The sequence below is a fragment of the Panthera tigris genome, chromosome B4 (genome assembly GCF_018350195.1).
Source record: "Panthera tigris isolate Pti1 chromosome B4, P.tigris_Pti1_mat1.1, whole genome shotgun sequence".
In the NCBI taxonomy this organism is placed as follows: Eukaryota; Metazoa; Chordata; class Mammalia; order Carnivora; family Felidae; genus Panthera; species Panthera tigris.
In genome coordinates this window covers 134,479,606-134,540,553 of record NC_056666.1, presented here as the reverse complement: position 1 = coordinate 134,540,553, position 60,948 = coordinate 134,479,606, and the positions used below count along the sequence as shown (strand labels likewise).

Sequence of the window (60,948 nt, the reverse complement as noted above, 5' to 3'; positions counted from 1 at the left end):
CTCTCCCACTAGGTTGGATTTCTGTCCTGTGCAAAGCCAAGGGCCCTCTTGGCTGGTCCAGCAGGACTCCCTCCAGGTCCTCTGAAGGGCCAGCCTGCATCAATACCAAGGGACACAGAGTACAGGAATATCTACTTGGACTCAATAGAAGGAAGAACTTGCAGTCACAGCTATCTGCAAAAGTAACTCAGTATTCTGGAAGGTCATGTTTTCCTTCCTTGAGGAAAAGTTCCAACCCTGGGTTTATCTGAGTCCACATCCCAGCAAGCTGCCAACTTCCCCTGAGGGCATCTAACCACACAGGTTGAGTGAGCGCTCCTGGCTTCTAAAAGCAGAAAGGAACTGCCAGAGCCTTTTCCAGGGATCCCGGGGGGGGAAGCTGCTTCCGGGGCTGCCCTGATTCTTCATCTCCAGCCCCATTGTACAGATGAGCAAGCCAGGAGTCAAGGCGACCTGACCAAGGCCACAGAAGAGGAAGTAGCCGCTGAATCAGGCTTGGAGCTAAGGTTGACCCGTTTTCCTTGCACGTGCATGCACCACCCAGCCTCAGGTGACAATTTCCCCGCGGCTCGACACCCAGACAGTGAAAGAGGCACCTTTCTCCACGAGTTTATTTATATTTTTAAAAATTTACTAATTTATTTTGAGAGAGTGGGGGAGGGGGCGGGGGTGGGGGTGGAAAGCATCCCAAGCAGGCTCCTCGCCATCAGTGCAGAGCCGGACCCCGGGCTCGATCCCATGAACCGTGACATCGTGACCTGAGCCGAACCCAGATGCTTAACTGACCGAGCCACCCAGGCGCCCCTCCTCGAGTTCAAACCCTCTGTAACGTCAGCCAAAGGGTGGGCTGCAGCCCGGGGCGCTGGGGAAAGTCGCGCTGCTTTTCTGGTCTATTCACCAGTTGGGGCTGAGCCTCAAGAGAACGGCCCTCTCTCGCTGACCCGATACCCAAACAGATCCTCTAAGAAAACCAATTTTCGGGCGATGAAAGCTTCCCCACCCCAGGGGTCGGCTTCACCTTAATGAAAAAAAAAGATTTTTTTTTAAAGGAAGGAAGGTGACAAGCGACAATCGGTGTCGGGAGGTGGCGGGTCGGCCCTTTGCCCTCACGTCTCCTCCTCTGCCACCTGGAGGGACTGGTTCTGCGCCCTCACGAGGACGAGGTAAGACCTCGGCCAAGCACGCAGTCGGCCGTCGGTCGACGTGGCGATCCACCAGCCCGAGTGGCGGCGGGTCCCAAGCGCCAGCGCGCGGGAACCAAACTCATCCGCGCCCAGCTTCGCCTCGCACGGCCCCGAGCAGACGGCGGCCGGAAGAAGGCGCCCGAGACTCCTGCGCACGCGCGGACAGCGCCGGGGCGGGGCCCGAGCGGGCGGAGCCAGCGGCGCTGCCGAGCGAGGCCGCGAGAAGAGAGCGGCGCGTGAGCTCCGGTTGTGGGCGGGACAGGGGGCGTGGCCTGGGGCGGGGCCTGGCCGTCACGCTCAGCCCCGTCCCCCTCGGCCGCCGTCTATCTCCCGGAGGCGGCAACCGCTCCTGCTCGGTCCTTCCCGGTTGGCCGGGCCGGCGGCGCCTCGCTTCTGTGGTGACCATGGGGGACCCCAGCAAGCAAGACATCCTGACCATCTTCAAGCGCCTCCGCTCGGTGCCCACCAATAAGGTAACGGCTGCCGGGCGTGTTGAGGCTTGCTGGCCATCGGCGCCGAACCCCGCGGGCGGCCCCTGCTGCGGCAGTGGCCGCGGCCGCGGGAGGAGGGGCCGGCCCGGCCTGTGACACGTCGCACTTGCGGCGGCGCCTGGGCCTCGCTTGAGTCCGGGCCGCGCGCCGCCCCCAGCCTCAGCAAGGGAGGGGGGGAGGGGGCGCACACCGGGGCCCCGGGCGGGGCGGGCACTTGGGGGTCCCGGGGGCCGGGGGAGGGGCACAGACCTTGTGGTTCCTGACACCGAGCGGGGGAGCACACACGGGGGGCAGGGTGGCGGAGTGGACCCCGTGAGTTCTGGAGAGAGCTGCGGGCGAGCTCGGGGCCCCGAGAGAGGGCTGGGGGGCATACACCGGGGCTCCCGTGAGCGGGGCGGACACCGCAGGCCACCTGTGACCCAGCTGGGACGCATGCACCGGCTCGGAAACTCCAGCTGGCAGCGCTGGGCGCGTGGGGAAGCTCGTGCGACCCCCCTCCCCACCCCGCACCCCCCACCCCCAGCCCCGCACACTGGAGCTGACCTCTGAAGTTCCTGGGGTGCCTGTTGGAGCCTGCTTGGTTGCCCGTGGTTTTTGATGGCAGCCTCAGTTTCCCTGTCTGCTAAAGCGGCTAAGTGGTGTGTGTTCAATGGCCTCTTTTCTCTTGCTAAGAAGGCCCACCATACACCCCCTTCTCTTTCTTCCCTTTGGGTCTCTCCAAAATCCTTGGAGAGTTTGGAGATTGGGGTTTTCCTTTTTTTTTTTTTTTTTTTTTGGTCTCAGAGGTGGTTTTCTCCTCTGACTTTTACAACTTTTCGCAACCGGCTGGAGATGTTGTGATGACACATCGCGCTCACGTGACACCCTCCCCTGAGGCTCACAGGTCAGAGTGGAACCTGGAGAGTGCAAAGGGCTGTCAGGGCGTCAGCGTGGACTCTCCCCTCCCGTCCGGTGGCAGCAGTTTGTCGGGCTCCCCACTGTCCCCTCCAAAGTGAACAGCTGTTAACGATCATGGTCGTGAGCTGGGGCGTCCCAGCATGGAAAGATCCCGAGTTTCGCAAAATTAAGACGTCTTTGCCCTAAGCCTTGGAAGGGAGCCTGTATTTTTACAGACTAAGAAGATGAGAAAGGAAACGGCTTATTGGAGGGGGGTGTCTGATGAATGTAGGGAAGTCGGAGGAGGAGAAAGGCTCCGGGAATTCTCGAGTGCCCGTTTCTTGGCCGTTTTCTTGATTTTCAAATTTAGATTCATCTGTTATTACAAAGAGTGGTTTCCCTAGAGCTAGACAAGGTTAGGGTCTGCGCCTGGCAGTGTAGAAGTTACACTTTTTGTCTGCTCTATCTCCGAAACAGTGTGTCTTCTCTTTGAATTCATCGAAGGGAAGGTGCCTTCTTTTACGGAAGAGCCCGTCGTCTTTAGGACCCTTTGAGGGATATGTGTGGGCTTATTGGTAACTATGTCACCTTGGGCAGGTTCCTTGGCCACGTTGTACGTCATTTTCCTCAGCGGAAAATGGAGACACGCGCAGGCTCTAACCCAGAGGGTTATTGCAAAGGATTAAATGAGAAAACCCAAGAAAAGCAGTTGGAACAGGACCTCCACGTGCCGGTCCCCACTGGTGTCAGCTAGTTTATTATTACTGTTTTTGTCACAAACCCACGCACCTGTGGAAAACGTTATGTCCCGTAACAGGATTAATAAAAGCGTGGAGCAAAAATATTTTCTGGTAATGTTCCGCAGCGTTGTGCTACCTTTCTTGATGAAGAATTTTTCACTTGATCCTTAGGAAGAAACCATTAGGTAAGCAAAGATGAAAACTTGTTTTAGTGATGGGGAAGAGTTGGGGAACAGTCAGCATTTAAAAAAAAATTTTTTTTTTAATGTTTATTTTTGAGAGAGAGAGACACAGAGTCTGAGCGCGGGAGGGGCAGAGAGAGAGGGGGAGACACAGAATCTGAAACAGGCTCCGGGCTCTGAGCTGTCAGCGCAGAGCCCGATGCGGGGCTCGAACCCATGAACCCTGAACTCATGAGCTGAGCCTACTTACTTAACCTACTCAGCTATGACCTTAACCTACTAAGTCGCCCAGGTGCCCCTATAAACCTGCTTCTTTTATTTTAAATTTTTTTTTAATGTTTTTATTTATTTTTGAGACAGAGAGAGACAGAGCATGAGCAGGGGAGGGGCAGAGAGAGAGAGAGGGAGACAGAATCTGAAACAGGCTCCAGGCTCTGAGCTGTCACCACAGAGCCCGACGCAGGGCTCGAACCCACGAATCGCGAGATCGTGACCTGAGCCCAAGTCAGACGCTTCACCGACTGAGCCACCCAGGCGCCCTAACCGTAAGCATTTTTAAGAAGGGGCTGTAACGGAGAGAGCTGTAAGATATACAGACGGAAGAGGTACTTCAAAAGAAACCACATGGTTTACTTTAAGAATACGTTATCCGATGTCTCCTGCTCGTGTGTGACGAATATTTACCGTGGATCAAGGTTTTAACTCAGAAGGGTCTGTTTTCTGGTTTGAGAAGTCCTTCCTGGTCTCTCTGTGTTTTACTGCTCGAGTTTTACTGCTCGATTGCTTGAGTTGTTCTGCCCACAAGTGTCCGCTGGGCAGCTGCGGTCCACAGAGCGGTGGGGCACACTGAGGGATCCAGAGACAGGCTCCTGCCCTCAGGAAGCTTCCAGTCTGGCAGGTGGAAGACAGATAAAGGACAGCCTGGCCTGTGAGAGGCAGTGTGGTGAGGGGTGAAGAGTGAGCCCTGGGGCAGACCGCTGGGGGTGTAGAGTCCCCAAGATCCTGCTTCTCAGCTGTGATACTTCGTAATTCCTTAGTTTTCTCTAAAATGGGGGTGAAAACCCACACCAAGTGCTTTGCGGAGAATACGAAATGTGCAAAATGAAAATGCAGGGCCCTTGTTTAAAAAGCGTTGGAAATTTCAGGGCCCCTGGGTGGCTCAGTCGGTTGAGCGTCCGGCTCGATTTTGGCTCAGGTCATGATGCCAGGGTTGTGGGATCGAGCCCCTGTGTCGGGGTCTATGCTGAGCGTGGAGCCTGCTTAAGATTCTCCCTTTCTTTCTTCCTCCGCCCTCTTGCCTGCTCGTGCGCGCGCCCTCTCTCTCTAAAATAAAAACAAAAAAATTAAAAGTGTTGAGAATTTCAAGATGGGACAGCAGAGCATTAAGCAGCCGTGGGGCCCTGGGCAGCCGTATAGGTCACACGTGTGCCCAGAAGCTGGCCTCGATGGGGATGATAATAATGCCTTCTTGTAGGGTTGTTATGATGGTCCAGTTGGCCAATAGCAGTGCCTGACGTGGAATAAACACTCAGCGTTAGCTGTTACTTGTCTAGTAGTTAGTCTCGTCAGTAGGCAAAGCCAACTGTTAGAGGTAGTTGCTTTCCATCACCATGAGAAGTGACATTCTGCTTAGAAAACCGGATCTCAGGGCGCCTGGGTGGCTCAGTCGGTTGAGCGTCCAACTCTTGATTTCCACTCAGCTCATGATCTCACAGTTGGGGTTCGTGAGATCGAGCCCCGAGTTGGGCTCTGTGCTGACAGCGAGGGACCTGCTTGAGATTCTCTCTCCCTCTCTCTCTGCCCTTCCCCCACTCTTTCTTTCTTTCTCTCTCTCTCCCGAAATAAATAAGTAAACTAAAAAAGAAGAAAAAAAGAAAGGAAAAGAAAAAGAAAACCATATCTCAGTTTTGCTGTGGGACCGCATGTCACAACCAAGTGCAATCCCGCTCTCAAAGCCGCCTCCTGCTCCAGCATGTGTGAGAGCCAGACTTGCATCGCTAACTGCCTGCTGGTCTCACACCCCGCAGTACCTGATCTCAACCGCCCCTACAGACTGTCCAACAACCTGTGTTTGCATTCAGTAGGTGCCTACTTGGTGCCAGGCTCCGTGCTCAGCTCAGGTGCACAAGATAGGACGCCTGCCCTCACGGAGCTATGTTCTGGCAATTTCTCATCTTAGCTGCTGGTCACGAGGGTGCTGAGACCAGCCTGTTACAAGCCAGTCTGCGCTCTCCCCAGCCACGCGACAAGCCCACGTCGGGAAGATTCTCAGTCTTGCCCGTTCTGGGCCGTGCACCGTCTCCCTTGTCACCTCCCTCGAGGGGCCGTCTCCTCCGCAGGCTGTTGCTGCTTATTGTGCCTTAAGATTCTGTTCTTGAGAGTCCAGTTGCCTCTTGGGTGCTGTCTAGAAAACGTTTTCTCTCCTGTCCTTGCTTACTAAGATTCCACCTATAACTAACTGTCTTGCCTGCTGACTGTGGGTGCGTGTGCAGGCTCCATGCGGCAGACTCTTCCTGAACCCCCTTCGGATGTCTGCTTCCCATGTTTCCCGTCCTTACTTGGTAGTAAGTGCACAACTATTGGTTGAGTCAGTGGGGGACTACGGGTGGCCTCTTGCAGAGGGACAGCGCCATTGGCAGAATTGGTCACACTGTTTGGGGTCCCACGGAAGGGGATTCCTTACTTGACTGGCTGTTACCACGGGGCATCTTAATTTCTGTGTCCTACCCTCTCACTGCGCAGTGAGCTCCAGAAAAGCCAGCAGGTTGCCTGGCAGGGGACAGGGACCCAGCAGGTGTTTGTGGAATCCGTTCCCAAATACCTTAGCGCCTACCATGGTATCTGACATACAGCAGGTCGTCAGTAAACACTGGAGCGGACCGGCACCTTCCACGTCAGTTGTCACTCTAACCCCGTACTTCGTGTGAGCCTGTCGTGCTGAGGGCCTTTGGAAAATCCGCTCGTGTTTTCACTCTCGCGTTGCCCTCGGAAGGCCAGAAGCCAGATCTTTCTTGATGACTGTAGTTGGGACAAACTTCCCATAGGCGTCTCTGTCTATCAAGTGTATTTAAAATCTGGGACTCTTATTCTGGAAGAAAAAAAAAAAATGTTCTCTTATTAGTGGAGTGTTTGCCATTCTGTTGTTCTTTTTTTAATTTTTTAAAAATGTTTTTATTTTTATTTTTGAGACAGAGAGAGACAGCATGAGCAGGGGAGGGGCAGAGAGAAAGGGAGACACAGAATCCGAAGCAGGCTCCAGGCTCTGAGCCGTCAGCACAGGGCCGGACGCGGGGCTCGAACTTATGAGCTGTGAGATCACGACCTGAGCCGAAGTTGGACGCTCAACCGACTGAACCACCCAGGCGCCCCGTGCCCTTCTGTTGTTCTGACTTTAATTAATTGTAAATATTAAATTTCGTGACAAACTCTGGATACTTTAAAGTCGTTTTTATGCTCCTGTTGCCAGACGCTCTCAGATGAAGACTGTTTGACCTCAGCCAATGTTGAGGGAGGAGGGCCCTGGCTCTCTCATGAGGGTGCCGTCAGGCCGTCTGCTGGGGCTGCCGTCTCTCCAGGCTGGGGTTCCCCACTCTCAAGCTCGGTCCTGAGGTGCTCCGCCGGCCCCCGCTCCTCACCGGCTCGTTGCGCTCGGGGCGTCGGTCCCTCACCACTTTGAGCCTCTCCCCTGGGCCGCTCGAGTGTCCCCCAGACCTGCCAGCTAGCCTCCCCCAGAGCCAGTGCTCCAGGGGAGAGAGGTGGCAAGAGACAGAAAGGAAGCCACGGCGTCTTTTATTATCTAATCTCGGAAACTTCTGCCTTCTTACTGGTCACAGGTCACCCCGTGCAAGTGAGGGTGGCTCCCGTCCCCTCCGCCTCAGCTGGCTGGGGGCCAGTGGAGAGCCACTGGCTGGAAGGCCACGAGGCCACAAGGCCTTGAGTGTTCCCAGCAGGGGGACGTCCCTGGTTAGTGTTCATTCGCGTGACTGGTAGGGAGCCCTGCTGATGCCTAATTGATACATAATTATCTGTAATGTAATAATAAAGAAATTGAAAGTTCAGGGTTTTTAAAAAAAAATTTTTTAGTTGACTTATTTATTTTGAGAGAGACAGTGATAGGGTGAGTCAGGGAGTGGCAGAGAGAGGGGGAGAGAGAGAATCCCAAGCAGGTTCCTCGCAGAGCCTGACGCGAGGCTCGAACTCACGAAACTGTGAGATCGCGACCTGAGCCAAAACCGAGAGTGGACGCTTCACCAACTGAGCCTCCCAGGCGCCCCAAATGTTGAGGTTTTTAAAAAAAAAACAAAACAGGTGAGATATTTTGTACTAACCCGTTTCAGATTGTGAACGTTAAGCAGCTTTCAAGCTCGATCATGTATCGGAGCCTGTAAGATGGCTCATTTAGCTGATGGGGATGAATTAATAACTGAGTTTTGAAATTGTCTTCCAGGTGTGTTTTGACTGTGGGGCCAAGAACCCCAGCTGGGCGAGTATAACCTACGGGGTGTTCCTTTGCATCGACTGCTCAGGGTCGCACAGGTCACTCGGGGTCCACTTGAGCTTTATCAGGTGAGTGAGTCTGTTTTCGTCATGGGCGGGAGGGGTTCTTTTCACCTTCTCTGCTTTACGTTTGCTTTGCCGTCAGGTAGAACGAGAGACCGGCGAGGAGTCGCGGGGATCGAAATCTTTATAGTTAGGTAACCTGGAAGATGGCTTATTTTCCGTTCGGCGACTGTTCCGTAGAGCTCTGTGTCAGAGATCTGAGGCCGTGGTGCTGCAGACGGAGTCAGGAGGGAGGGTCTGAGACCCTCTTCCCTTCCCTTTATCACCTTCTAATAACCAGCAGCGCAGCGAGAGCAGGGGGTTGGGGTGCTGGGGGCCTGCCGTCGGGAGGAGAGCTGATACAAAGGGCGAGAAGCAGGGCGCCTGGGTGGCTCAGTCGGTTGAGCGTCCGACTTCGGCTCAGGTCATGATCTCCTGGTTGTGAGTTCGAGCCCCGCGTCGAGCTCTGTGCTGACAGCTCGGAGCCTGGAGCCTGCTTCCCGTTCTGTGTCTCCCTCTCTCTGTGCCCCTCCCCACTCATGCTCTGTCTCTCTCTGTCTCTCTCTCTCAGAAATAAATAAAGATTGAAAAAGGCGAGAAGGCTCGTTATGGCACAAGCCTACAGCTCTGGCTCCCAGGGCCGCTGACCTCACGAAGCCTGAGTGAATGATTGTGTTGAGAGTTTGAGTGGCAATTTCATGTGCTTGTAAAAAGAAAGTCTTTTTTTTTTTAATCTGCAGACGTGGGGTGCCATTGGCTCGCTCTGGGGAGTACATATCTTCTACTCTGGACAGTCTGGTTGCAGCCTAGATGGGGCTTTTGCGTGTGGCCCCCTTGGACACAGCCCCACAGTCCGGTGGGAGGCTGCAGTGCCCTTGTGTGAAATAAAATAATCTGAAATAATAAAAGGATCCCCAGGCAGGCTCAGCACTTGGAACTGAGCGAGGCTTGCTCGTCAGCAACCCCCCTCCATTCCTTATGACTTAAGGGATATCGATATAATACTATTACTATGAAGAACATTGGTTCCTATAAGATAAATCGATTATTATTTGTAATGAGACATTTTCTATGATGGCACAAAAACTACATAGTAAAAATAATATAATTTTCTTTTAAAAATATATTCACTTAAAAAAAACAAACAAACATTCCCGATGTACTTTCGTGAGTTCTTGTTTTCCGGAAATCAGTTTGTAGAGGCTGATGGGCTAAATATTTATAGCCACATAACACCGTAGGCAATTACTTAGAAAAGGGAGTTCTTTTGTGTTCTTCCTGGTTTCAGAGTATCTATCCATTTCTTGTCTTTTTGTCTTAGATGCTGCTCCCAGAATATTTTGAATACACTGTCCTGTTCTTGTCCTTTTCTTTAAATGTTGAGGGATTTACTTGCCCGGGCAGGTTTCTTTTTAGGGTACTTCCCTCCTCTCCACCTCCTCCCCCCACCCCCCCACCCCCCCGGATTGGTTGTTACTGGTTACCATAAGGTGAGCTGCTCTGCCCAGAGCTCATGAAGTCTGGACTCCATTGGTCTTCCTTTCTGTCTTCACTGTGTTCTGTCCCTCTTCCTCTGTGCCAAGTCCCGCCCTTGTAATCCGGCCCTCCCTTTGCCTCTCCAGCAAAGCACACCTCCAGTATAAACCATTCCAGGCAATCAGGCGGTCTTCTGACGTGTTCCCTGGTGAGGGGAGGACTGACCCAGATCATAATGAGGCTAGACAGCAGGGTCTGTCTGGGCTGCTGTATGTTTAATGACTAGACTTTTAAAAGTCAGATAAATAGAACTGTGAATCGCAATGTTTATAAATGATTCAGAAACAACTGTCAAAAAGTCCTATACAACCGGAGGGCAGCAGTCTAGGATTTGGGCAAGAGGAAGTCAAGGAAGGTGAGAGTACTCAGCAGGGTTTTTGTTTTTACGAGGTGGAGGTTTGCTCATTAAAATTTTTTCTTGGTGGGAAGAAATTACAAACACTAGGTCATTGGGAAAAAAAAAAAAAATCCGAGCAGTCCCAAAGTTCATAAAGTAAGTGAAAAGTCCTTCCTCTAGAATCCCTTGCCCCTCTACAGCCTCTTCCCCTGCCAGACGCACGCACCGCCCCACCCCCCCAACAGTCCCACCTCCCAGTCACGAACAGATGAACACTTTGGCATGGGTGGAATGTTTATTTAAATGGAGGTTTTTTTTTTTTTTTTTAAGTAGAATTTCAAGTCAACAATTTTACAAAGGAAAAAACCTATGAACTTCTGCCAACCAAAAAGGGAAAGGCGGGTTAGGCATCCACGGAAATGGCCAGCTGCCTTGGAGCTGACTGCAGAGGATGTAACTGTATTGGCCCCTGCCCACCACCTCCCGGGGCTTGAACTCCGGGCCTCAGCTCCTGGGGCATCTGCGCCTCCCTGTGCTCCTCTCCCTCCAGCTCTGTTTCCTCTCAGGTTCACTGTTAAGTATTTCATGAGCTTGTGAAAGGTGAATGGAATCTAGTAGGAGGGTAGGGACAGGCTTCAGTACAGCATGAATAAGAAGATAGACTGGGTGGCCTGGGTGGCCCCTACACAATCTCAACCCGTGAGACTGTGACCTGAGTGGAAGTAGGATGCTTAACTGGCTCTCACGGGTTGTGGGTTCGAGCCCCACGGAGTCTGTCTCTCCCTCTCTCTGCCCGTCCGCCGCTCACACTGTATTTCTCTCTCCTTCAAAAGTAAATAAACACTAAAAAAGTAAAATTTAAAAAAAAAGAAACAAAAAGATAGACTGTAAAGTGCCCCATAGGACATGAAAACAGCACTGCATCTACTTCCGGGTGGGAAGTCAGTCCAGGTTGACCATGAGGTGGTAACATTTGCAATGAATTTCGAAGTTTTGGTGAGATTTTGATCATGGAAACAAGGCAGAGGAAAGGAGGTCGGCAGTCAGGCTTTGAGAAAAGGTAGGGGGCGCCTGGGTGGCTCAGTTGGTTGAGCTACTGACTCTTGATATTGGCTCAGGTCATGATCTCAGGGCTGTGAGATCGAACCCAGCATCCCTGCTTGGATTCTCTCCCCGCCCCCGGCCCCCCCCCCACCCCTCCCTGGCTTACGCATGCGCGCATGCTCTCTCTCCCTCTAAATAAATAAATAAATAATAAATAAATAAATAAATAAATAAATAAATAAATAAATAAATATTTTTAAAAAGTATAGAGGCTGGAAAAAGTGAACTGTTTAGTAACTATTTTTTTTTAAACATTTATTCATTTTTGAGACAGAGACAGAGCATGAACGGGGGAAGGTCAGAGAGAGAGGGAGACAACAGAATCTGAAACAGGCTCCAGGCTCTGAGCTGTCAGCACAGAGCCTGACGCGGGGCTCGAACTCACGGACCGCGAGATCATGACCTGAGCTGAAGTCAGACGCCCAACCGACTGAGCCACCAGGCGCCCCAAGTAACCACCTTTTTAAAAAAATTTATTTATTGTGAGAGAGAGAGAGCGCAGGAGGACTAGAGAGAGGGAGAGAGAGAATCCCAAGCAGGTTCCTTGTTGTCAGCACAGAGCCTGATGCAGGGCTTGAACTCACGAGCCTGGAGATCATGACCTGAGCTGAAACCAAGAGTCGCATGTTTAACTGACTGAGCCACCCGGGGGGCCCCTAGTAGCTAATTTGTCTAGGCAGAGGAAAATGAAGAGACATAGGATTTCAAGGGGAAGATTTGGGGGACATTGTGGAGGATCTTGACTGCCAGGCCAAGAGCCTGTACTTAACTGCTGAGGCCTTGAGGGGCGAACGCAGGAAGGCCGACCTGGGCCCCGGGCACAGAAGGTGCCCACAGACATTGGCCAGGCGGTGCTGGGCAGGCGTGAGGAGAGAGGGCACTGTGCCTGGCTGCTGGGGGCTGAAGCCCAGCACCACCCCGACTGTTTCTGGGTGTGCTGCTTCCCTCTCGGTGTCTCTGTTTCCTTCCCTTGAACGTGGGGATGAGAAGCTGGGGAGTCACCGTAGAGGCTTTGGGAGAAGAAAGCGGATGAACCCACATAAAGCCTGGCACATGGTGAGTCCCCAGCGGATGCCGCCAGCGATCAGGTCTGAGTCATGTGTGTGCCCGCCCAGCGGATGCCGGAGGAGAAACGTTTGTGATGTTCGTGTAGGAAGGCAACGCCTTGCGTGGCCTTCAATCAAGCAGCCAAGCCAGTTAGAAACAGGCGGCCCCTGAAGCTGTTCCCGGGCTTGTCTGTGAGCCAAAGTCTAGATTAACGGTGCTGGATGGATGAAATTCCATTTAAAATTTTTGATTACATGATAACTTTGTCATGTTTATTTGGTGAGATTCCTTCTGATTTCTAAAATCTATTTAAATGTGCTGCTTACTGACTCTGGCAGCCACTAGGGAAGCTAATTCATGCAGTTTTGGGGAGGTTATACTGGACTCATGTAAGGATTATAGAGGTTGTGGGAAACCTCTTTTCTCATTGACTTGGCTGTTAACAGGAGCCACTTTGTTAAAGTGTCACTGATTCTTCCATTTTTCTTACTGCCTCTACTTTACTTTTTTCTTAGCACTGTCACAGACTGTCAGTTACCTTTCGTGTCTCTCAATCTATATTGGAGGGAAGAAATCACCTACAGTGAAGTCAGCTCCTCGTGTAGGAATGGGCACTCGTGAGCAATTAAGTTTCCTCTAAAGGTTGACTAGTTTCAGGCTCCACAATCCAGTTCAGGAACAATTTGTTTTAATCTTTTTTTCTAAGGAATATATAGAGTAATATTTGGAGAAAGAGAGAGAGAGAGCGAGCGAGCACGAGCCAGAGAGGGGCCGAGAAAGAGGGAGACAGAGGATCTGAAATAGGCTCCACACTGTCAGCACAGAGCCCAGTTGGGACTCAAACTCACGAACCGAACCGTGAGATCACGACCTGAGCTGAAGTTGGACCCTTAAATGGCGGAACCGCCCTGTTTTTTGTTTTTGTTTTTTTTTTTAAGATAGTTTAAGACCAAAAGTTGAGGCTGATTAGCAAATCCAAGTACTTGCAGCCTCAGTTTTAGGACCTAATTAAGTCAGCCCAAATTCAGGTACCTTTTATGTGCCTGTTGTAGGAGTGTGGCAGAAAAACGTGGGACATTCCTGTCCTCTGGAGCTCGCTGCTTCTGACCTGACACAGCGTGACAGGGTTAACATGACCATGGTGATGGCGATGGTGAGAATTTTAGCCGTATGGGATTTACCGTGAGCCAGGCACTTTCCAGATATTAGCTTGTTTGGTTTCTACAAGAGTGAGACAGATAATACTATAATTATCACTGCTTTGCACATGAGGAAAGCGGGCACAGAGAAGCTAAGTAACTTCTCCGAGGTCATCCAGCTAGCCATGGCAGAGTTGAGCTTTGTTCTGTCTCAGTCTGTCTCCAGAGGCTGTGCTGTTAACTGCCATGCTCTGACAGCGTGGGACGGGGATGGTCCCTGACTCCGTCTGATGCAGAGTCGTGAACATGTGGCTAAGATCCATCAGAAAAAGGATTTCAGAACAAGGTATATCATGTAGTCACATTGCCTGGTCATCAAATTCTAAAAGATTTTATTTTTGTCTTTGGGAAACCTGCTGCTTATAAAGGGTAGATTAAATTTTGCTTTTTATGTATTGACACGAAGTGGATTTGTTACAGGTGCAAGTAATGATATGTATTAGTGTTATTATTTTAGGGTAGCTATTGGCTTCAAAATAACATTCTAACGTTTACAAAGGCTAATAAGCAATACAAACAGGCATAGAAATTGGCAAACGGGAGGGCAGTATAAAAGGAAAAGAGGCGTCTTTTCTTTTTACCTTCCTATTTTGTAAAGGTACTCTACCTACACCCATTCAGAAACGTCCACATTCCTTTACAGTTAGTGGGGGACAAGCTGTTGCATATGGGACAGCCTTGCTTTTTGCTCTTACCTATGGATTTAACGCAAAGGCTTCTAACATTGTTGGAATATCACACCTTGCTTTACAGTGATCGCTCGGCGAATTGTTATTGTTGGGAAATACGGTTATTGCCTTTACCTTGCCTGGATTTGGTCTCAGGTTGCAGAGAAGTAAAGCACGAGGTGTGGTAGGGGAGAAGGCCCTTCCAGCTTTCGCGTCAGGAGCACTAAATCCTGAGTTTTCTCCCTTCCCTGATGGCGGTGGTGTCGGTTAGGTCCCTTCTGCTTGCTGATGAGACTGTGAGCGTCCCCGAGGCTCCCGTTAGAGGTCGGACTGGACAAATGCGTAGCTGATCTGAAAAATCAGAAGAGCACATCTGTTTTGAGCAGAGAGACGTTACCGATTTTTAGATCATAAGCCACTGAGAATGGGAGGCGAGGAGTCACAGTTGTTCCAACGGCCCGGGAAGCTCGTCTTGTCCCTGAGCCCCAGATGAGGTGCTGTCTGGTGCAGCGGAAGCGCTCCTGGCCTGGGGCGGCCCACCTGTGGTCACGCGTGGAGGGGAGCGTGTGGCTGGGCCATCGGAAACATGGCTGCCAGGAAGGATGAGAGGGGCCGGGAGCTGTTTGCATCACTATCACAGGCTCTGCAGGCCCAGCACATCCCCTGTCACTGTTAACACAGACCTAGAAGTCTTCAGGATGCTGAAAATCAAGGGAACTCTTGCTTCCAAAACTTTGGTGGCTCCGTTCTGGGGGAAGAACGTGTTAACATTTGAGAACATTCTCCCCATTTAGATCTACTGAGCTGGACTCGAACTGGTCTTGGTTTCAGCTGCGATGCATGCAAGTTGGAGGAAATGCTCACGCAGTAAGTTCATCGCAGACCTGCTGTCTCCCTTCTCGCTATAAGCCGGGAGGGAGGTTGGGTATTTGCATGTATGAGTTTGGGAGGCCCTATTGAGTAGCCAGGACGAGACGGGCCTGGGAGCGGATGGCCCTGGTAACTTGTTTATCCCCAAATCTTTTAAATGTCTCGTAAACACAAAACTCTGGGCTGGGTGCTGAGATACAGTACCGAACAAGACAAAGGAGATCCCCTTTCTTAGTAACTTCTGCGTAAAACATAACTTCTTAAGTGTCCAATTAACTTACAGTTTTAAAAGAGCGGATCTCTTTACCCTCCCTTACAAACCTAAATAAGGATCCTCAAATATGTTAAACTTCATTTACAAACCCAGTATATCTGATGAATCCAGTTGGGTCAATACAAGGATTGCTCATACAGGTTTCTAGAATGCCTGCTTTCATTGAGATATGAATTCCGACCCTTATGAGGTGGTTGGAAACAGTTTCCTCTAACTGTTGAAACATTTATCTTATCTCGTGCTTATGCTGTGGTTTCTGTTCACGAAGAAACAGCACTAGACAAGGTGATGGTTGGCGTGGCCCTGTTAACCAATTTGTCAGAAATTCCAAGTTAGAGGAATTCAAACTGAAATGAATTTCTCATGAGCTAAAAGTAGTCCAGAGTGGAAAGCATCCCCCCAAATAACAGAATAATTCAGAATGACCAAAGTGGGTTGATGGAGAAATGAAGGGCCACAGCTTTGTCATTTTGTACCGAGTCTCATGCCCGGTTACACAAAAATACCAATGTTGAATGCGTGGAAAGCATTCCCTTTTACAAGGAGGAGTTGACTTTAAATTAGGTAGTACGAACTCTTTTTGTAAATTATGTGGTTTAATTACTTTTGTTTCCACTAGTATTATCCAAAAACTCCTTCATAACATGAAGTAATGTTTTCAGTCACAGGTGACATTTAATGCCGCATTGCTATTAATTCACGCATTTTCCTCTGTAGTCTTCCTTTTTCCATCAACACGGCTGTGCCACCAATGACACCAATGCCAAGTACAACAGTCGTGCTGCTCAGCTCTATCGGGAGAGAATCAAGTCGCTGGCCTCCCAGGCAACGCGGAAGCATGGCACTGATGTAAGTCACGGGTGGGTTGGATCGCCTCCGGCAGATGAACATTCGTTTCGGTACAAAAAGTGGTTTTGGGGGCTCCTGGGTGGCTCAGTCATTTGAGCGTCCGACTTCGGCTCAGGTCATGATCTGACAGTTCGTGGGTTCGGGTCTCGCGTCGGGCTCTGTGCTGACGGCTCGGAGCCTGGAGCCCGCTTCGGATTCTGAGTCTTCCTCTCTCTCTGCCCCTCCCCCGCTTGTACTCTGTCTCTGTCTGTCTCTCAAAAGTGAATAAAAATGTAAAAAAGAGAATTTAGGGGCACCTGGGTGGCTCAGTTGGTTAAGTGTCTGACTTCAGCTCTGGTCATGATCTCGCGGTTCATGGGTTCAAGCCCCATATTGGGCTCTGAGTTGACATCTCAGGGCCTGGAGCGTGCTTCAGATTCTGTGTGTGTGTGTGTGTGTGTCTCTCTCTCTCTGTGCCCCTCCCCCACTCGTACTCTGTCTCTCTGTCTCTCTCATAAATAAATAAAAGCAGTAAAAAAAAAAAAAAAAAAAAAAAAAAATTTTTTTAAAGTGGTGTTACCTATCCCAAACAGTAAAACCTTCTAGCTGGATTCTCTTGCAAGGAAACCATGTGTAGTTGATTCTTGAGGTTCACGGAAGTGATGCACTGAATTAGTAAATGTGGAAACATCACTCCTAGGAGAGATAGAGGGCTAGGTTCCTGTGAGTGTCTGGTCACAACATTCCCATCAGCTGATCAGTACATAACCTTATTTTACATGTGATACTATTTAAGGACACCTTATTGAATATATTATTAAATTTTTAAATTAAAAAAAATTAAGTTTATTTATTCTGAGAGAGAGAGGGAGTAGGAGGGGCAGAGAGAGAGAGAGAGAGAGAGAAAATCCCAAGCAGGTTCCGCACTGTCAGCACAGAGCTCGATGCAGGGCTCGAACCCACGAACCTTGAGATCATGACCCAAGCCGAAATCAAGAGTAGGATGCTTAAGCAGGCCGAGCCAGCCAGGCTGAATATATTATTAATATGCAGTTAAATATATAATAATTAATAGTATATTGATATATATATCTATATAATATATATATCTATAGATATATCTATATATATCTATATATAGATATAATATTTAATATATCATTAATATATAATTATTGACTCATTAACATTGAACTCACTGTCCACAGCACTGTAACTCATGCCCGGGGGTGGGGGGTGGGGCTTACCTCATTCTGTGTTTTCTCTATAAGGCACATCACAGCCTTCCTGTGCTTAGGAACACAAGGTAGGACTTCGGCACTGGGCTTGGGGGCCATTTTAACCAATGAAATCACCAACAAAGCACAACAATGTGAAAAATGTGTTGCTAAATCGACCACAAAAAAGGACACTTACTTACAGTTTGAGAGCTGAAACAAGGAGACAGAGCGTCACCTTGTTCAGCCTCAGCTGGGAACGTGCACCTTGGGGTGACCTGCCTTCTTTACTGATCCACACATGTCTATGAAGGACCGCAGAAGTGTCTTAAGTCCTGACTTGGGGGTTACAGATAAATTGTGGCAGGTAGGTGAATTTGCAAATATGGAATCCACTAAAAATGAGGATTGGTGATACTCTAGAGCCTGCACTTGGATATGAAGCCCTCCGTCTTTCCTTTTCAGAAACGGCTTGTGAATCTGGTCCTTGACATCCTCAAGGCTTGGAAGCAAAAGCTACTGGGTTGATACATAACTAAAATGTGCTCAGGGGCCCCGTGTAGGCCTGTTAACTGATTGCATAATAATGGGAAGCACCAATCATTAGCAAACAGGTCTCTGGAAAGGGAGTGAGAGTATTAAAGAAAAACTTTTAAAGCCAGGTGAAGGACTCAGCACGCACTTTCTGTTTTTGCTCTAGCTGTGGCTTGATAGCTGTGTGGTTCCGCCTGTGTCCTCTCCACCAAAAGAGGAAGATTTCTTTGCCTCTCATGCTTCTCCTGAGGTATGTAGTCTGCTTTATATGATTTTAAAGTATGCTTACTCTTACAGTTATAAAGGGCATATATTGAAACGTTTCGCTTAGGATCCAAGCTAAGCCGCTGTGATAAACAACCCCGAAATAAGTCACTTCACACAAGATAGAAATGAATTTCCATCAGCAGTTCGGAAGTCGCCTGTCCAGGACTGACCGGGGGATTTATTTTGCTCTTCTCCACGTACTGGCTTCTATCTCACAGTCCAAAGTGTCTGCCCCAGCTCATGACCTTTCGCAGCAATGGGAAGGGGGCAAGCATCTCGGGAAGCGTGTGCCCCCTCCTTTTACTAAAACAATCTGGAGGCAGTGCACATCACTTCCATTCGTATCCTAGTGGCCAGAATTTAGTTACAGGCCCATGCCCAGGCTCCAGGGGGGCCGAGCTATTACTACTGGTGGTCTGCCATGATTCAGGTCACAGCTATGGAACTGACCAAGAACGAAGACAGGTTTTTTCTTTTTAACCAAATTTTGATAGGGGTTTGAACCTCATTGTCCCTGTTTAGTCATGCCCATAGAGCATGCCGTATCTCAAGGCTGTTGTAACAATGAAGTCAGTACAGATGCAAGGAGTTAGGAGCTGGCACAGGGTGAACCGTCAGTAAATGCTATCGGAATAATGATCTCTGTCGTTGTGGTCCGACAGGAGCCAAGAACAATCCCCAGATCTCTCAGGTCAGGGAACGTGAGGCCTCCAAAGCCTAAAATATTTACGGCGCGGTCCCGTGAGGAAACGTAGGTGGACCCCTGGCTCAGAGCCTCAGATGTCTGTTCACTGCCCTGCCTCTTCCCAGCCCCACTGGGGAGGGAGCATTGTTTGCTTAAACCGTTCTGTAACCAACTTCCAAGTAAAAATGTGGAAAGGTGTATAAATTGCTAAGCCTTGATTTTTTTTGTTGTTGTTATCATGATGTGCACATACACGTTCATTGACGTAGTTAACAGTTACCAGAAACAATTCTCAAAAAAGAAGAGAACAGAAAACAAAAGAAAAGATAAGGTGTTCTGTCATGATCTGTGCCTCTTGTTTAATATAGAACGAGATCTAGAACGTCCAGGACTAGTAGCCGAGAAGTGTTAGGAATAGAAGTGACAGGCTGGAAGGAGGAGACAACAGTTTGGTGCCTAGTGTGGGAATTCGTGTGGAATTAGCATTAACGTGAACTCACGTTTATTTCAGCGTGTCTCTGTACGCACACTCACGCACGCACACACACACAGTGGAGCACGATGACAGGTAGTGTATACACATGGGTCAGCAGAGACAGACACATGTGTATCACCCGCCTCTGTCCACCAAGGGGCCCAGAGACAGGGACGCTCCGGTACACAAGCACACCCAGCACCCACATCTTGGTTTCTAATTGCCAGGAGGACCCGGGGCTACCTTCAGAGAAACGGCCGATTCTAGGGCCCGGGCCACTGGGGAGCCTGGAGTGCCCTGGAGTGTCGGAAAGTAAGCGGACGGAGCGGGTGGCAGATAGGGGAGGGCATGTCTGAAGGGCTCGGGAACCAACCGGAAAGAGGTCCCAGTGGTCAAAACTGGAATCATTCAAGCAACAAAATAAATAACGACAGTTCGGATTATAATCCAAAGAATGAAACGAATATCCACGAGTCCCCACTAATAATGATGAGATGATTGGATAAATAAGTGGAGAGAAGGGATGATTTTTCTTAGAGAAAAATTCAGTCATATCTGTAGATAGTCTGCCCCTCCACAGATGGAGCTTCACCCCCTCTCCCCTTGAGTGCAGGCCAGACTTGGTGACTTGTTCCCAAAACTAGGGAATGGGAAGGGGAAAACAGTGACTTTATCAGAGAAAAGCCTGGCAGTCACCACCTTAACCAAGCGATCAGGGTCCGCATCGCCCACGTTCAGGGAAGCTGACGTGTGGCAGTGAGAAGGGTACCTCAGCCCTGTGTCATTCTTCCCCCAAACGAGGCTAAGCACGAGAAAACATCGGACACACCCGAACTGAGGGATATTCTACAAACTAGCCGATCACTACCCTTCAGAAGCTCGAAGGTCGTGGAAAACCAGGAAAGACTGAGCAGCTGTGACAAACCGGAGGAGACTCAGGAGACACCACCGATGCAGCATGGGAGCCTGGAACGGATCCTGGAACAGAAAAGAGACGGGGGTGGGAAAGTGGTGAAATCTGAATAAAGTCTGGAGTTTAGCTAATAACGATAGCTAAATCATTGATCCCTCCGTGATAATTCTTAGTTTTGGCAGACGTGCCGTGGGTACTTTAACCATCAGAGAAGGTGGGTGAGGCGTATATGGAAACTCTACTATCTTTGCAGCCTTTTTGCAAGTCTGAAGTTATCACAAAATAAAAATCTGGTGGAGGAAAAATAAGGAGTTGGAGCGTTAAAACAGAGACTTAAGAATATACGTGTTTTCGACACCATTTTTCAAGGAACTGAAACAAAAAAATCCTAAAATCTGTGTGGAACCACAAAAGACCTTGAATAGCCAAAGTAATCTTGACAAAGAAAAACAGAGCTGGAGGCATCACAATCTCAGATTTCGAGATACACCAGAAAGCTGTAGTAATCAAAACAGTATGATATCGGTGCAAAAATAGACACACAGTTCGATGGAAAGAATAGAGAAGCCAGAAATAACCCCACACTCACGTGGTCAGTTAATCTACAACAAAAGAGGTAAGACTCTACGATGAGGAAAAAGTCTCTTCAACAAACGGTGATGGGAAGACTGGACAGCGACGTGCGAAAGAGTGCAACTGGAGAAACAACTCAAAATACATTAAAGACCTAAATGTAAGACCTGAAACCATTAAATTCCTAAAAGAAAACATAGGCAGTAATTTCTGTGACATCCGCCATGGAAACCTTTTTCTAGCTATGCGTCCTCAGGCAAGGGGAACAGAAGCAAAGTCAAACTCTTGGGACGACACCAAAATAAAAAGCTTCCGCGTCGCGAAGGAAACCATCAAGAAAAGGACAAGGCAACCTACCGAATGGGAGAACATATTTGCAAATGATATGTCTGATAACGGGTTAATGTCCAAAATACGTAAAGAACTTGTACAACTCAACACTGAAAACAATAAATAATCTGATTAAAAAATGGGCCCAGGAGGGGCGCCTGGGTGGCTCAGTCGGTCGAGTGTCCGGCTTCGGCTCAGGTCATGATCTTGCGGTCTGTGAGTTTGAGCTCTGCATTGAGCTCTGGGCTGACAGCTCAGAGCTTGGAACCTGCTTCAGATTCTGTGTCTCCCTCTCTCTGTCCCTCCCCCACTCATGCTCTGTCTCTCTCTGTCTCAAAAACAAAAAAAAATTAAAAAAAAAAAACATAACTACCACGAATAACGAGAAGGGACCATTAAGATGCTGCTTTCAGGGGCGCCTGGGTGGCTCAGTCGGTTGAACGTCCGACTTCGGCTCAGGTCATGATCTCGCAGTTCGTGAGTTCGAGCCCCGCGTCGGGCTCTGTGCTGGCAGCGCAGAGCCTGGAGCCTGCTTCGGATTCTGTGTCTCCCTCCCTCTCTGCCCCTTCCCTGCTCATGCTCTGTCTCTCTCTCTCTCTCTCTGTCAAAAATAAACATTAAAAATTTTTTTTTTTTAAAAATGGGCAGAGGGCCTGAATAAGCATTTTCCCAAAGAAGACATCCAGATGGCAAACACACAGGAAAAGATGCTCCACATGACTCATCATCAGGGAAACACAAATCAAAACCATGGTGAGCGATCACCTTACACCTGTCAGAATGGCTAAAGTCAAAATCACAAGAAATAACAAGTGTTGGACGGGACGTGAGGAGAAAAGAACCCTCGCGTACCATGGGTAGGAACGCAAATCGGTGCAGCCACTGTGGAAAACAGAACGGAAGTTCCTGAAAAAATTTAAAATAGAATTACCATATGATCCAGTAATGCCACTGCTGGCTATTTACCCAAGAAAATGAAAACACTAATTCAAAAAGATCTATATCCCTGTTTATTGCAGTATTATTTACAATAGCCAAACTCTGGAAGCAGCCCAAATGTCCACCATAGATGAATAGATAAAGAAGATCGATCTCTCTCTCTCTCTCTCTCTCTCTCTCCCCTCTCTCTCTCTCTCTCTCTCTCTCTCACACACACACACACACACACACACACACACACAGGAATATTACTCAGCCACGAAAAAGAATGAGCTCTTGCCATTTGCAACAACATGGACAGACCTAAAGGCTATAATGCTAAGTGAAATAAATCAGACAGAGAAAGACAAATCTGATGTAATTTCACTCACATGTGGAATTTAAGAAGCCAACCAAAGAGACACATAAAACAACAGACTCTTAGATACAGAGAACAGACTGGTGGTTGCCAGAAGGAAGCATGGGTGGGGGGGTGGGGGAAGGGTTGAAATAGGTAAAGAGGGACAAAGAGCACACTTATCTTGATGAACCCTGAGTAATGTATGGAGTTATTGAATCTTTATATTGTATATCTGAAACTAATGTGATACTGTACGTTAATTATACTTCAATTAAAAAAAAGAAAAAAGAGGGGCGCCTGGGTGGCTCAGTCGGTTAAGCGGCCGACTTCGGCTCAGGTCACGATCTCACAGTTTGTGAGTTCGAGCCCCGTGTCGGGCTCTGTGCTGACAGCTCAGAGCCTGGAGCCTGTTTCGGATTCTGTGTCTCCCTCTCTCTGACCCTCCCCCATTCATGCTCTGTCTCTATCTGTCTCAAAAATAAATAAATATAAAAAAAAAAAATTAAAAAAAATAAATAAATAAATAAAAGAAAAAAGAATAGACATGTCTTAATATTATCTTTCCTTGCCGCCAACCCAGGTACTTGGAAGGTGACCATTCCATTATTAGCTTTGATTTTTTTTTTTTTTTTCTTTTCTTGTTTTGCTGACTGGTGAATTTTCTCACCTTCAGGTGAGTGGCACAGGCTGGGCATCAGCACAGCCAGAAGCATCTTCTTCGTCACCAAGGAATGTGGAGACCACTCCAGCTAATAATGAAGGTAGTCTTCAGATTTGTCGTGTGATGTTATCCTTTGGTTCAATGGCTATGAAACTATTAGAAAATAAGATCCTGTGGGGCACCCGGCTGGCTTAGTTGGTGGAGCACGTGACTTTTGATCTCAGGGTTGTGAGTTTGAGCCCCACGTTGGGTGTAGACGTTACTTAAAAATAAAATCATTTTTTATCTTTAAAAAAAATTTTTTTTTTAATATTTATTTATTTTTGAGAGAGACGCAGAATGTGAGCAGGTTAGGGGCAGAGAGAGGGGGAGACACAGAATCCGAAGCGAGCTCCAGGCTCCGAGCTGTCGGCACAGAGCCCGACGCGGGGCTCGAACCCGTGAGCCGTGAGATCATGACCCGAGCCAAAGTCGGTGGCTCTACTGACTGAGCCACCCAGGTGCTGCTAAAAATAAAATCTTTTTTAAAAAAAAGGAAAGAGAAAATAAGGTCCTTGTATTTAATGAAGGAAAGATGCCCATGGTACATTATATAGTCGGGGGGAAAGATATTACCCAACCAGAAATATGATCTCATTTTTGTAAAACACTGAAGCAAAAACATATACACACAGAAAACATTCTGGAAGGTACATAGCAAATTGTTAACCAGAGAATAAAATTACCGAATGAATTACTTTTACTTTCAACTTGATACAGTTTTGATGTGACCGAACTTTTGTCATGTGTCTCTGTTACTTCTACGGTCAGAAAACAAGATTTCCATTTTAAAACCGATTCTATGAATAGTTGCTATCTAATGATTTACCTTTGGTGACTTTATCATAGGATCGTATTTATTGTACCTGTACTTCTGTCAGTTGCTTGCATTTAAAAACATCACTTATGTGATAGGAATAACAAGGATCAAGATGTCAACTTTTCTGGTTTAAGACTGAGCATCTTTTGTTAGCCGGAAGGCTTGAGCAAATTAACAAGGCGACATTTGACAGCTACGTGGGCACCCTGGAGCGTGGCCAGAAGGGCTGGCTCGCATACGCCGAGCCCGGAGCTGCTTTGGGGAACTTGAGAGAACTTCGTGAAGTAGCCAAGACCGAACACTCCACCAGCTTGATGACTGAGATGCTTACTCGAGAAACTTCCTGGCGAGGGTTTTGCTGGAGGGTTGGAGAGGGTGACTGATACTTATCAAGAAGAGAGTCCTGGGAGAGTGGTCACTCAGGTCTCTGTGAGTGGGGCAGGGAGCTTGCTGTGAGGAAAAGTCACTTCGTTTGCACTGAAGTGCAGGTGTCGGGGTGGGAGTGTCTGAGATTGCAGCAAACGGCAGATTTTAGGACGCCGGTTTTTGATTTGACTGGTCTTAGGAGTAGACCTGTCAGTGAACCAGGACGGGAACGCTTTGCATTCTGGGGAACAGTGGATGAGTTGGGACAAGCGTCTAGCATTTTGGGTAAAATATTACAGTAAAGTAGAATTCCTTCTTTACTCTTTATACCAAACAAAATGCCGGCGGGTCAAGGATTTAAATATAAATCATGAAAGTATAAAGGTGCTGCAAGAAAACGGGTGGAGGTTTTCTGTCCTCTCGGAACCGGAACCGGGGAAGCCTTCTCTGCATGTTCAGGCCTCGTGAAAGGAAGAGATTGACGAATCTATCACAAATGCAACGTTTCGGTTCTGAAGAGATGCTTTAAAGACAGGCGATAAGTGTTTTGCAATTCATATATAGACAAAAAGCTTGTTCCCTTCATATGCAAAGGACGCTGGCATGGCTGGGTTTTGTCTGATTTGCAGTCTGTGATGTTTTGGCACATTTCATTTTTTGTGCCTGTGACCCTAAGTGTCTGGTAAGAAGACAGACCCCTTTCTTTTTTTAATTTAATTTTTTATTTTTTAAAATTTACATCCAAATTAGTTAGCATCTAGTGCAACAATGATTTCAGGAGTAGGTTCCTTAGTGCCCCTTCCCCATGGAGCCCCTACGCCCTTCCGCAATGCCTCCCGTAACCCTCAGTTTGTTCTCCATATTTATGAATCTCTTCTGTTTTGTCCCCCTCCCTGTTCTTATATTATTTTTGTTTCCCTTCCCTTATGTTCATCTGTTTTGTCTCTTAAGTCCTCATAGGAGTGAAGTCATATGATATTTGTCTTTCTCTGACTGACTCATTTCACGTAGCATAATACCCTCCAGTTCCATCCACGTAGTTGCAAATGGCAAGATCTCATTCTTTTTGATAGCCGAGTAATACTCCATTGTGTGTGTGTGTGTGTGTGTGTGTGTGTGTGTGTGTGTGTGTGTGTATACACCACATCTTCTTTCTCCATTCATCCATCGATGGCCATTTGGGCTCTTTCCATCCTTTGGCTGTTGTGGATAGTGCTGCTATAAACATTGGGGTGCATGTGTCCCTTCGAAACAGCACCCCTGTATCCCGTGGATAAATGCCTGGTAGTGCGATTGCTGGGTCGTAGGGTAGTTCTGTTTTTAGTTTTTTGAGGAACCTCCATACCGTTTTTCCAGAGTGGCTGCGCCAGCTTGCATTCCCAGAAGACAGACACCTTTCTAAGTGGCACGTAGCAATTCAACTCCTTAGACCCACACTGCCCTGTAGCCGCACTGGCCCTTCGGCCCTGTTGCTTGCAGTGGGAATCTGTCTTCTGGTTGTCATGTTGCCGCCTCCTTCTTGGAGTCTCTGCGCGAACGCCTGTCCTCAGAGAGGCTGTGTCCACCCCACGGACACTCCCAGTCACGACCACATTTATGTGTGGTCTCCATTCTTAGTGCAGCTCGGCCTGGTTCTGGGAATTACCACGTCCGTGTGTGTCCCTTCCCTGGGCTGTGAGCCCCTCCAGAGGGGGATTGTTTTTAAGAGAAGGAATCTACCTGAGCCATCGACGGGTTTGTCATTGTCCAAAAGGACAGAGGAGAAAAAATAATCCCGACACTCTCCTGACTAACACAGAGACAAGGCGAGCGTTGTACCGATGGCGATTTGAATATTGTTACTGTTACAACTAGTTAGCATAAGAGGCCTTTGGAGGTTGAAGCATACGGGGCCCTGGAGGTGTCCCTGTGACCTCTGGAGTCCAGGTGTCTCCATTTGATTTGCTAACAGGAAACCGAGATAACTACATGCAGAACAAGATTCTGTTCTTGTAAATATTTTAAACCCTGCATTCTTAGCCGCAGAGTTTCTCCAAAAGGTTTTATTGTTTAGAATTCCACCTCCCCTTGGGGGCGCCTGGGTGGCTCAGTCAGTTAAGCATCCGACTCTTGATTTCCTCTCAGGTCACGATCTCAAGGTTTGTGAGTTCAAGTCCTGCGTCAGGCTCTGTGCTGACAGCGTGGAGCCTGCTTGGGATTCTTTCTCTCTCCACCCCCCTCTCTCTGCCCCTCCCTGACTCTCTCAGGTGCATGCTCTTGCTCTCTGTACATAAATAAACATTAAAAAAATGTTATAGGGGCGCCTGGGTGGCTCAGTCAGTTGAACATCACAACTTTGGCTCCGGTCATGATCTTGTGGTTCGTGAGTTCGAGCCCCGCGTCGGGCTCTGTGCTGACAGCTCGGAGCCTGGAGCCTGCTTCAGATTCTGTGTCTCCTTCTCTCTCTGCCCATCCCCCGCTTGTGCTCTGTCTCTCTCTGTCTCTCAAAAATAAATAAATAAATAAATGTAAAAAAATAAAAAATAAATTCTTGTAATGGTAAAACAGAACAGGGAGCTAAAAAGAAAACCAATAATCGACAAACTTGGGTCACACGTGCGGTACCGAGCAAGTTGAATGTGTCGTATATTCAAAAGCACATTTAATGAGTATGTTTTCTGCATTGATATCAATATGTTTAACTTTCAGGTGGACCAGAACAAGGACCAAGTGTGGAAGGTCTCAACGCACCAACAAAGGCTGCTTTAGGTAATATGCCTACGACTCCATATTCTGATTCAGACAGTGAGATTCATTAGGAGAGAAAGATGAATCCTGGCTTTCCATTCTGCCTAGAATGTGTAGAGTAATCTGGCATCATGATTATTAATCTATTAATAAGATTTTTGTCGAGCAAAAATGCCGTTCCCCTTTAGGACCAGCCTGAGGCCCGTGAGTGGCGGCAACCGGTGTGGTGTCCCTGGCTGAGCTTGCTGCTGAAACTGTTGATTTGCTCATTTGTGTCGAACTGGGTTACGTTCCCAGCATGAGCAGAGGGCAGAGCGACGTCTCCTAGAGTGTTCTTCTCTTTCTGATTTCACCAGGATCTTTAATTTTTCATCATCAGGGAATTATACTCTGAAATGAGCACACATTGCATGGCATTAATTGGAAAGCAAGTACTTTGGTGAAAAAATAGCTGAACTATTAGAAATGTTCCAGATATTTTCATCCCGAGTTAATAGCCTCGTAGGAGGTTGGGAGCGGATTATGTGAGTGCTTTAACATGGATCCAAAAGAAAGTGATGGAAAGAAAAACTCCCATAGATATCTTTTTCATACTTGGCACGTAATGATGTTATTGTCTCGTTAGGGCTAAATTTGAATCTTTAGTTGTGTGTGGTTTTATGCTGTCTTTTCTTATTTTTAAAAAAAATTTTTTTAATGTTTATTTCTGAGACAGAGCAGGCATGGGGGAGGGGCAGAGAGAGAGAGGGAGACACAGAATCCGAAGCAGGCTCCAGGCTCCGAGCTGTCAGCACAGAGCCCGACGCGGGGCTTGAACTCACAGACCGCGAGATCACGACCTGAGCCAAAGTTGGTTGCTCAACTGACTGAGCCACCCAGGCGCCCCTATGCTGTCTTTTCTTATTAAAGCACATTCTCATCTTTGTAAGAAAAAAGTTAAAATTTTATTCTTACTGGGTCTCTTAAACATAATTGTAGAAACAGAATGTGTAATCTATGATTAAAGCTTACCCAGAAAACGATTTTTAAGAAACTTTATCTTAAAGCCTCATCTGTTTTTGTGCAATTTAGAAAGCCTTGCTACTCAAATAATGGAATGGCTTGTAATTCTCATTGATTGATGTGATAAATCTGTATACAAGTCAGGGTGAAAAACCATACCACTGCTTCCGTTGTGTGCATAATGCCTGGCTAACTTTATATCTTAAACTAATTCTAAAAGTTTTTGAAGAGCAGAGCTTAAGAGGAGAGTTTGTTCTAATGTATTTAAGAAATGCTCCGAAGAAAGCAATGAGTGGGGTGGGGTGGGGTGGGCAAGGCCAGGCTCCTCATTTCTCTCTAGTGTGGTGTGCACAAAATGTTTTCTGTGAGCTTGGATCCTACTTAGCAGTGCCGAGAAACTCCATTTGAACAAAGCTCTCTTAATCTGCAATACACTCGTGTGCTTGAATGTTCTGGGTGACCAACTAAGGTGGAAAATGTTACAGTCTCTTACATAATATGTACAATGTGTTAGAATTTAAGAAAAATACGCTAGAATTAGAAAAATTGCGTATTTCTATTGGTCTCACTTTCTACTTTTTATTTTTTGACAGAGGTGTCCTCTATCATAAAAAAGAAACCAAATCAAGCTAAAAGAGGAGTAAGTATTGCATATAAATATCTGGTAGTTTGGCTTTAAAATAGCCTATGTTCTCAAGAAAGCCACCTTTGTCGTTAAAAAAATTTTTTTAATGTTTATTTATTTTTGAGAAAGAGAGACAGAATGTCAGTGGGGGAGGGGCAGAGAGAGAGGGAGACACAGAGCTCAAAGCACGCTCCAGGCTCTGAGCTGTCATCACAGAGCCCAACGTGGGGCTTGAACCCACGAACCATGAGATCACGACCTGAACTGAAGTCGGATGCTTAACCGACTGAGCCACCCAGGTGCCCCTGTCACTTTTTTAAAATTTATTTTGAGCCATATTGTAATAATAAATGTGAGGTTTTTTTTGGAAAAAGAGAGAGAGAGTGCATGCACACGAGCTGGGGAGGGGCAGAGGGAGAGGAAGAGAGAGAATCCCAAGCAGGCTCCGTGCCCAGTGCAGAGCCCAACGAGGGGCTCGATCTCAGGACTATGAGATCATGACCTGAGCCGAAGTCAAGAGTCAGACCCTTAACCGAAAGAGCCACCCCAGTGCCCCATAAATGGGACTTTGATAAAAACCTAGGTTTTGTTCCATGAGGTGAATGTTATACGTAGTGAAGATTTTCTAGAATGAGTGTTAGACAGCATTTCTTTTGCTAATGACAGAATTCTAAACAATCAGGAGAGGCCCTGTGGGAGTTTCTGTCGTGTTTGCGTTTCTAATAAGGGATGCTGTCACCAGGGTGTGATTCCTGATGTCCATCATCTTACTGGCTGTGTGATCTTGTTCAAGTCAGTTAACCTGCACCAGACTCGAGTTCCTCATCTAACCTGGGGATAACAGTAGTGCCAACTTCACAGGGTTGTGAGGACTGAGCGAGAGAACAAATAGGAAGTGTGGGTTGCAGTGCCTGGTGGGTAATAGACCCCAGGAAGTGTTAGCCGTTAGCTGAAGCTTTCAAACAGCGTGGGTCAAATCTCATCTTCTATACCTTCTAGCTTGGGGCCAAAAAAGGAAGTTTGGGAGCCCAGAAACTGGCGAATACATGCTTTAATGAAATTGAAAAACAAGCCCAAGCTGTAGATAAAATGAAGGAACAGGAAGACCTTCTGGCCAGCGCGGCACCTAAGGAAGAATCAATGTGAGTTTGATTTAGTTATAGTAGTGTGTGTTTAGTGAATGAGGCTATTAATCAAACAACTCTTGAGATTTGCTTTCAAAATGCCATTTAATTTTTTTCGGTGCTGGGGAGGGGGGAGTTGCCTGGATTGGTGAAATTGGAATGATAATGTGGGGTACCTTGAAGTCAGGCCAATCGTGTTGATGAAGGGGGTATATTTTGGAAAGTGAGTTTGGTGATGAGATTAGGACAGACAGACTGGGGCAGAAACTGGAAACCAGGAAGCCAGTCAAGAGAATTCTAAGTAGACATTTAAGGCTCTTGAGAGGTTTTTGTTTGTGTTGGAAACAGAGGAGCAGTGGGGCTGCCTGGAAAGTGCATGTGCTGGGTATAAAAAAAATCATAAGGAGAGAAGAAAGCAGAGTGAGCACAACACCTAAAGGAAAGGCAGCTTGGGTTCCTAGTTCTTATGTGTGCTTATTTTATTTATTATTTTGTTTTATTTATTATTATTGTTATGGCTTGAGTCACTATGGACGGCATAATGAAGAAAATAATAATGCTTATTTTACGAGGCTTAATGCTTTGAGGGTTAACTTAGTTAACGTTTATTAAAGTACATCAAACAGTGCCTGGTACAGAGTAAGTGCTCAACCCGCTGTGATTTCTTGTTGTTATTCATGCCAGCAGCTTGCTAAGGGATGTTCTAGTTGGTAAACCCAGAGAATTGGAAGTTGTTGTTTCTCATTGTCATTTAACTCCTAGAACATAGGGGGCAGCACTAAACTGTAGTTAGGCTAAATGTGGTTTGAAATGCTTTATGTAAAATTTGCTTTGAGCTGTGGTCACAGACTTCACTGTAATTTCTCTAAGCTGGGATCTTGACCCTGAAAATGGGGGGAAGGTCCAACCTGAGGATTAGACTGCTTCTCTTGGTGTTTGGGAGTGGGCTCTGTGCAGATTGTTCATGCGTGGTTTTCCTGGAGCGTGTACAATCTAGAGCCTGATCAGAACAGAAGACACGGAACACGAAGCACCTGCTCCCTCCCTGCGGCGGGGGGGGCGGGGGGGGTGGATGGAGATTAGCGTATTGTTAGAGGCAACACCAGCCTTAACTCGAATCTTTCACTAGGACAGTTCAGTACAGCGTATACGCAAAGATGCGGGCCATGGGTGTTTATGAATTTGATTTGGGAACCTGCTTTGACAGCCTTCCTGGCCGTGTTCAGGACAGCCGCGCCACTGTGCCCAAGACACTGTCCTCCCTCTCAGACCCGTCGCAGCCCCATCCCGCCAAGCCAGGGCTGCGCCAGCTCCGGGAAAGCACACGTGTCTTATCCTAAAGACGCAACAGCGTTATTTTTCTGCAAGTTAATTTTTTAACGGCTGTAAATAGAGTTATTTTCAGTTGAGTAAACTGTCAAGGAACGGCATTTTTCTCTGTCTTCAGCCTGTGAAACCCTAACTGTCTGTCCTAGTCCTCACCTGCTGGCGGCGCCGGGCCCACCCTCAGAGGAGCCTGCGCACGGTGGGTGGGAAGATGAGGGAGAGGAGAGCCCCGGAGCCCCTTCCCTTGCTTGGCCTGAGCGGCTTGGGAGCCTCCCCTGAGCAGGGCCTGGGAAACACGGAGCCCTGACTCCTTCGTCCTGTGGGCGTTGCCGTCCCCGCGTTACGGGAAGCCCCGGTCGGAGAGCAGGTGCTGTTGGTGGCGGTAGCCTCGGTCCCAGCCAGATGCTGAGGAGGAAAGCTCTCCCGTCTCACATCTTCCCAGTGGAACGTTTTCTTCCCGGCCGTTCATCTTCTCCAGAAGAATCTGCCGCTCCGGTTTAATCCGTTCGGGGTTTTCGGCAGACCTGTGGTCTTCCTCCAAAAAGTTGACGCGAGAGTATCATTTATTTTCTGAGTGATAAAACTGGGGACGTGGTCAGACCCTGCTCTGTAGGAAGAATGGTAAAGAAAACAAAACTACCAGATTAAAACAAAACAAATCCTGACTGACTAAGGAAGGAAACAGCAGCAGTGTTATTTTTTTTTCTGTTTTCTGTTTACTCTTTTTTTTTTTTTTCTAGTAAGAAATTTAGTTGTCATTCCCTGTTACTACAGGAAAATGTATTTATATTATTATGGAATTTACACGGTGCCTTTCTTATGAGAAATTCATGAGATCTTGCACAATTTTATGAAACAGATAATAGCTTAGAATTCCTGATAACATGGGTATATCACCTTTCAGGGCCCCCAGTTTTGTTGCCGTCTTACTAATATAAAATACTCTTGTTATTGCATAGTTTTCTTTATGAAAAATTAAGTATTTGTAACGTTTTGAGGAATCTGAGAGCAAGGGACAGTGTTGGATACCTCTTTTTACCCCTTTGGTACATCATTTGTAACAGGTATTTGATAAACAGATGATTAGTGTCTGACTAGTAGCACAGAAGGAAGGTTGGCTAAGAAATGAGTGCTCTTGGAAGCCTGATTCTATAGCGGTCCTCTGAAGAATCTTTTGCAATTAAGTAACTCCGTCTTAATTTATATATTTGGTTTTTTAAAATGCTTATTTATATTTGAGAGAGAGAGAGAGAAAGAGAGGTCAAGCAGGGGAGGGGCAGAGAAAGAGGGAGACAGAATCCGAAGCAGGCTCCAGCCTCCGAGCTGTCAGCACAGAGCCCGACGCAGGGCTCAAACCCACGGACCGTGAGATCATGACCTGAGCTGAAATCAGACACTTAAACCGACTGAGCCACCCAGGTGCCCCTTAATTTAACTACTTGTAAAGTCAAATATATGTGCAAACCAATGCAACTAACCTCATACTTTTGCTATGTAATGCAAAAAGTGTAAATATTAGCTCAAGTAAGAAATTCTGCTTTTTACTGTCCTACGTAGACTTAATCTTAGCATATATTACGTTATTACGCGACAGGTAGTATATGATGATGTGATGATTAATATATGACGATAGGTGATATGAACTAGAACAGTAAGGTAGCGTCAGCAGCAACCAAAAAGCAGGTGTAAACTCATTCAAATTTTCTTGAACATCTACTCAAAAAAGACCTTTAGGGAAAAAAAAAAGCCAATTTGCCTTCATAGTTGTTAATTACGGAAAGAAGCACGAAGCTCAAATTATCAGTGACGTGTTTGATTTCACTTAGTGTTTTAACTTGAGAACACAGAATTAAAGCTAAATTAAGGAGCCTTTGGTTTTCTGGCAGCGTTTCATCACTGCGATTAGCCTATAAGGATCTTGAGATTCAAATGAAGAAGGACGAGAAGATGAACATGAGTGGCAAAAAAAAGATAGAGTCAGAGAGACTCGGCATGGGGTTCGGAAACTGCAGGAGGTACGTGGCTTCCAGAATTTAAACGTTGCTAATGGCGCATGGATCTTCCTTGTTGGCGTCAACTGGGAAAGTATTTTCTCATGATTCCTTCCTTTCTTCAATTGTTTTACTCCTCTCTAGTATTCAACCTAGCATGAAAAGTTCCAAAGTGAGTCAAAGCAAAAAGGAAATAGGCCTGACTCATTGTTAAGCGGATGCTGCAGACAGAACTAATATGTGTGACTGCATCTTGTGCAATTAGTTCCAGTCCTCACAAAGGCCCAGTATTTTTCGATGCTTATGCCAAAAACTATATATGCCGTTTTTATTGCTCATGTTTTTAACCCCACGAACGTTTTTGTTGAAAGTATGAAACGTTTATTCTTTGGTGAGCACAAGTGTCTTCCTGAACTGATGTGATTCCTCTCCCTTTTATTCTCTGTTTTCTCCAGTGGTATTTCACATTCCGTGACTTCAGATATGCAGACCATTGAGCAGGAGACGCCGATCATAGCAAAATCAAGAAAGAAGTACAGTGATGACAGTGGTGACCCATATTTTACTTCCAGCTCAAGGTAACCTGCCCCAAATCAGCCTTAAAGCGTTGTTTTAGAAAGTGGTCATTAATGTGGACTGACTCGCTTATTTGCATTAAGAGCAAATACAAATCAGTTTACTTCGTTGCTTCTACAAGCTTTGGCTGGAGTCAAGGGCGTCCTTTGGAAAATTATGGGGGAAAGATTCGTAAGTGGACAATGCCTGCGAGATGTTTATAATAAAATCAGTGACCAAGAGTTGAAAATAGAGTAGGAACTTGCAGGGCGCCTGGGTGGCTTAGTTGGTTGAGCATCTGATTCTTGACTTTGGCTCAGGTCACGACCTGAATTCAAGCCCTGTGTCGGTTAGCACAGAGCCCGCCCGGGATTGTCTGTCTCCTTCTCTCATTTGCCCTTCCCCTGCTTGCGTGTGTTCTCTCTCTCTCTCAAAAATAAATAAACTTAAAAAAAATAAGAAGTAGGAATTGTGTTGATCTAAGTGTGAAATTGGAGAACAAGGCAAGAGCCCGAAGGTCCATATCCTTTTGTTTCAGAACAAATAGCAAACACTATTTGTGTGTGTGTTATCAATTCATGGAAAACACTAGTACACTCTGAAGGCTCTCAGGGTCAGCTAGGTGCCGGTCCTTCAGCCTCCACCATCAGATTGGGACCAGTTGCCTAACTTCGGTGTGAAGGCAACCGTGGCAAGTACCACGGTTCAGGTTCAGGGGCCTGAAGGGCAGGGAGAACAAGTTGAGACTCGAACTGGCTCACCGTGTGAGGTTCTTCCAAGAACCTGACCCATACAGGAGAGTCCTGCTAAAAAGGCACCATGTAAACCTGGGCTGTGAACTGGAGGTGAGCACCAGCTGAGAACACAGGGGTGAGAGGTGTAGACCCCGGTTCACACGGTCTGGATTTGAATCCTGGCTGGGCCACTTAACGACTGTGTGACCTTGGCCAAGTCGCTCAACCTCTCTGTGCTGCAGCTTCCGCATCTGTAAGTTAGAGATGCTGGGGTCTGCCTCACTGTGTTGTGCGATGGTAAACGAGTTGATGCAAATGGAGCGCTTGACTATTTGTGTGATGTTTAGCTGCGTTTATGACATAGGGGTTCAGTTCGAGAGACGTGACTCAGTCTAAATGTGTAATTACTGTGGTTAGATTCTTAACTACGCCGAGGGCCACCTTCAAGTTTGGAGCTCGGGAAAATCGAGTGTGTGTCCATCAGTAATGGGCGGTGCGTTGAAGGAGGCTCCGTGGCTCACGTCTGGAAGGCCATTACTGTTGTCTGGCGGTTACGTATGCAGGCTCGAAGCGGTTTCATATCTACATGGGCTATATGTTTCATATACATACGAGATACACATACATGTTAACTATTAACTGGAAGCTGATTGTGACACACATCTTCCCAAAGTTCATAGCATAGTACTCTGCCTAAAAAATTCCCTCACACTGCTTCCCATTCTGTCAAGTCCAGATATTTTACCAAAAAAAGTTACTAGGTTAGTGGTGTTCCCCGTCAGTGCCGCCAGATACAGGGATGGTTTTGTACCTGTTGTGAGTCACTTGTATAACACAGCAGGTGTGGTTTACACAGAGGCAACCCCCCAATCGTGCCTTTCAAAAGTATTTAGGGGCGCCCGGGTGGCTCGGTCGGGTGAATGTTCGACTTTGGCTCAGGTTGGGATCTCGCGGTGTGCGGGTTCAAGCCCCGCATCGGGCTCCGCGCTGTCGGCGCAGAGCCTGCTTGGGATTCTCGCTCTCTCCTCTCTCTGACCCTCCTCCACTTGTGCTTTCTCTCTTTCTCTCTCAAAATAAATTAATAAACTAAAAAAAAAAAACACACATAAAAATATCTACATAGGGGCGCCTGGGTGGCTCAGTCGGTGAAGCGTCTGACTTCGGCTCAGGTCATGATCTCGCGGTCCGTGAGTTCGAGCCCCGCGTCGGGCTCTGTGCCGACAGCTCAGAGCCTGGAGCCTGTTTCAGATTCTGTGCCTCCCTCTCTCTCTGCCCCTCCCCCGTTCATGCTGTGTCTCAAAAGTAAATAAATGTTAAAAAAAAAAATTAAAAAAAAATTACATATATTTTCTACAGGATAAAATTAAATTTCTAACTTGATTTAAAAGCTGCATGCATGTGAGATCATTTCTGATTTGCTCTTTATTTTTTTCATTAATTTTTTTAATGTTTATTTATTTTTGAGAGAGAAGAGAGTGAGAGACAGAGCGTGAGCAAGGAAGGGAGGGCAGAGAGAGGGAGGCACAGAATCCGAAGCAGGCTCCAGGCTCCGAGGCGTCAGCGCAGAGCCCGACGCGGGGCTCAAACTCACAAACTGCGAGATCGTGACCTGAGCTGAAATTGGACACTAACTGAGCCACCCAGGTGCCCCATGAGTGCCTTTTCTAGCCTCCTTGGTTGTGACCACTGCTGGTAGAGAACAAGGGAGCTGTTAGTACTCTGGCGACTGACGGATCGTAAACACAGCCTCCAGGAGAGCCAGCCTGTTAGCTCCATGAGCAGCCTGCACTGCTTCCGAATTACTCATTAGCCCTTTAGAACTTGAACATTATAAATTATGAAATAGTGCTGTTTCTATGAAAAATAAAATCCACCATATCTGGGATTTTTCACATTGAATTCCATTATATTCAGGATATAAACAGTGTAATTATATACGGAGTACAAAATAATGAAACCAGAGTGATTTGCTCAGCCTTGTATAAGCAGTCAGCGTGGCCTCCACTGGGTAGACGGTTGTCTACAGCTGTAAATCAGATATGCACTGTTGGGGTACCAAGGGATTGCAAGGAATGTCCTCAGGGTTGGATGAAGACGGAGTGAGAGCAAAAATACAAGTGAAGAGCCTTGAGAACCAGGATCTAGAAACCAGAACATTAGAAAGTCAGTAAAGGGACGCCTGGGTGGCTCAGTTGGTGAAGCCTCCCGACTTCAGCTCAGGTCACGATCTCACGGTTTATGAGTTCGAGCCCCGTGTCAGGCTCTGTGATGACAGCTCGGAGCCTGGAGCCTGCTTCGGATTCTGTGTCTCCCTTTCTCTGCCCCTCCCCCACTTGCGCTCTCTCTCTGTCTCTCAAAAATAAGCATTAAAAAAAAAAAAAGTCGGGAAAAATGTGGAAATCAAGACTGCTGTGTTTCTAAGGTCAGGCAAGTGCCCCACAGCCATCAGGCATCAGTTAGCCCATCCTTCCAACCGATGGGACAGCTGTCTGCACCCCCAGGGCTGCTGCTCACCTCCCACATCTGTCAGCGCACAGAGAGCCCACCCCCCACGCCCACCTGCCCCACACTTAGAATGCTGCCCAGTGCTCCTGCTGCCCAGTAGGATCCGAGCAGAATGGCTTTCTCTCTCCTGATTTTTGTTTTTTTGTTTTTTAAATTTTTTTAATGTTTTTTTAAAATTTATTTTTGAGACAGAGAGAGACAGAGCATGAGCAGGGAAGGAGCAGAGAGAGAGAGAGGGAGACACAGAATCCAAAGCAGGCTCCAGGCTGTGAGCTGTCAGCACGAGGGGCTCGAACTCACAGACTGTGAGATCATGACCTGAGCCGAAGTCGGACGCCCAACCGACTGAGTCACCCAGGCGCCCATCTCTCTCCTGATTTTTGAATAATCCAGTCATTGAAAAAATCTCACATGCTTATATTCCAAGATGAGCACTGGGACTTACAAGAATGAAGAATATTTCCTTCGAGTGACACTAAATCTGCAAAATCCTAAGTCCCAGCAGCTCAGAGTTGCGAAGAGCCTGCAAGTTCCAACCACCCCCTGCCCGGTCCTTCCCACCCTCATGCCCCCAGCATCGTCTTGGTGAGCATCCTCCAGGGGACCGTGCTGCCCCTCTCCCCACCCCACTCCCCCTCCTCCTCCTCCTCCTCCAGGCAGCCATTCTGTCCTGGGGCAGCTCTGTGAGGAATGATGCCTTTACTTATGTACTTATGTACTTATGTACTTATGTACCTTGCTGGGTTTCTGAGCTCAGATCAGCGAGGCCCGTGAGAGCAGGGGCTGGATATGTCTCCTTGCCCTGTGTCCCCATCTAGCAGAGCACCGGCTCCTCCTCGTAGATGCTTGTTAAGTAGTTTCTAAATTCCTCATTGACTTGGTCTTAACTCTCTCGCTTGGACCTTTACAAATAAATCTCTTGAATAATTGAAGATACCTTTCAGGCCAGTGTGCCTCCCACATCTGGCAAGCCCCCTTCCTCTGAGCCACTTAAAAGTCTGCTTGTCCAGGTCTCTCCTCCACAGGGACCGGTTGTCCCTGCTCCTCCAGGCAGAGCCGGGGCTCGGGCCCACCTGCCCATCAGCCACCAAGAGAGCCTGGCCTGTTTCTCGCTGAAACACGGATCTACTCTGAACCTGTGTCTTCCTTACACGGAAGAGAAGGCTAGCGGAAGGAGATTTGTTCTTCAGGACCTCCTCGCCAGAGAAGGCAGAGCCCCTTCTGGAAATTCTGCTTTCTCTCTATTATCCACGGGAAGCCACACCATCTCCTTCAAATAGGTTTATCCCTTTCGCCTTTTTTTTTTTAACCCAGAAAAAGTATGTTTGTTCTTAGCATTTCCAACCCCCCAACTCTTAGCTCGTAGGGGCCCTTGGCCTATTTTTTCCTACAGGTTCTTGCTGCCCTCTTATATTCATCTTTGGTTACAGGCCCCTCTGACTGCCCAGGCTCTCCGTCTTTGTGTGACTTCTTGTGACATCCGAGCTCGGTGTTCACCATGTATCCCATGCGCGTCTTTTCTTACTCTGCAGAAAGCCAGGTGACATCTTTGGAAGAAAGCCTCTACATTATCTTCCATCATCCTTCCTTTCTCAAGACCTAAGCCTTGGAATCTGCCTCTGCTGAACTTCTTTACCTCCACATTTAAGGAGTGGGGGGCGCCTGGGTGGCTCAGTCTGTTAAGCATCTGATTCTTGATTTTGGCTCAGGTCATGATCTCACCATTTGTTACATCGAGCCCTATGTGGGCCCTCTGTGCTGCCAGCACAGAGCCTGCTTCGATTCTCTCTCTCCCCCACTCTCTCTCTTTCAAAATAAATAAATAAACATTAAAAATATAAATAAATAAAGAGTGTGTATCTGGCAGGGCTCTTTTCCATCCTAAACTGTTGTGAATTCTGACAAAGCACGGTCACTTCTTAAGGCTCTGGCACATCCACCTCACCTCTGAGTCTCTGTCCTGTTCCAGGCAAACCCTGTTGCTCGTGGTCAGAGATTTTTCTGTCACCACGCAGGACAGGAAGCTGCCGTGGAGCTTTGCTCTCTGAGCAAGGCCCGGCTCAGGGGTACTCAGCTGGCGAAAGAGTAAACCCACCTACAGGCCTACAGATCAAGTTCACGTCAAGCCCCAGGCTGGAAAAGCATCCGCACAATGGTCCAGCCATTAGCCATCCATAGCTTTGTATCTGACTCCGCCAAGAGGCTAATTAGCACCATTCACATTAAGTGGTCAGGGCTGTCGCCAGGCTTACCTGGCAGGGACTGCCAACAGGGAGCTCCTCGAGTGGGGTTTTTGTTGCGACTACCTGATTAGGCAGAACTAGACCCAGAGAAAGCAAAATACGTAACCTGTGGGGAATAAAGACGCTCAAAGGCATCGTGTGCTATCCGGATGGGCTAGGTTATACTGCACTGACAAGTATCCACCCCCCGCCCCCCGGCCCCCAACCCCGTCTTAAAAGCTTAACACAACAACGGTTTATTTCTTGTTCAGCTGAGGGTACAGGTGATTGTCCAGATTACCTGTCCTTTGGGTAACACCTTGATCTTCCAGATGGATGGAAGCTTCTCCTGCCTGAGGCTGGAGCGCCTGGAAAACCACCTTATCTTTCATGTGGCACGGGAAGAAGGGACTGGGCGAGTTGAGCACGGGCACTTTAAAGGCCTTGGAAATGACTCTCCTCACGCCTGCTTCTGTTTCGTTCGTCAGCTCTCGTCACATGGCCACTCCAACCGCAAGGCCCAGGAAGTGTAGCCGCCGTGCACCCCATGTGAGTGGACATCAGTAAGGTCTCCCAAGTCACCATGTCCCTCTTTTTCTTACAGGTACTTTGACGAGCCGATGGAGTTAAGGAGCAGTTCTTTTTCTAGCTGGGATGACAGTTCAGATTCCTATTGGAAAAAAGAGACCATCAAAGATACGGATACTATCCTGAAACCCACGGGCTATTCAGACAGGTATGAACAGAGAACGGTGGGATTGTAAATATTGAGGCCATGGGTCTCCAGGGAAATTCTCTAAGACTAGCGAATGATTTTATTCTACTGTTTCGAGAATATTCTTTGCATCCTGGTCTGTTTTCTGACCTTACAATCTTGCCTTTCCCAGAATGTCCTATAAATGGAATCATACGGCAACTGGCCTTTTCAGACCGGCTTCTTTGACTTTTCGTAGTGCATGTGAGACGCTTGTCATGATGTTCCTTCCTCTTCGTTGTTGAGTTGTTTGTCAGTTCACCTGTCGAACAACTACCTCCAGTTGTTGATTATGAATGAAAGACTTTACAATCTCCTGTCCAAACCGGACAAAAGTGCAGGGAGACCTAGTAATACGTTGGGACAACAGGCACAGCCTGGGATTATGCTGGGTGACTGCAGTCTGTGGCCAGCCTACTCATTTTGTATCCTGCGTGATGCAGAACGGTGTCTTCCGTGCATTGCAAACGGTGCCCTCAGTATTCACCAGCCTACCTCCACGGGGAGCTGAAGATCAAAATGGTGGGTCTGTTTACATAGGAAAATTCCTTCAAATGTCGGGTGCTTTGGAGATTTACTCATGTTTGATTAGAATTTTCAGGCTTTTTAAAATGGCCTGAAATCCTTTTACAAAATTACTACCGTCAGCTTTTTAAAAAGTAAAATGGCATTAGTATACATTATAAATGAGAAGTGCATTTGCCTCACCTCAAATTAGTTTAGCCTATTTGGGCTGGGTTTTTTTTGTTCGTTTGTTTTCATTTTGTGTGCTGGCAACACTTAAGATCCGTCCTCCTAGCGAATTTCACGTATATAACACGGTATTACTTTCTATGGTCACTCTGCCTACTTTACATCCCCAGAATTTACTCATCTTGTAAATAGAAGTTTGTACCCTCTGAACATCTGCCCATTTCCCCTACCTTGAAGGCTGTGGGAAAGAAACACCATTCTACACTATGAGTTTCACTTTTTTTTTTTTTTAATTTTAGATTCCACCTATAGGAACAAAATCGTGCGGTATTTTTCTTCTTTGTCTGGTTTATTTCACTTGGCATGATGTCCTCCAAGTTCATCCGTGTTGTCACAAATGGCGGGATTTCCTTTTTTTAATGGCTGAATAATGTTCCACTGTATATATATTTTCTTCATCCATTCATCCATCAACAGACATGTATCTTGGCTATTGTGAATAATGCTGCTGTGAACATGGCAGCACAGATATTTCTTCGAGATACTGATTTGTTTGTGTCAGATACAAATCGAGAAGTGGGATTGCTGATCAACTAGTAGTTCTATTTTTAATTTTAAAAAAAAAATTTTTTTAATGTTTATTTTTGAGAGAGAGAGACAGATAGAGCGGGGGTAAGGGCAGACAGAGAGGGAGACACAGAATCCAAAGCAGGCTCCAGGCTTTGAGCCGTCAGCACAGAGTTCGATGTGGGGCTTGAACTCATGAACCGTGAGATCATGACCTGAGCCAAAATCAGACACTTAACCGACTGAGCCACCCAGGCGCCACTCTGTTCTTAATTTTTTGAGGGACCGACCTCCATACTGTTTTCTGTATGGCTCTGCTAATTTGCGTTCCCACCAACAGCATACAGGGGTTCCCTTTTCCCCAATTCTCATCCATACTTATCTCTTTTGGTACTTGCCATGCAAACAGGTATGAGGTGACATCTCATTGTGGTTTTGACTTGCATTTCCCTGATGATGAGTGATGTTGAGCATCTTTTCAGATACCTGGTGGCCATAAACTTCCTTTTTAGAACTGCTTTTGCTGTGTTTCATGAGTTTGGGTATGTTGTGTTTCCATTTTCATTTGTTTCAAGATATTTTTTTATTTCCCTTTTGATCTCTTCATTGACCCACTGGTTGTTCAGGAATGTGTTGTTTAATTTCCATATATTTGTGAATTTTCCAGTTTTCCTCTCTCCAATCACTGATTTCTACTTGCAACCATTATAGTTGGAAAGGACACTTTATATGATTTCAACCTTCTTAAACCTAACGTATGATTTAAACTTATTTTGTGACCTAACATATATTTGTCCTGGAGAATGTTCTATGTGTGCTTGAGAATGTGTGTTCTACTGCTATTGGATGGAGTGTCTTGAATGTGTCTGTTTGTCCATTTGGTCTAAAATGCTGTTGTTGAAGTCCAGTTTTTCTTGATTTTCTTTCAGGATGATCTGTCCATTATTGAAAGTGGGATACTGAAGTCTCCTATGTGATTACCCTTCTGCTCTGTTAATATTTATATCCTATATTTAGGTGCTCCAGTGTTGGGTGCATATATATTTAAAATTGATCATATATGTGTATACACACACACACACACACACACACACACACACATATTTATATAGTTATATAATGACCTTTGTTCCTTGTTACAGATTTTGGCTTAAAGTGCACTTCATCTGATATAAGTATGGCTATCCCTGGTCTCTCTTGGTTTACATCTGCGTGGAGTATCTTTTTCAGTCTCTTTACTTTCTGCCTATGTGTGTTCTTCAAGCTGAAGAGAGTCTCTTGTAGGCAACATGCCGTTGGACCTTGTTTTTTTAATCCATCTGGCCACTCAGTGTCTTTTGGTTGGTGAATTTAGTCCATTTATGTTTAAAGCAACTATCGATAGGTAAGGATTTACTAATGCCATCCTAGTAATTGTTCCTTGGCTGTTTGGTGGTTCCCTTGTTCCTTTCTTCCTCTCTTGCTGTCTTCCTTTGTGAATTGATGACTTTCCATAGTGGTATGTTATTATTTCTTTCTCTTTCTCTTTTGTGTGTATACTATAGATTTTTGCTTTATGATTACCATGAGTCTTACCTAAAACATCTTATAATTACAGCAGTCTATAAACAGCCTATAGCCGTCAGCACAGAGCCCGACGCAGGGCTCAAACTCACGAACGGCGAGATCATGACCTGAGCTCAAGTCGGATGCTCAACTAACTGAGCCACCCAGGCGCCCCTATAACAGTCTATTTTAAGTGGATAACAACTTAACCTAGATTACATACAAAAATTCTACCCTTTTACTCTACCCCCTTTACATTTTATGTTTTTGATGTCGTAATTCACTCCTTCTTATATTGTATATCCAGTAATAAATTAATGTAGCTATAGTTATTTTTACCATTTTTGTTTTTTAACTTTTATACAGAGGTTAGTGATTTATACACCACCATTGCAGCATTCAAGTATTGTGAATTTGACTGTGCACTTACCTCCATCAGTGAGTTTTATACTTTCATGTTTTTATGTTACTAATGAGCATTCATCAGTTCAGCTTCCAAGACTCCTTTTAGGATTTCGGTGACACAAGTCTCTTGGTTGGCAGGGTTTGCTTGTTTGTTTGTTTTTCACTTCGAATATATCCTTCCCCTGTCTCCTGGCCCTGCTAGGTTTCTGCTGAGAAATCTGCTAATGGTCTCCCAGGGATTCCACTGTACATGCTGAGTTTCTCTTCTCTTGTTGCTTTAAAAATTCTTTTTTGGGGGGCACCTGAGTGGCTTAGTCAGTTAAGCATCTGACTCTTCATTTTGGCTTGGGTCATGATCTCACAGTTTGTGGGTTCGAGCCCCATGTGACAGTGTGGAGCCTGCTTGGGAGTCTCTCTCTCTGCCCCCCCCCCCGCCTCAAAAAACAAAAACAAAAAATAAAAAACAAAAAAACTTAAAAATTCTTTTTTTCCCCCTTATGGCTTACCTTTATTCCCATGACTTACTCATTTCATAACTGGGGCCTATTTCTCCCTCTCCCCTTCACCCATTTGGCTCATTCTCCCACCCCCCTTTTGTCTGACAACCATCATTTGTCTGTGTCTATATTTATACTTCTGATTCTGCTCTTTTTTTGTTTGTTTATTCATGTTTTTTTTTTTAAGATTTCTTTTATGAGTTGAATCGTATGGTATTTATCTTTCTTTTTGTCTTTGATTTTTAACAGTTTTATTATAATGTGTCTTGGTAAAGATCTCTTTGGGTTGAATCTCTTTGAGGACTTTTGAGCTTCGTGTACCCGAATGTCCATATCTCTCTCCAGATCTGGGAAGTTTTTAGCTGTTATTTCTTGCAATAAGCTTTTTGCCCCTTTTGCCCTCTCTTCTCTTGATGGGCCTCCTGTAACGCGTAAATTAGTTTCTTACGGTGTCCCATAATTCGTGTAGGCTTTCTTCACTCAGTTTTATTCTTTTTTCTTTTTTTCTCCTCTGACAGGATGATTTGACATGACCTGTCTTCGAGTTCACAAATCCTTCTGCTTGACTCAGTCTGCCGTTGATGTCCTCTGTTGTATTCTTCAGCTCCAGAGTTTCTGTTTGGTTCTTTTTTGTGATTTCCGTCTCTGTGTTGAACTTCTTATTCTGTTTGCGTGTTATTTTCCTGACTTCGTTGAGTTGTGCGTGTTCTCGTAGGCTCCTGAGCTTCTTTAAAACGGTTATTTTGAAATCTTTGTCAGCCGATTCTTTGGGATCGGTTATTGGAAAATTACTGCGTTCCCTTTGTGGTGTCGCGTTTCCTTGATTTTTTGTCCTGCTTGGCGTCTTGTGTTGCTGTCTTCCCATTAGAAGAAGAGTCACCTCCTCCTGTCTCTACCGACTGGCTTGGGGTGAGAAATGCCTTCACCAGCAGCCCTGCTAGGGATCCTGAAGCTTTCTCAGACCTTTTCTATGGAAATCCCACTCTATACTACTCGTTCCCTTTTGGGGCTGGATTCTTAAGATGAATGCCGTCTCTCAATCCCACAAGGCCATGCCAGGTGCTCGAGCCTCCTGTGTACTCTCCCTTGGTGCCTGGAAATGCTCCTTTGTGTACTTCCCCCCAGTCCCAGAGCGGGCTGGCTTTCTGCACATGCTCAAAGGCTTGTCCTCGCCGTCTGTGGGGGCTTGTGCAGGGAGCCGACTATGAAGGTGGGAGATGTGTGGGTGAGGTGCACAGAGCGTTGGAAGGCATCCATGGGCCAGCAGGGGGCTCCACGGGCAAAGTGTACCCAGCTGCTTGTGAGCAGGCTTCCTCGTGGCGTCCACAAAATGGTCGGTGGGACCTACGTGCCTTTGAGTTCTGAGCCCTGGCTGCTGTGCTTCCAGCCTCTCCCAGCCCCCAAGCCATGCAGATCACCTCAGTACCTCAGTACTGTGGATGGGGTGGGAAAGAAGGGGCATTTTCTGCAGTGTCCCACCCAGCAGGGGAAATCGGGCTCCCACTCACCAGCCTCTCACTTTCCCCCCATGGGAGATATTGCAGGCCAGGGGGCTCTCTCTTGGTACTGAGCTGTGCCGCCCGGGGAGAGGGGTGACTCAGGGAAGGTGAAACTGTGCCTCTTACCCTCTTTCTTGTGCCCAGTCTTGGATCATTTTACTCCCAACAGTGTGTTGGAATCTCTCTGCTGCACTCCTGCGTCCTGTCTGTGGACAATTGTCAAGATCAGTGTACTGTAGGGGGACGATGGTAGAAAACTCCCTACTTCACCGTCTTGCTGACGTCGCTCCTGGTCTGCCTGTTTTTAATTATAGACCTACTGCCCGCCGTAAGCCAGACTATGAGCCAGTTGAGAACACAGATGAAGCCCAGAAGAAGTTTGGCAATGTCAAAGCCATTTCATCAGATATGTACTTTGGAAGACAAGCCCAAGCTGATGTAAGTGTCCAGAGAGTTTGTGTGAGCCCTATTGAGCAGGAAGCGAGCAGGGACCTGGGAGCCAGGGGAGGAGGTGATAGGCGCAGAGTGGGAGGCACTCAGACTGTGAGAGGCCCCTGGGCCCAAGGTGATGGAGTCGGGACTCAAACCCAGGTCCTCCTGACTCCTCCCCCTCACTGCCCCAGCTGGAGAAGAGGCTAGAAGGTAGGGATCGTGTCTCACGTTTCTCTGATTCCTTTCTCAGTGTTTTGAACACACATCTATTTAATATGTTTGGAAAAAATTTCAGGCGATTTTTGATACAGCTGTAACTTACTTAACTTTTTAATGATTATTAATGAAGTTAAATGGCGTATATAGATATGTTCGGGGAGGGTATATATATTTATTTTCAGGTTGTTGCCTCTCGCCTTAGAGGAGTCCTGCTACACAGAAGGATCATACGGCAATGGAGAGGCCTAAGGTTTTTTCTAACGTCGGGGTGCTGGTGTGCTTGTCAAAGCTCTGGGAGGCGCGCGTCACTGCCAGGTTTCTTGGGCGACACAGGGAGCTGCTTCCTAAAAGCACTGAGTCTATTTCGTAGCAACAGAGCTTTGCCCGGCACTTCAGGAGCTTAGAGTTACCACTTGCTCTTCCCACCCCCTAAAAGCTGCCTTATTTTAAAGCTGGCAACATTTAAGTCTACTTTGAAAGTCACGGGGCAGAGCCGATGTGGGCAGCCGTGCAGTGGCCTCTGCTGGCCGCTGGTGGGCACAGCGCCGCGACAGAGGTGCCCTGTTGCTCTCTGGTTCCCCTGCCCTGAGCAGCTGTGAACTGACAGCTCCTCGCTGATTCTTTTTGCAGAATTGCTCACAGCCTTTGGAGCCTGATGTTTCCTATTCCTTGTCTTCTCTAGTATGAAACCAGGGCTCGGCTGGAGAGGCTTTCGGCGAGTTCCTCCATAAGCTCAGCGGATCTGTTTGATGAGCAGAGGAAGCAGACGGCAGGTAATGGGGGCGCGGGGCTGCCAACAAGGTTGGTGCCCAACGTGTCTACGGCATGAGTACGTTTTCTCTGCATAGAACTTTTCACTTTTCCAAGATCATCCGCAACCGTCACGTGATGCTCTTTCCCCCTCTGTGAACAGAGCAGAAGTTACCGTTTCAGGCTCGGTGTGTGAGGAGACCGGGTCATGACATTTAAGCGACGTCCCCGGGTTGCCAGAGAAGTCATCTTCCTGGAATGTGTTTCCTGGTTCGGTGCAAAGGCCTTGTCTGATTTGTGTGGTATCACAGCCCCGCGGGTGGACAGCCCTGGGCTCCTAGCTGTCACTGACCGCTCCCTGCCTGAGACCTTGAGTGTTTCGTGTCATTTTCCAGTCTTCCCAGACTCCTGCTCTGTGAAGCGGGTAGATACTACACCCCGCGCAAGGTGGCACTGAGGCTCAAGTGAGGTACTATGTGTGAAGTGCCACCTGGGTGTCTGGCACCCAGGGGAGACAGAGGCAGGTAGAACAGGGGACTTCACCAGGCTGTCTTCGAGGGAAGGCAGAATGTGGCTGTGGAAACAGGCAGGTGCAGAGGAATCTCCTGTCTCCCCAGCCCTCTTAGGGTGCAGACCCCATGGACGAGAGATGCCTGGGAGCCCCAGGGAGTGCACCTCAGAGCATGGGCCCATCCTGGACGTCCAGAGCCGAGCCGGTCTCTGCTTGTACCTCTGGGTCCCTGAGCCATGACCGAGTCCCACCCAGGCCTCAGCCTGGCCAAGGGCGACGGGAAGGCTGTGTGTTCTTCCTTCGTCACAGCTCGCATTAAAGGAGCGGTGTCCTCTGAAGTCACTTCAGGAACCCACTCGGCGGGAGAGCCCAGGGGGAGGGGACCTCCAGAGCCAAATGCTCCAGGCCCAGGACCACCTGCTCCCCCTCGTCCCCAAACCTGGAGGAGCCAGGCCTGGGCACAGGTGACCAGCGTGGGCAGCTGCAGAGAACAACTGTTTTCTGAGTACAGCGAGAAACAGCCTCAAGAGAGAAGGTCGCGGGACAGACCCGAGTGCCTGGAACCTTCAGTGCTGGGGTGTGGGGGATGCTGGAAGATCCACTGTGGCCCTCAGGTTCAGTAAGCACACCAGGCTGCTTGCCGCCGTGGGAAGGAGCTCTCCACCCAGGGGATACAGGGCCCCAGGGGCAGGTGGGGGCCAGGGCCTCAGCTGCTGTAGGGAGCCCACCAGGCAGGGGTGCTCGGTGGGGCTGCGGCTCTCAGGCCGCTCTCTGAGCTGCCTTCTGCACCGAGTCCGGGTGGGGCAGGGTGGCTCCTGGACTTGCATTCTTATCTCTTGTCGGGACTTCCTCTTGTGGCCGCCTTCCCAGGTGGAGGGGTGCTGGCCCTGTGCCCTTCGGAGGGGAGCAGGGGAGCATCCCCACAGCCCCGCCTCCCCCCGCCAAGGGTATCAGGTCAGCCCCTCAGAACCTCAGGTGTTGAAAGTCGTCTCCCCCCAACCAGCTGTGTGTGATTTTGTAATTCAGGTTATTGGAAGTTTCACTCTGAAACCCCGTTTGTTTAAAAAAGGAAAAAAAAAAACATTTGGAGATCAAATGAAAACTCTTTCCAATTGCTGAAGGAAAATTGTGGCCGGCCCATGTATACTTTCCCGTCCCCTTTCAGAGAACAAAGGTTCTTTAATTGTTTGGGCCCTGTGTGGGTCCCGAACTCAGGGTCACAGAAAGGGTGCCACCCCCCCCCCGCCCCCCGCCGGCCTCCGTGCTCCCTCCTCCATCCAAGCCCACGGCTCAGACCGTGGTCACCTCGTTCGGCATCTTCCATCAAGCACATCATAAAAGTCGCCTTCAGTAACGACCGTAAGTGCATTGAACAACTCTTATTAAATATTTACTTTTTGTCAAGAGTGCATTTCGGCAAACAGCAAAAGCTGGTTTAAGAGACTATTCTGGGTTTCTTATCTTAGAAGCTTTCCCATCTGTGAAATCTCAGTCATTGAGGAGATCATGGTATACTTTATAATTTCATTGTGGTGGGGGCGGGGGGGGGGGGGGGGGGGGGGGGAGGGGGGAAATGACTCCAGATTCGAAATGCCTCCTGGTGAAACAAAATGCTTCCTGGGGATGTGTTTAATCCAGCAGCCTGGACATTTGTCAAGGGCCCTTCCCTTTCGGGATAAGGGAAGGACCAGATGAAAGACACACATAAGCACCCGCCGCCAGCCTGGCATAGCGCCGGTCCCTGTGGCCGTCCTCCCAGAGCAGGGTCAGCTGGGGGAGGTGGGAGTGCCATCACCTGGGTCCTGTGTCGGGAGGCAGCCACTCAGGGCACTGAATGACAGAACAGAGGCAGCTTTGGGAGAGCAGAAGCTCCAAGCCCAGTCTGTCCCCTCGGGGTTTTTCTTTCGAGAAAATGATTCCGGTTATTTGAATCTGAGCGTGTCCACCGGGAGGGCCAGAGACGCTGAGGCCCTTCTCTCCTAGGCTCCACTCGCTCGTTTGCTCCGTGCACCTGTTTGCTTTGTCCCCTTGGGGCACCTTGGCTGCTCTCTTCTTTCCTCCTTACTCAGGCCCGCGGTCCAGGCATGCGACCTCTTTGGGGCCTGCAGATCTCCAAGCACTGGCCTCAGTCTGCAGCCACGTGATTTTGTTTGGTCAGGCGGTGAATGTGTTTGTCACAGCTGCGCCGTGGCGTCGCCGACCCGGAGTCGGCCGCCGGCCGGAGTCTCGTCACTTGGGCACAGGGCTGCCGTGCGGGTGGCAGAGAGGTCACTGCCGTGCTCTGTTCGTTATTAAACTCGTCACTCATGTCATGTTGGAAACCCTTTCTTCTCTCCCTTCGTCCCCATTTCAGGGAAACGGGTACGTGATCGTCTACTGAAAATCGATTGTTTGAGGAGCCGGGGCACCGTCCTGGGCTCCTCGGGCTTCCGCAGCACCACCCTCCCACCTCCTGCAGCTACCCCTTCTCCCTTCTCCGGGCTGATTCTACCCAGAAGTCTCTGGTCGGCCCAGGTTTCACATCCTGCCCTTGCTCCCTGCCGCTTGGCTCTCAGCTCCTGTGGGCCTTTCCAGGCTCAGTTCCCAGCGTTTTCCTGCTCCAGCCCTGGGTGCACGCTCTGGGCGCCCTCTGCTGTCACCAGGGTAGAGGTCATCTGATGAGCCCCCCCGCCCCGGACTGGACCCTAAGCCCTTTGGGGACAGGACCTGTCCGTTTTCATCTCCGTCCCCTGGCAGCTGGCATGCCTGGCACAGGGAAAGCCCTCAGGATGTGTCTTTTGAGTGAACGAATGGACGGGTAATGAAGGAGCCCTGGAAGCAGGGGTGCCGGTCAGCGGGTCCCTCAGCCAGCTGAGCGCGGGAGCCACGGTCCTCACTGTGCTCGTGCCCCTTCCAGCACAAACAGGAACGTCCCCTGCCCCGGCTGTGATGTCACGTGGCCAGTGTCAGGCGCCGTGTGCACATTGCCGTGGTTCTTTCTGTGCGGAGGTGGCCTCTGAGGCTTCCACCGAGAGACGGCCCCACGGGTCCCCATCTCGGGTGACTCTGCAAAGCGGACCCCCTGCCGGCCCGTGGCGGGCACAGTGAGGTGCCAGCACGGTGTCACTTGGCCTTCCCGACTGATACAGGGCCTCCACGCCAACCACTTAACGCGGCGTGGCTCGGCTGGCCCCGTCCCCCGGCCTGGACACTCCGGGGCCTCTGTCTCTGTCTTGCCACCTTTTCGGTTGCTTGAGCCAGAAACCTGGGAATCAGCCTTAATTTCTCTCTTTCCCAGCCCCCCGCTGCCAGTTGGTCCCTAAGCCTCCTCGGGACACTCAGACTCACCCACCCCACTGCCACCGGCTTCGGCTCGGCCGCAGCCACTCGTATCTGGACTGCCTTGGCGGCCTCTAACTGCTGGCCGAGCTCTCCGGGTGCTGTTATCGGTTGATTGTCTGCCTTCCCCAGTAGGCAGTAAGCTCTGGAAAAGCAGGTTTGTGATGATGTCCTCAGCACCAAGCCCGCTGGGGGTGTAATGGGGACAGATAGATAGCAGGGAGACCGGGCACCTGACCTAGACCATAGGTCAGGGAGCCTCTTCCTGAGGAAGCAGCTTGAGCCGTCATTTCCTGGAGCCCATTGTGTAGTCTGAGCGCACTGGGGCTCTGCTGCCCCGGGCGGCCCTCAAAGGAGACACGGCACCCAGATACGAGAGGAGGAGGGAGACCTTCAATCAGCTTTCACAGGTTTGCAGGCAGCAGACCTGCCGGCGGAGGGTGGGAAGCCACCTCCCTGCCAGAGACCTGACACCCGTTCCCGAGTTGGCAGGCTGCTTACACTCCCAGGACTCAGATGGATAGTGAGGATTAAGTAAGGAGTAAAGGTGCACGATAACAGAGGCTAAATCAGATCTGAGTTCGTTTCCCTCTTACATGGGACTCTGGGGAGGCAGCTCAGGACATGTGCTGTGTTCCCAGATGCCAGGAACCTAGGCCCTTCTCCTCTTGTTGCTCATGATCTCCTCTCCATACTTCACCTCATGCCCAATATGGTTGCTCCAGCCCTAGCCATCCCATCTGCATCCCGGCTAGCAGGAAGAGGCAGGGAAAAGGGCGGGCCTCAGCCCTGGATGGCGCTTCGGCTTACGTCCCACTGGCCAGAACCCTGTCACCTGAACACACCTTGTTGCAAGGGTTAGAATTTGGGAGCTCTGTACAGAGAAGGGGAGGAGAGGAGAGGAAGGACTCTAGGGGATGGGCCGCCATCTCAGGGCACCTGGGGACTGTACCTAGTCGGTGAGAGATCATGGTCCCAGAGCTGTCCCGCCTTAGCTGTGCTCTCTTCTTTAAGTGCTTCTCAAGTTGGAGGGGCGCCAGGGTGGCTTTGTCGGTTCAGCGTCCAGCTCCGGCTCAGGTCACGATCTTGCGGTTCGTGGGTTCGAGCCCCGTGTCGGGCTCTGTGCTGACAGCTCACAGCCTGACTCCTGTGTCAGATTCTGTGTCTCTCTCTTTCTCTGCCCCTCCCCTGCTCATGCTGTCTCTCTCTGCCTCTCAAAACTAAATAAACATTAAAAAATTTTTTTAAAAATTTCCCAAGTTGGAAACTTGTAAGTGGAGGTGCTTCTGCTAAGGTCCCCCCTGCTGACCTCTGGTCCAGACCTACCCAGCCGCTGTGGACCTCTCCAGGTAGTGGCGCAGCCGTGACCCTGGCTCTGCACACTCAGGATCTCATACTAGCTTCCTGTTTGCTATGAAGACCCATCTGCAGGCCAGTAGCAACACTGGTGAGCGGCTGTGCTAGGATTTGAACCCAGATCCAGCGTCCAGGCTGGGCCTCCACTCTTTTATTGGCCAAGGCCTGCAAAACTTTAAAAAGTCAGTTGGAGGGGTGCCTGGGTGGCTCAGTCGGTTGAGCATCCGACTTCAGCTCAGGTCGTGGTCTCAGCTCATGGGTTCGAGCCCCACGTCGGGCTCAGTGCTGACGGCTCGGAGCCTGGAGCCTGCTTCGGCTTCCGTGTCTCCTCCTTTCTCTGCCCCTCCCCTGCTCACGCTCTGTCTCTCAAAAATAAAATGTTTGAAAGAAATAAAAACAAAGTTAAAAATGAATAACAAGTCAGCTGGAGGCAGAGAGGGGAGGAACCCGCACCGGCGGCCCCTCCCTGCATGGTGGGCACGGGAGCCGTGCTGGGGATCCACACTGTCCCTTCTGGGCGGCGTCCGTGTGGAAAGATAAACACGTCCATTCCGTTTTTTCTTGGAAAGGGAACTGGCTTCTGTTGCTTAAGGGCCAGGTGGGTGCGGCTGGGTCGTGCGGGGGTGACTGGGCTTGGCACCCTAGGACCTGCAGGGTTTGGGCTCGCTCACAGTCACGGGGCCCCTCCGGCTTTCTGTCACACCTCTGTGACGGAGCCTCAGCCCGAAACCCTGGCTGTCTGCTCCGGAGCTGCCGCCGCTCAGGTGCGATACCGCCGACGCGCTTCACTTGCGCTGGTGGAAATAGGCTGATGTTTCCGCCGCCGCCAAAGCCGAAGCAAAGAAATCCCACTGGTTCTGGCCTCAGGAAGCAGGGGGGGGGGGGCGGTGGTGAGCTTGGCTCCGGCTCAGAGTCAGAAAAGCCTCAGAGAGACACCTGTGCGTTTGGCTCCCCTCCCTAGTGAACCTCGTTCTCCTGTCCTGCAGGCTTCCCCTGCCCCGAGTGGCAGGTGACAGAGACAGCGGCCGCTGCGGTGCCTTATCCCCACCGGCAGCCCCAGAGCAAGCAAAGGCTCCTCTCCCTGAGAGATACAGGAGTCCCAGGAAGGCTCTGATCGGCCAGGCCTGGGTCACACGCCCACCCCTCTGGATGGAGTCCACGGGGCTCCCCAAGAGAAGGGAGGAGGGCTTGTATCAAAAGCGCGGGGTGGGGGGGATGTTGAGCAGTCAAAACCTAGAGATGTCCGCCCATCTGCCATTTACTGAGTATTTACCTGTCAGATCTTGTGTTCGGAGGAGGAACCAGGAGCCCAGAGAGGGTGAGAAAGCTCTCCAAAGACACACAGCTTAGAAGAGACTGCCAGTATTTGAACCCCTGGTGGTCCCAAGACCCAATACAACATCTGCTCTCGTACGGGGTCTTACAGCTAGTTCAGGGTGGGGCTGGCACTGAAACAGGTCCTGACCCCACCGCAAGGTTCTTCTCCCTTCCGCCCAGCTGCTGCTGCGGGAAGCGGGAAGCGGGAGGGGAGGGGATTCTGTGCCCTCTAAGGTCACGGAGTGCCCTGGGCACCGGTTGTGCCGCCTGTCGCCACGGTCCAGTGACAAACGGCATCTGTTCTGTGTGCAGGAAGCTACAACCTCACGAGCGTGCTGCCCACTGCGCCTGACATGGCCCAGTTTAAGCAGGGAGTGCGATCGGTTGCTGGAAAGCTCTCGGTCTTCGCTAACGGCGTCATGACTTCCATTCAGGTCAGTGCCCCGGGGGTGACAGGAACGGAGCGGGGTGGTGGCTCTGGCGTGGAAAACGCAACTTGGACCGCTCTTCACCTGCTGGCAAATTAGATTTCCTGCTGTTGATTTATATGTTTGCTACGGTGTAACCCGGGACGTCATGAAAACCAGAAATTGGGCTTTTATTCCTGCTTAAATGTTCTCGTTGATGACTCTAGAGGAATTGTTACAGGAATTGATCGTATGCTCCGCTTTCCTGTGTTGGAACAGAGAAATAGGAAGAAGAAAATAAAAACTGCCCATGATCCCAAGGACAGCTTCTGTTACTGTTTCGGCATATTTTATTTTAGTTCTTGATTTCTATGCACACCTTCTTAGAACTCAAACGGATTAGGTTGTATAGATGATTTGACATTCTCCGTGGTGCTCTGCTGTGAGCATTTCTGTGTAATTCTTCAGAAGCTACCTTCTGTTGAGCGAAAATGCAGAACGTTTATTTGATTCTTCCCTAATTTGGGGATTTACGTGGTATTTCGGTCTCCGAAATAAGGCAAGGACGGGGCATCCTCGCGCACAACAGCGGAAGGCCATCTCTTAAGGCTTACTTCGTGAACCTTCTGGTGTACGTCCTGTTCTTCTAGGTTGCTGCTGCTAATGCGAAAACGTGGCCACGGGCGGTAGGACCTAATCAGTGTGGCCTCTGGTGCCTCTGAAGGGGCTTCCCCGCTTGGGGAGGGGGTGGGGCGGCCCCCACTGAAGAGAATCCCCTCCGCCCAGAGGTTCCTGCTGTTTTGGCTGCTGTTGAGAACAACCTTTGGTTAGAATTCACGGGGCTCTTTTCATGTCCCTGAGGTCAGCTGAGCCCACATCAGGCCTTCCACGGAGGTGACATCCGTATTTTAGGGAAGGTCATCCCCCTTTTATAGGGTACCCCTCTTTTATACCTTTATTTTATAGATGCAGAATCGGAGGTACGGAGGTTAAGTTGCTTCTGCAGGATCTGCAGGATCGCTCAGCTGAGCCAGAATTTCAGGGTTCAGACTCCACGTGTGTTACACCTGCCTCCCAGAGAGAGGCTCACCCCTTGGCTCCCCACCCCCACCCCCAGATGCTTTGCGCCCCTCCCCATAGACCCCCCCACAGCGCAGGAGCCGCAGGTGGCCGCGGGGGTCAGGGACAGGATGTCCTCCTGTCCACGGCCCACGCAGACCTCGGCATCAGGAAGCCCCGGCTGTGGCCACGCCCCTGCCAGTTACTGGGCTCCTGGGGTTGGGGGGGGGGCGGCGTACGTTCCAGATGCCAGACGGTCGGTGTTCTGTGTTCACTGCCATGTCAGTTTGGGAACGCTGAGCGTTCGGTGCGCGTGAGAGGGAGAAACCGGCGCTGAGCGCGAGCAAACGTGCGTCTTGCTTCTCTCTCGCCAGGATCGCTACGGTTCTTAGCACCCACGCGGGGTCGCGCGTTTCCAGAAAGGCCTCTTGACGTGAACCAGTGAGCACGTCGCAGACCGCAGTGAAGACCGGACAGTTTTGCAGATCTTTCTGCTGCTTTTTCACATGGTATACATGCATTCCTGATTTCTGATATTTCCTTTGAGAAATTCTCATTTTTGATGTAGTAGAAGCTTTATTGTAATTTCTGTTTTGCGTTCCTTCCCGCCCATGCGCTCCTTCTGGCATATCTATGTGTAGCCTTGCTTTATTTGTGTGGAATCTGGTTCCAGCAGCTGGGGGTCTGGAGACAAGGGCTTCTCCCACCTCTGAGGGCTGAGAGCCTTCCTTCCGGGACTGGGGGAGGGGGTCTCAGTGCCGTGTGACCTGGGGGCTAAGGGCTACCCCAAGCATTGATGCTCCAGAGGCCCGGAGAAACCAAATTCACCAACACACGTTTCATTCAAAAGGGAGCAAAGAATAAAAACAACAGACCACAAATGTCTAATTTGGCAGGTTGCTTCATTTGTATTTCCACACGTTACAGTGATTTCAAAATAATGTTTAAAGCCATCTGTCCCTTTGTATGATCTATAAATTCAAAAATAATTTACAGTGAGCACTTTTAACAAGGCTAAGCTTCTGCATTGCCAAGGGAATTAATCTTCTGACACAGTGTTGCTGTTTGAATTTATGGGAGATGTCAGCTGGGAATCTCCTGAGTGTGTTTACGAACCGACATAGTGGACAGAATTTAAAATGAATAAGGTAAGAAGACAGACCCACGGGAAGTATCTCAGTACATGGGAGAACAGTAGTTGTAACTGGGTAGTTTTGTTAATATTTTTTATCTTAATCTTGGTTTTCAAAAAATTACAGAATGTGTATAAATGAATAAAGAAAAATAATTTGGCTGTGTTTTAGACAGCGTTAGAATATATTGTTCAGCACAGTAAAATATATTTGAAATCTGATGAACCAGAAATGTGGTTTCAACTGAATATTTTGTGAATTTTTCTTAAAAGATCAAATTTGTAGACTTCTAAATATAATAAACCCTTGCAGCAGATCGTGTTGCCTATTTTGTTTTGTTTTTTTTTACAAAAGCCTTTGTAATGAATCTTGTAAATCAGGGCTCATGATATAACATTGGCATGCATTTGAACTATGATATAATTAGAGATGGATCTGTTTTTCATGTACGTTTGGGGCCTGATGTGCAGCTGTCATTAACTGAGGTGTTGTCCCCAGGGCAGTGGCAGGTGGGGTGTCCTTGCTGAAAGTGAGGACGTGCACAGTGGCATGTCCCGAGCCCAATGTGTTGCTGTAACAAGATACTACAGTCCGGGGGGCTTAACGGCTCTGGAGACCAGAAGTCCAAGATCAAGGTGCCATCAGGGGTGATTTCTGGAGAGAACTCTCCCCCTGGCTTGTGGAAGGCCACCTTCTCTTCTTTGCCCTCATACAGAGGCTGGGGTCTGTTCCTCTGCTCATAAGGGCACCATTCCTGTGGGACCTGGGCCCCACCCTTCTATGCTCACTTAACCTTAACTACCTCCTTAAAGGCCCATCTCCACCTAGAGTCACATTGGGAGTTAGGGCTTTACACACACGAATTTTAGGAAGACACAATTCCGTCCATAACAGTGTCCGTAAGAAATTTCCACCCTGGGTTAGCTCTGCTCCAGCCAGGCTGGGGCCTGGGCTCATTCCACATCCAGGAAATCCTCCCATTTTACCGAGGGGGCCCTGCCCAAGGTGGGGTTCGCTTGCTCTAGCTCTGAAAGTGGCTTTTCCTTGAACTTCCTCACAAGGAAGGGCCTCTGCAGCCCCACCCCCCAGCCTGGCTTGGGTACCTTTTCAGGGCCTTCTGGACCCCCGGTCCCAGGTATTCAGAGAAAACATCTCAGTGCCTGACACCTTCCCCAGCATGTGTGAGTGTGCATCGTGCGTGTGCAGGTGTGCGTGTGCAGGTGTGCCTCCTGCTGCACGTGGGGGGTTTTGTTTGTGTTCCTGGCCCGTTTATCCCTGGGCCTCGGTGTTTGTTTTGTTTCATTATCAGTGTGAGTGCTTCGTATATAGTAAGGATGTTGTTAATAACTGTTCTAACAAAACATGCTTTGGACCTATGGATTCAGAAAATGGAAATAGGCCGATCCAAGGGTCTGGTGGAAACCGGCCCAGCCTGGGCTGGGGGGCTAAGCCGTGGTGCTCTGGAAAAGGGGTTTATTGCGCTTTCATTCTTGGGAGCAAAGCCGGTAAGGACCGGATGATATTTCTGAGAAATTGAGAAAGCCAGGGGGCGGGGCTAGTTTTACAAAGCGTTTACCAGAACAAATTTTCCTTGGAAATGCAGAATTATTTAATCACCCTGGAGAGCGGCTGGGAACGAGATGTGAACCGAGCTGTGGGTGCGGCCCCGATTGGTTTCCCTCCCCCGCGGGGCGGAGACCCAGGGGCTCCCGGGAGGGCGGGGAGGCGCCGGGCGCGGAGCTCCACCTGCTGGGCCCGGGAGCCCAGCCTCGGCCGCTCGGCTCCCACCAACCCCCGCCCGCACGAGTGAGCTCGGCACCCCTGCCCTGCCCGCCGTGTCCTCCTGGCCCTTCTAGGCGCTCAGCCTGCAAACCCGGCGGTCAGAGGTGACCTCCCGCCCGGAATTCCGCGGCCCCACCCCCAGGCGCACCTAGAGCCTGACGCGCTGCGGGCCGGGTCTGCTCGCTGCTCGTCCGCCCATCCCAGAGCACAAGCCCGGGTCCTCTCCCCTGGCCCCTCCCTGCGCTCCCCCTGCCAACCCACTGTGCCCCTTTCTCCCGCCCCAAGACCTTACCCCCACATCTCTTACCCCAAGTGCAGTCTGTGCTCAAAAGTCACCTTCTCCATGACCCTGATCTCCCATTTAAAAACTGCAGCCCAAGCCCGGGCACTTCTTAGCCCCCATCCTGCCTTCTGCTCCTTCCCGGAACGTTTGCCTTCTTGCCACTCCCTCCTCTGCTGTGTGTTTCCTGCCCATTTGCCTTCCTAGCTCTGTAGAAGCATCAGCGTCCTGAGGGCAGGTTGCTGAGGGCCTGCCCGCTGATTCCCTGGTGCCTAGAACGGTGTCTCTCGCACGGAGTTTGAATGGGGGAATTTTGTCCTGCCAGCCCCACCCCCAGGGGGGGTGACAGGCTGCCCTTGTTAACCCCTGGCGCTACTGTGTTAGGCCATCTCTTCCCCCGTCACCCATTCTGGCTTGTTCCCAGCCCTTTCCCTGCCCACACCCGGGTCCCAAGGCCCGCAGAGAGCGCCAGGAGCCCAGCTGCTAAGGTGCGGAGGGGTGACAACCCCCAGAACGTATGGTGGCCAGTGGCGTTGAAGCTAGATGAGGAATCAGGTCCGGGACCCCGGGTGACTGTGACCTCCAGGGACACTGAGGACCCGCCCCCTCCAACCAGCTACTCCGGCCCTTGGGATGTGGGGTCACCGGCCTTCCTCCCCCTCCCCCACCCCCTGCAAACTGCACATCTCTGTGGCTACGAGGCTCAGGTACCCGGCACACACAGGCTTCCTCCCTTTCTTTCCACTCCCGGTCCATTTTCCTGTTTGTAGTTCTTATCATTGTGCTTGTCCGGGTCACCTGTCTCACCTGAAACAAGAGCACCGTGGCAGGAACACCGGCCGTAGGCCTGGCACGGACAGATGGATGGACGGACGGACGGAGACAGGGACGGCGAGGGAGCAGACGCCAGGGGACTTGCTGGTTTTGCAAACAGGCTTCCAGTGCCTGATCTCCCTCCCCCTGTCTGTGCTTCTCCCTCTCCTGCGCCTGTCCACCCCCGCCCCCCGCCCCGAACCTGGGTTTGGGGAGGAGGTGAGCCCTGCTGAGTTTGCCAGCTGTGTCCTGAGGCCCTGATTCTGCCTCCTCCCCACCGCTCGCAGGGGACACCAACCTCAGGCGCCTATGCCCTCAGTTCCTCCCTGTCACCCTCTGACCTTACCGTCGCCCAGTTAGCTGCACCCTTGTCTGCAGCACACACAGTGGGTGTGAGTGCTGGCGTGTCCCCCGGGGCTGTGCCCCAGCAGGCGCAGACGGCCCAGGGCACTGCTTAGGGAGGGCACGCGTTTGCTCGGCACCCGGGGCTCAGTCTGAGTTTAGGCGGGGCTCAGTCTGAGTTTAGGCCGATACTGAGGCATTCCAGTTTGGCTCTGGATGTTCTCATGGCACCCCTCCCTCGAGCCCCAACAATGCAGGCAGCCTCCTCCCTCACCTCCCCCCCACCTGGTCCTCCAAGGACACCCGTGAGAGGCAGCACCTGCCCGCACCTGCCTGCACCTGCCCGCTGCTCCCACTTTGTGCCAGCAGCCCGTGGGTCTGTGGAGCCTACTTCCTGAGGGTCCCCAGCCCCACGGCCTCCGCTTGACCCACTTGACAGGAGCTCCTGCTGTCTCTGGCCAGGAGCACTGCGCAGCCCAAGGGCCCCTCCTCCGGCCGGGCCCCAGCCACCTGCCTCTTGGCCCTGTAACAACTCAGGGCTCCCGTCTTCCCACCCAAGACCACCCGGCCCTCTTTTCCGCTCTGAGTCCTATACTCCTCGGCGTTGTCCAGGGACCGTGGGTCTCGGCCCCCGTGCCTCTCACAGTCCCGGGGCAACCAGGCTCTGGGTCTCCTCCGGGCCTTTCCGTGGTTGTCACCTCCGCCAGGAAGGAGCCCTCAGAGCATGTGACCAATAGTGGGTCCAGCAGGCTCCCAGGGCCCGAATCTGTCCCCTGAGTGCATTCACCATTCGGACCTCTGTCCTGCTCACACCCCCACGTTCCTCAGGCTTTTGAGGGGCAGGTCTGAGAGGCCCAAGCATGGCCCAGAGACCTCCTTCCTCTCTGGCTCCAGTGTAGTAAGTGGAGGGAAGGAAGTTCTTTTTCCTTCTACCCTCCTAGGCTCTCTGGCTGGGATGCCGTAAAAGCAGACTGGTGAGGGGCGCCTGGGTGGCTCAGTTGGTTAGGCGACTGACTTCGGCTCAGGTCACGATCTCCCGGTTCGTGAGTTCAAGCCCCGTGTCTGTGCTGACAGCTCAGAGCCTGGAGCCTGCTTCGGATTCTGCGTCTCCCTCTCAGCCCCTTCCCTGCTTGCTCTCTGTCTCTCAAAAATAATAAACATTGAAAAAACATTTTTTTTAAATTTTTTTAAACAAGCTCAGGACATCAGGGAACATGCCGGGGGCTGACCTCCGAATAAGCGGGTTCAGAAAGAGAGAACAGAGGGAAGGAAATCATCACAGAAACGATTCAAGGGCATTTCCAAGAAAAAAAAGGACACGGACAGGGACACGAGGTACCCAACAACACAACTCTGCCCCAGTGTCAACGCTCTGAGCACAGAATCAGGGGGTTTAACCTCAGTCCTTCAGAAGAGGCAGGGTTGACGTTTGCGTCTAATAGAGGAGGAGACCAAGGGTCAGAGATATTAAGGAAGGGGCTTGCTCAGTCACGTTGTGCCCAGACCTCCTCCTTGACCCAGCCAGAGCCCCCGAGGCCTCCCTGCCCCTCCTGGTCACCTGCCGGGCACCGGGCTCAGCCTCGCTGACTCCTAGACGGGACCCATCATGCCCGGGGCTTCCTCCCATAACTGGGCCGAACCCACGCCTGAAACAAGACAGCAGGGGCCTCAAAGCCTCCCACCCTGTCCAGGTTCGCCCTCCCGCCACCCGTCAGGACCCAGGAGAAATGTGTGTGTCTCCCCCGCCCCCACCCCATCTTGTTCCACAAACCAAAAGGAAGCCTACAGAACAAGGCCTCATCCAGGCTTAAGACTCGAACACAGGTCTCCCGGTTTTTCCGAGGAAAACTTCTGTTTTCCGTGGCCTCTCACGGCCGAGCAGCTGTGTGGCTAGGTCAGATCATGGGGCTGGGGGGTGGGGGGCGGGGGCATGAAATGCAGGATTGGAACTTGGATCCCTTGTATGTGACAGCGGCAGGGCCCCTGGGGGCCTGAGCCCCCGGTCAGAGAGTCGGGGTGGGGGCAAGAGCGGCCTTCAGAGGGAAACGGAGGAAGGACGTGAGCGAAGGCGGGAGAGGAAGGCAGGACACAGGCTTCACAGGAGATCGGGGTGGGCAGAGAGACCCGGAGGGCCTGGCAGGGTGGTGTGTGACAGGAGGCCCCGTCCCCGCATCTGCCCAGGAGAAGTCCCACCGCGGGACACGTGTGCTCTCAGGGAGGAGCCGGGAAGAGTGGCTGGCGGGCGTCCAGGACTTTCCGTCGAGCTTTGACAGGGCTTGCCGGGCACCAGACACTATTAATTCAGCCCCTCCTCTAGAGGTCTGCGTGGCAGGCACAGTACCACCTGCCTTTATACACAGGGAAACTGAGGCACGGGGAGGCAGGTGCCCGGGCCAGGCCGCTGGCAAGTCGTGGAGTGTGATT

At 49.5% G+C, this 60,948-nt stretch overlaps 1 protein-coding gene across 1 annotated transcript; it reads left to right on the top strand.

Moving 5' to 3' along the window:
* The first annotated feature begins 1,457 nt into the window (after positions 1-1,457).
* ARFGAP3 (ADP ribosylation factor GTPase activating protein 3) lies at positions 1,458-55,624 on the top strand. Its single transcript, XM_042993443.1, has 16 exons — positions 1,458-1,657; positions 7,921-8,039; positions 14,698-14,770; positions 15,765-15,896; positions 17,793-17,876; positions 22,822-22,909; positions 26,723-26,782; positions 28,357-28,403; positions 29,388-29,530; positions 32,725-32,853; positions 33,285-33,407; positions 39,450-39,581; positions 45,120-45,243; positions 46,139-46,229; positions 53,021-53,142; positions 54,549-55,624. Exons 1-16 carry the CDS (start codon positions 1,589-1,591, stop codon positions 54,564-54,566), a joined length of 1,554 nt encoding a protein of 517 aa, XP_042849377.1. The 5' UTR covers positions 1,458-1,588; the 3' UTR covers positions 54,567-55,624.
* Positions 55,625-60,948: the final 5,324 nt, after the last annotated feature.

Coding starts and splice junctions, on each gene's coding strand:
- ARFGAP3 (XM_042993443.1), top strand. CDS start 1,589: ATGGGGGACCCCAGCAAGCAAGACATCCTGACCATCTTCAAGCGCCTC. Junction 33,408..39,449: donor TATTTTACTTCCAGCTCAAG/GTAACCTGCCCC, acceptor TTTTTCTTACAG/GTACTTTGACGAGCCGATGG. Junction 39,582..45,119: donor CCCACGGGCTATTCAGACAG/GTATGAACAGAG, acceptor TTTTAATTATAG/ACCTACTGCCCGCCGTAAGC.